Source organism: Crotalus tigris, unplaced genomic scaffold, assembly GCF_016545835.1.
Source record: "Crotalus tigris isolate CLP2741 ecotype Arizona unplaced genomic scaffold, ASM1654583v1 scf7180000024445.887990, whole genome shotgun sequence".
NCBI lineage: Eukaryota > Metazoa > Chordata > Lepidosauria > Squamata > Viperidae > Crotalus > Crotalus tigris.
The window spans coordinates 54453-126541 of NW_024100614.1; the positions used below are offsets into that span (position 1 = coordinate 54453).

At 36.1% G+C, this 72089-nt stretch overlaps 3 protein-coding genes across 5 annotated transcripts; 2 read left to right on the forward strand and 1 right to left on the reverse strand.

Moving 5' to 3' along the window:
* Window positions 1-26096: 26096 nt before the first annotated feature.
* On the forward strand, window positions 26097-31976 carry KCNB2 (potassium voltage-gated channel subfamily B member 2; the record flags this gene model as incomplete). Its single annotated transcript, XM_039332093.1, has 1 exon — window positions 26097-31976. A coding segment is annotated over one exon (2178 nt), but the record flags the coding sequence as incomplete, so codon positions are not given.
* A 14732-nt stretch (window positions 31977-46708) lies between these two features.
* On the forward strand, window positions 46709-55357 carry TERF1 (telomeric repeat binding factor 1). 3 transcript variants are annotated; one of them, XM_039332060.1, is made up of 9 exons: window positions 46709-47014; window positions 47809-47904; window positions 48686-48816; window positions 49775-49861; window positions 51275-51424; window positions 52294-52412; window positions 52664-52764; window positions 53258-53328; window positions 55042-55357. In XM_039332060.1, exons 1-9 carry the CDS (start codon window positions 46780-46782, stop codon window positions 55198-55200), a joined length of 1149 nt encoding a protein of 382 aa, XP_039187994.1. In that variant the 5' UTR covers window positions 46709-46779; the 3' UTR covers window positions 55201-55357. The 3 variants fall into 3 exon arrangements, with proteins under 3 accessions (XP_039187994.1, XP_039187996.1, XP_039187995.1); XM_039332062.1 differs by lacking the exon at window positions 55042-55357 and adding an exon at window positions 53433-55031; XM_039332061.1 differs by lacking the exon at window positions 49775-49861.
* A 5473-nt stretch (window positions 55358-60830) lies between these two features.
* Window positions 60831-70273, reverse strand: SBSPON (somatomedin B and thrombospondin type 1 domain containing). The gene is made up of 5 exons (XM_039332063.1): window positions 69623-70273; window positions 65888-66076; window positions 63719-63809; window positions 62471-62650; window positions 60831-61105 (listed from the first exon to the last, which is right to left on the reverse strand). Exons 1-5 carry the CDS (start codon window positions 69846-69848, stop codon window positions 60988-60990), a joined length of 804 nt encoding a protein of 267 aa, XP_039187997.1. The 5' UTR covers window positions 69849-70273; the 3' UTR covers window positions 60831-60987.
* Window positions 70274-72089: the final 1816 nt, after the last annotated feature.

A 72089-nucleotide genomic window follows, 5' to 3' on the forward strand; every position in this document is an offset into this window, starting at 1 on the left:
AACTCATCTAGGCTGGACAGGTGCTCACTAACGATTTTCTTGCCTATCTTAACTTGTGTTTCTGTTTTGTTTTTTGTGGCACTATTTGTCACTAAAGAGATTGTGCACTTCCAACACTCTCCTGTATCACTTCTGTCCAGTATAGGTGCTGATTGCTTTAGCTGCGCAGCTGATATGATCTTCATGCCTTGAGTCACTTTGTTGAGATTATATTCTTTTTGCCTTGAGCAAACTTGTTGAGATTATATTATATTCATTTTGTTTTCTTTTCCATGTCAGCAATGGATTGCACTTAGTAAGGAAAAAACTTTAGTGAGTTGTGAAAGGCAGAAGCTTGACTCCACCCCCAAAGCTTTATCTAGGTATTTGTTTTTCTTGTACAGGGCTAAATGTGAAGTAGGGCAGTAGAAACACGCTGTCTTTTCTGCCTTCAGTGTCAAAATTGTTCTTTCATTCAGCAGAGGTCTGCGTAAAGATGTGTAGGTGGCTTATTCAACTGAATCTCCTCACGACACAACATGGCTGTCAGCAATCCAGCATTCACAAAGCAAAATCCATGACTCTTCCTCACAGATTCACTGTATGAGCAGAATTTGGAAGTTTGTATTTGAAAGGAGGAGGAATAAAAGATGGCTACTAGCCAGTGCTTATCTTTCTAATCTGCATTAGCTTGGAGCTAATTTTATTCTGCGTAGTGGGGAAAAATGAGTACAATTATATAATAGCAAAATGTAATTAATGCATTATTAAATCATTATAAATATTACAACATTATTAAACCCATATAATAATTATTAGACATCCCAAATGACAATAATATTAATCTTCCAGGATCTGTCTTAACAGCACACTTTAAATAGCAGTCAAAGTCAAAGAGAGAAGGCACCATCCAAATCTCCAAGGAAACACTGTTCCCTGGAGTCAAGGCCATAATTAAAAAGCAATGATTTCTCCTTTTTCTCAAATTTCCCACAGGGAGGATGCCCTCAGCATTCCTATACAGGACATGCATACTGCAGGGATAGGTTCAATTAGAAGCACATTCTTGCAGATAGTTCTACAAATATACAGGTGCCTAATTAATTAGGGCTTTATAAGCCAAAACCAATGCTTTGAATTGCACCTAATAGCCTATTGGCGACTGTAGAGAGTAAGGAGGATGGTCTTGACAGAGTTATGTCAGCTCTATTTCCAAGGTGATGGGGCAAAATACATTTTAAGTGCATCATACCTGGATAGTATTTTATCTGAAAGAGATCCATCTCCCTAACTCCCTAAGTATAAGAGCTTGCGATGCCTGTATTATGTGTGAGTGATAGATATGAGTGCCAACAAGTAGGCTTCTGCATTTTCTACCAATTATAGCTTGCAAATCATCTTCACAGACCAGCTCATGTAGAGCACATTGTAGTAATCTATGTAAGAGGTAACAAGAGTATAACATATTCTGTCAGTGCTTCTTTCCAAGAAGGCTGCAACTGGTGCATCATCCAAAGATGGTGAAAGGCTTCCCTAGGCACAGCATTCATCTGGGAAAGTTTCTGATGAGTTTGAATTTGGAACTAGTATAATATAGCACAAAATTGAACATCATTATCGTAAGCCAGTATTTCCAATTCCCAACCTTTGAAGGTGGACCAGAAGGACATCATGATCAGTGGTTTCAAATACCATTGAAAGACCCAGAAGGACAGGAAAGATTCATCCCAACATCCAGGAGCTGATAGAGGTCAAGCATCAGGACAACCATTGTGACTTTTGCCTCTGAAGCTAAACTGGAAAAGATCAAGGAAAGGTTGGAGATTAATAGTTGTCCAACATAACCATCTCTGTGGAAGGCTTCTCGATAACATGACAACTAACATTTATTTCATAAGACGTATAGATAACACCCTTGAATAACCAATTCCCTTCCTCAAGCTTTTAATGTTTCAGTGTTCTATAAGGCCTTCATGACCTAGCTTTATCATTAGGCCTGGAGATCCCAGGGGAATAGGAATACCTTAAAATGGCTCTAATATTGTCTTTAAGCTACTGTCCCCTGTACCAGATTGTTGTATTTTTAATAAGATGTTTTTTAATAATTGCTTTTTATTGTTTTATTGTTTTATTGTAATAATTATATGCTGCCCAACGTCATTTCATGTGAGATTGACAGCCATATAAATTTATTAAATAAATAGGTAACATGCAGCAGTGCTTGCATTGTCCAGCAGTATATCTACTACTTCACCCTAAGAATCCAGATTACTTCATAAGTAACTCAAGGTGGCAAACATACATAATACTCTTTCCTCCTCCTATTTTCCATATAACAACAACCCTGTTTGGCCCAAAGTCACCCAATCAGTATTCATGCCTAAAGTGGAACTAGAATTTTACAATGTCCTGATTTCTAGTCCAATGCCTTAACTGCTCAACAAAACTGCCAGAAATTAGCAATCTTATATATATATATATAGGTCTTTGGTTATTCGGGTTTTCTCCCGCGTCAAATTGGAAGTGTCTTGGTGACATTTCGACGAAGTCCCATTCGTCATCTTCAGGCTGGTGTTTTCGGCTTCTTGCTTCTAGGAGCAATTCTAGAAATTGCTTCTCAGAAAACATATACATATATATATATATATATATATATATATATATATATATATATATGTGTGTGTGTGTGTGTATGGTACAAATAAAATACGAACACCAGGAGAGTATAAATATAAAAATATACTTTACTAAAAGCTGCCAAGCTTTCGTTTGGAAACTCCAAACATCATCAGGGCTAAGGAGCCAGTAAACAATGATGACTTAAATGGGTTTTGCCGGCATCTGCACCCGGCTCATGGACCGCGTCACCGGTCCCGGCCGGTTAATTAGTGTTCCAGATGTTTCTTTATTACTCTCCTTACGCTTCCTTCTATGGTTCTTCCGGATCATTCCTTCCACTATCTCATTACTGGTATTCATCTCCTCCACCACCCCTTTATCCTTATTTCCTTCCATAGCACTGACCCTCCTCCCCTTTTTGTTTTCATTCTCCACCCTGGGGGCATCTGTTTCTCCTCTATCAGTGTTACAAGCTTCCCTGGGCTCACTGACGCTCCCCCACACACACGCTTTTCCCAATCCCTGCTCCACACCCTTTCTTCTCACTCTTCCACTGTCATGAGTAACTTTCATACGGGTGTTACATATTTGGGGGTCTATGCCCTCCTCCTCTGTCCTGGCAATCTTCGTGTCGACAGTTCTCCACCGTTCCATTTGTTTGCTGCGTGATCGGGTGCTTACCCCGTCTCTCAATTCATCCCTCCTCCCTATCGCACGCTCTTCCCCATTGCTGATAGGAACGGTATTCAGGCGGACACCAGGTCTCCAGATCTCTGCATTCTGATTCCCTGCGTTCTCACTCCCCTCTTCTGTGCTCGTCTTTGGGGGGACTTCAAAGTGTTCGTCCCGGGAGGGGGCTGTATTGTTGGTGGGGGTATTCCTTGTCTGCAGGGAATCCAGGCAGAATTCCGTGTCTCTCCCTTTCACCGTATGCCTAGGCAATCGAGCCATGCTTTCGTTCTTCTTCTCCCCTCTACCCACAGCGTCAGGCTGCAGGCTCCTCATGCTGGATCTTCCACACTCTCCACAGTTGTTGTTAAGTTCTGGGGGTGGGGGTCTATCATGATGATATTGGGGGAGGGGGAGGTCTTCCATCGGTGGATGATTACGTGTGTTTGACAGTGGTAGCTCCTCAGACGTTCATTAGAGCGGTATTGGTGTTGATCGGGCGAAACGGGGGTGTCCCTGGAGTGTAGAGGGTTGGCCAAAGTTCCATCTATCTGTTCAGGATGGAGGCTAGGTATCCCGTCACGTTTACAGCTGTGCAAGCATTGTTCAGGCCGCTTATAATAATTGGCATGGTGTTTAAAATCCCATTTCCTCAATGCTTGTTGAGCTGGATGTAAGTCAATGTGACGATTAACCGCATCTTTGTTGGAATACCACGCCTCTTTCAATAGCCGGCCTCCCTTAGTGGCATCCTCAGACATAATGCAAACATTCACAAAGTCAAACTGGTGGCCATGTTGTGCCATATGCATCCACAATTGAGAATGCTGCTCGCCCCTTCTTATAGCTAACTGATGTTCATGCAAGCGAGATCTTAAACGCTTAGCTGTTTCACCCACATAGTTGCCATCGCAGTTCTTGCAATTGATTTTATAGATTACTGCTGATCTATCCATGGCAGGGAGTGGGTCCTTGGGGCGAACGACTTTGGACCGTAATGTCTGATTGGGTCTGTGGGCCACTTCTATTCCATGGGGGGCCAGCAGTCTGGCTGTTGCCTCCGAGACGTTATTAATATATGGCAAAGAAACACGCATTCTTTGTAATGATGGTTCCTCTCTCTTTTGGATGTTCCGGGACTGGGGTGTAAGACCGTACTGTCTGGGAGTGAGAACGCAGGGAATCAGAATGCAGAGATCTGGAGACCTGGTGTCCGCCTGAATACCGTTCCTATCAGCAATGGGGAAGAGCGTGCGATAGGGAGGAGGGATGAATTGAGAGACGGGGTAAGCACCCGATCACGCAGCAAACAAATGGAACGGTGGAGAACTGTCGACACGAAGATTGCCAGGACAGAGGAGGAGGGCATAGACCCCCAAATATGTAACACCCGTATGAAAGTTACTCATGACAGTGGAAGAGTGAGAAGAAAGGGTGTGGAGCAGGGATTGGGAAAAGCGTGTGTGTGGGGGAGCGTCTGTGAGCCCAGGGAAGCTTGTAACACTGATAGAGGAGAAACAGATGCCCCCAGGGTGGAGAATGAAAACAAAAAGGGGAGGAGGGTCAGTGCTATGGAAGGAAATAAGGATAAAGGGGTGGTGGAGGAGATGAATACCAGTAATGAGATAGTGGAAGGAATGATCCGGAAGAACCATAGAAGGAAGCGTAAGGAGAGTAATAAAGAAACATCTGGAACACTAATTAACCGGCCGGGACCGGTGACGCGGTCCATGAGCCGGGTGCAGATGCCGGCAAAACCCATTTAAGTCATCATTGTCTACTGGCTCCTTAGCCCTGATGATGTTTGGAGTTTCCAAACGAAAGCTTGGCAGCTTTTAGTAAAGTATATTTTTATATTTATACTCTCCTGGTGTTCGTATTTTATTTGTACCATAGACATGCCCAGGAGTCGTATTTTTATGCAAATTTTCCAGCATATATATATATATATATATATATATATATATATATATATATATATATGTATACACACACACACACACACACACACACACACATACATATATTGGTAATAACGTTAAAAATGTGAACCCCGGATATATCCATATTTGAGATAAAAGTGATATATATATATCAATCTTTTCTGCAAAATTATCTGAAATATAACAAAATATGTTGAATGAGAATGGTAACAGTTACGCAATTTTAGATGGTAGTTTTGGGATGCCAGAATTTACAGGGGTGCCATTGGTCAAACCATAAATGTTGTCTCCTTAATCATTTAGGCCTGAAATGTAAACTCCTTAATTTTTTAGGAATTCGATTTAGCTCAAACTCATTTATAATAACAAACGTTCTTTAAAGGTTGAAGAGAATCTTCACAGAAAATAGTTCTTGTTGAAGAACAAATTTACAGAAGGCAATTTAAGGTGATGTTCTCCCTGATCTTCTCTCCCTTACTTGTTCATACAGATTCAAAAATTTTAATAATTTTACTAACTCTGATTTTGAATTTCTGGAATTAAAACTTAACAATAGGCAATATATTTTCTAAAATATGTTTTTAAATCTATCTAAGTATTTAATGGACCATATCAGTCTCATGAGCATAGACACATCCTTAAAGAGGTTATACCCTGCCTACTTACCAAGTGTTACACTTTTACTGAAATTTCTCAGTGGGATTTGAGTAATTATTTTAGTCACTAAAAGCAGATCAAAGGTCATCTTCACAAGCTTACTGTGATTCATTCATCTTTTTCATGTTTCTGCAGTGTACTGTATGTTGTTCTGAATGCTGTTTTTTCAGTATTAGAATTTGATTTTTGTGCTTCTTTAATTTTGTTGAAATTCACGAGACAAAGGAAAGATTGATGGCTGCTAACTTTCAGTATTTACCTAATTTAAGTAATGTGAACGTATTACAAAACAGCACATTGTTTTCCATCTGTTTGCCCATTCTAATGACCTGTTTGCTAAAAGGAACTGAAGCTTTATTGCATTGCAAATTGAAGAATAAGGAGCAGATCTGGTGTCAAGCTGGGAAAAATCTCTTCAAATAACAAGTAACAGAACATAGGTATGAGCTTAGAATGAATCACTTATTTTGATCAAGTGATATTGAAGTATTGAAAAAGTCAAAATAATATTTTTGCAACTTCCTTTCTTAGAATTAGTTTGTTCAGCATTAATTTTAAAAAAGAGCTTTTGAATACCTGCTCTTTAAACAGGTATAAGCAGAATCCAAGAAACAAGAATTTCTTCTTGGAGAAGATGAATTCTTCCAACAACACTGATAGGGCAAGCCACTAGTATATTAAAAAAGAGCAAACCATATTCCTGTCTAGCACTGATGTTGTTACCTAGTTGTGTAATGAAGTATCTGGAAGAAAACAACCAAGATCAGAGAGCACCGATGGCTGTTAGAATTAATAATATATTATGTTTTAATCTTGATCAAATAAACCAACTTTGTATTCTTTCCTTTTTACTTCTAACAGTCTTAATCTGTAATTCATTCAACTATTGCCATAGGACTTAATTTCTCTTCTTTTCTTCTTTGTCCCATTCTGCAGAATTCTTTAAGATTTTAACAATCCTCTTGTAAATCGAATAGGAAAAATTATCCACTCTTTGATTTGTCATTTGTCTTTCCCTTTTAAATTTTAAAACCTCACCAGTTTCTTTTGTGGATCCAGGAAAACATCATTTCTAAGGTGTGGTTGTAGCAAGCCAGTCCATTTTCAATGCCATCTCTATCTTGTCAGATAAAATTTGTTCTACATTTACCATTTCTTCAATAACATGTTTTGGACAGAGTCTGTTCATAGAAACAGACATCCTTGCAACAACAACAATAATAATAATTGGAGGTCTTCTAGTCCAACTCCCTATTCAGGCAGGAAACCCTATACCATTTCAGACAAATGGTTGTCCAATCTCTTCTTAAAAGCTTCCAGTGTTGGAGCATTCACAACTTCTGGAAGCAGGCTGTTCCACTGATTAATTGTTCTAATTGTCAGGACATTTCTTCTTAGTTCTAGGTTGCATTTTTCTTTGATTAGTTTCCATCCATTGCTTCTTGTCCTGCCTTCAGGTGCTCTGGAGAATAGCTTGATTCCCTCTTCTTTGTGGCAACCCCTGAGATATATTGGAACGCTGCTTTCATATCAGCTCTAGTTCTTCTCTTCATTAAACTAGACATATGCAATTCCAGCAACCATTCTTTATATGTTTTAGCCTCCAGTCCCCTAATCATCTTTGTTGCTTTTCTCTGTACACTTTCTAGAGTCTCAACATCTTTTTTACATCATGGTGACCAAAACTGGATGCAGTATTCCAAGCGTAGACTTACCAAGGTGTTATGAAGTGCTATTAACTCTTCACATGATCTTGATTCTATCCCTCTGTTGATGCAGCCTAGCACTGTGTTGACTTTTTTGGCAGCTGCAGCACACTGCTGGCTCATATTTAAGTGATTGTCCACTAGGACATTGATGATATTGTGTGTTACTAATTTCTGATTCCATTTTTCAAAAACTGTCTTTCAGTATTTTTATTGTTATATTGTTTTGCATCATTTTATAGACTTGTATATCTTTCCTCTACCTAATATCTTTAGTCCCCTGTAGTGTCCAGTTGTTGAAATCGTGAAACTGTTTGTGTTTTTACACATTGTAAAACCAAAACAGGATACATTTCCCATAACTTCACATTTATACTTGGCTAAGTGCAATCTAATATATAATTGTGCAACATTTGGATAAACACCATCAATTTTTATTTGCATTCAACAAAAGAGAATAGTTAGGCTAAGTAATTCACAGAAAGACAGCTTCTGTTTTTTACTTGTTTCAGTTGAAGTATTACAAATAAAAAGTTCTGATAAAAAATATTGCATATCACTCAGAGATCTACTAATATATTTCATTCTATTTTACTTCAGTAACATTAATGGTAGACCCATTCTTTGTTCCATGCTAGAATTTCCATGTACCCAAAGATTAAATATTAAAAGAATTTATCCCCAAAATTGTACCAGATTTGAAAATATATTTTTGTCTCTATCAAGAGAAAAAATGATTAAGCAAAATATATGCAAAATCATCAGAAGCCTTTCTGTGTAAAACAGTAAAAGTTTTGATTCTCCATCTCTTCTGTATTTCCTACTAGTTTCACTATTATATCTTGTTTTGCGTTGCCAGAGTTATAATGTATATCCATCTTCCTTTTTCACTATTTATTTCAGATGGTCTTAATTCATTTATTTTATTGTGATGGAAAGAATCCATAAACAAATATTTCAGAAATTTTGGGTGGGGGGGTCTTTTCTAGCTTTATCATCTGGGCATGAAAGTGTTTTTTCTTCTCTATTTTAGAATGTACAATTTAAATCTGACTTTTTTTCATGTTCTCCTTTTGTGTGAAGACTTTAGATTAATTATTTCAATCCTTTTTCTACTATTAATTATTTAAATTTTATCTCTACAAAACGTTCTATCAGCTATAAAAATGTTCTAAAAACTGGTGGTTAAAATTTAAATATTTAGTGTTAGCATAACAAATTAGTCACATATTAATAAATTCATTTGAGACATAGAGCCTTATATTTTTATGGCATTCTAATTTCTTTTGAGAGTGATTGCTAGTTTTTCCTGTTGTGAAAAATAGTTTCACAGTGATTTAAAAAATAGCATAATTAGGTCCTGTATACTTCTTCTTCTTCTTCTTGTGCCATATCTGTTATCGGACATTGGCGATCATGTTGGCGATCCTGTTTTTATCGGCAGCCGCATGAAAAAGTGCTGCTGAGTTTTGTCCAAACCAGTCCCTTAGATTTTGAAGCCACGATGTTCTTCTTCTGCCTGGACCTTGTTTGCCTTCAATCTTTCCCTGGAGGATTAAATGGACTTTGTCGTATTTTTCTGGGTGTTGCATCACATGTCCAAGATATTCTAATTTTTGTTTTTTAATTGTTTTGATGATTTCTCTTGGCTTTCCCAGGCGGCTTATCACCTCCTCATTTCTGATCTTGTCAACCTAGCTTATATGTAACAGCCACCTGTAAATCCACATTTCAAATGGTTCTAGTCTCTTCAGGTGGCCTTCTGTCAGAGACCAACTCTCTACTCCATAAAGCAGGATAGAAATTTGATTTTCAGTCTTAGGCTTATGTCGTGACTGCAGAAGACCTGTATACAAGTCCTGTATACAGGATTATTAAAAATTACTTTCTGGTTACAAAAAGGAATGTTTTCTCCCATATTTATTCTTATGAATATTTTAATCAATTAATCAATTAAAGCATCAATTGTGTACATTCACAAAAGCAAAAGATTCACTTCTGGCTCTGAATGAACATAGTTACTTATGGCAGAACTCCTTAAATCAGTGTAAGTTAATTAACTTAATTTTCATTGATTCAATGGATTTACTTAAGTCTAGGCCAATTCAAGTATATGTACAATTATTTATAATGAAAACACAATCTTAATATTCAGTTGAGAAGTCTTACTGAATTTGGTGATGTTACTCCCAGGTAAGGCAATTAGAATTGTAAAACTATGAGTATTTATTTATTTCCTTTGAGTAAGTCTTTACTCCTGTGACTGCATGGACAAATCCAGGAAGTTTTCTTGGCAACATTTTCCAAAGTGGTTTGCCAGTGCCTTGTTTCTAAAGCAGAGAGGGGTCATTGTTCCAAAGTCATCCAATTGGCTTCCATGCCTAGAGCAATACTAGAACTCAGTTTCTTTCGTACCTAATCGATGCCTTAACCATTAGATCATCTTCTCTTATAAAGACTATAGATAGTGTTTCCTGTCTTGGTGGCTGCCCAATGTTTAGAACTACCATGGCATTACCAGTTGGAAATTCTGGGAATCATCTGCCTATGGAAGTTCTCAGTCATCCAGGTCATGGTTGTCCCAAAAGTGTTTTTGCAAAAGACAACTGGACTTTTTTTCCCCTTGAAGATGTTTCACTTCTCATCCAATAATCTTCTGGAAGTCATCATGCCAATATAACAATACATGTGCTTGAGCCCTAGGATAAGGCTTGTATATTTCACATAAGAGACTGATGTTGCTTATAAAAGGCTTGTAGTAGCAAAATGTGATTTCTCTGATTAATTAACAGATATTACAAGCAAATTTCAATTATTGTTAGTGGACACCTTGCATTTCTGAAAAATAAAGTCTGAAATTTTCAACTATTAAAATCAGGGATAGTTTAGGCACACATTTCCATTTTCACAGGTGGTAAAAATGCAAAGATTGTTAGTCTTCCTATCTGACATAGGCAATTTAGTGGAAGTAATAGTTTTGAGACTATGCTTAATTAAGATGGACATGCAGATTATGATTTGGGGTTAACTGACATTTTTCTGTATCAGATTTAGCACTTTACCCTTCCAAGCATTGTTTTATAAGTATTCCAGTTGCTCATTAAAGTTTTAATTTTAATTGCTTATATCAAAGATGGTGTGTGGTAGAGCAAAAGATGTGTCAGAGACAGGGTTTTTTTTAAGTTTATATGCCCATATTACAATAATTGAAGCAGAAAAAGCTGCATATTATCAACAATTCAATTTACCAAAAACAAATTATTAAGCTACAAACAGCTTGTATTCTTCATTTCAACTCTTCCAAATTAATGTATTCCAGATGCATTGGAGTAATACTCCCAAACTTTCCTGTCAGCATAATTAAGTGTGTTGTTCAACATAAAGGAAACATGCCAAGTTGAAGACTGCTAGAGTCACAGAAGTTCTACTGAACTCAATGGGTCTTAGTTCAGAGAAAACATACTTTGGAAGGTCGTGTCAATGTTCATGTAATTTCTTGTCAATGTGTACAGTAGTGCTGAAATGAGAGTGCTTATTCGCCTCAATACTTGATTAGCCAAACTGGCTATTTATAATGATTTGTGCATGTTCATAAGATATAGCCATTACCATTCATCAGTGTTTCAACATTTCAGATATGTAAATTATATTTGAAAGCTGTCATCAGCCAACTTGGCTCTTAATCACAGGTTGGAACACTTTTCCGTCCATCTCAAATTAAACAGATTGAAGTACTATGCTCAGTCAAATATTGAAAGTCAGTTGACTTCTGGATTTCAAATATCCTGTTGGTGACAAATGTGATTTTTAAAAAAAAAAATGTAAAAAAATCAATTGGAACCTTCTTACAATGTAATTTTCCTTGACTTAGAATTGACAAAATATTCCAAATAGAGAACCATTCTGTGATCCCTTGTGTAAATTAACAATAATGCCCACTTGATGAAAACCATTGATCTCACAGGCCCCACAGGAACCATTGGCTGCTGTTGAGGTACAAAGGAGTATTATTTGAAAGCTAATTCAGAAGTTCATTCAAATAATATCTGACATACTGTATGTACAGCCCTTAATAGTATAATATCTTTGCTTCATATCTACTGTAAAAGTTTGGAAGCAATATTGTGAGGAAGTGCTTTGAGTAGGTCTGTTTCAGCATTCAGCATAGATGCTTTCCTCAAACATTTGTCACTTGTACTTTACAGTGCACAGATTTTATGGCTCAAGGCAGAGACTCTCAATATGTTCGACGTTGTAACAGAATGTGCTCTGTCAACTGCAATATAGCAAGTTCATCAGACAAGATGCTGCTTCTGGAGTAAGCACTTAACTAGCTATTTGATATTTTCATGTCTTGTCCTGACATTTTAGAGAACAATTATACTGAGTTTACATCAACTCATGAAGAATGAAAGACATGAAATCAGCCTATATTCCAAACACAGCAATAGTTGAGTTAGGATTTAGGCTGAGCTGTATTAAAAACCTTTTGCTACCTCATGCATGAGAACTGACATAAAAGAGGACAACATAAGTTTTGACAATGATAGTCCATTCTGAGATTGCAAATTTCAGATAACCACTGGAGAACAGAAAAGAGAAACAGAAAACTTTTAAATCTTTGCTCCCATCTAGGTCCTATATTTCAGAGAAACTGAAATGTGAACAAAATGGGGGCAAAGACAGAGAGACCTCTTTTTAGCCACCAGATATTTGCAGCCATCATTCTATTTCTTTCCCAAACTCCACATGGGAATACTATTTTGTGTAGTATAGAATTTCTAGAAAGAAAATAGCAGAACATTTTCTTCAGAGAAGCGTCCAGGGAATTCTAAAATATCATTACACTGAGTTTGCTCCTAGATTGATTCTAAGTAAAAGCAATTGCCATCAGCCAATTTGTTCTCTTTGCCACCAAGATGAAGCTAGCAGGAAAACTAAAACTGACAAATTTGTTTTTCTCAATTGTTTTGCCTGTTTGCATATACCTCAATTTCAACTTAAAAGTTTTCAAGTGATAACTTTTACCACTTCTAAAGATTATCTTACTTCAGAAGAAATGAATAAGTGTACAGAAATGAAAAAGAATAGAGTTATTGGAGCATTAAGCATGAATACAGTATATAAGGGAATGGCATCAAGGTAAGGTTTTTCCACTGATCCAGAAGGATATGAAATGCAAAAAGTACACACTAACAGTTACACTGATGGATTTTATTGCCCACTTTAAGCTTATGAATAAAAGGGTCAGGAAATGCTGGTATGTTTTCCCACAAGTTTAGAATATAGCAATAGTAATAGCACTTAGACTTGTATACCGCTCCATAGTGCTTTACAGCAGTCTCTGAGTGGTGTACAGAGTCAACATATTGCCCCAACAATCTGGGTCCTCATTTTGCTGACCTCAGAAGAATCGAAGGCTGAGTCAAACCGGTGAGAATCAAACTGCTGGCTATTGGCAGAATTAACTGCAATACTGCATTCTAATCACTGTGCCACCACGGCTCATTGCCCATTCTGTTCTCAAAAGTTTGTTCATTTATTCTTTCTTAAATGGATTAGTCTATTTCTATGAAAGAAAGAAAGAAAGAAAGAAAGAAAGAAAGAAAGAAAGAAAGAAAGAAGGAAGGAAGGAAGGAAGGAAGGAAGGAAGGAAGGAAGGAAGGAAGGAAGGAAGGAAGGAAGGAAGGATGTTTTGTACATCAAGATGTCTTTGTGCAAACATACCAAAATACATCATTTGTGTTATTTCTGCAATGGTATCATGATATCATCATGGCTTGTTCAGAGGTCTATATTTGTAACCAATCCTAGCTATTTGCACTATTTGCACACATTATTGTAATTCTTTTTCAGGGTACACCGTGTTCTGCAGTGCATAAAAAATAGTACATACAAATTAATGGCATGAGATAAAAAAATTAAACATACCTAAAATTAGTTTATAATTAAAAATGAAACAAAATATGGCTCCATTTATATTACAATGCTATCTAGAACAGCTCCATCTTTAACATTTACTTAAAACAGGGATGGGATATGGTTTACTTAAACACTGATTGCTGCATTAGCCATAATGGGTTGAGTGGCCATATAACATAGCTTACAAACAACAGTGTCTTGATTCACATAATATACCAATATAAAGTCAAATAAACCACATTCTGTCTTAAATGTGTTTTATGAATTTGGAAGGGTATTTTTCCTTGACATGATCAATAAAATGATCATTACTAATAATATATTTGGGGCTTGTTTCAATATCTCTGCTACCATTATGTAAATGTTTGGATTTTTGCAGTTCAGACATCCTAATCCTGATGATAATGAAGAGACGTTTTCTTGCAAGTAGTTTTCCTTTATATTAAGCTTTTTATGTTATTTTCTTATTTTAAGAAACATACATATTTTGTTTGCACTTGGAGAAGTTCATTCCATGTTTCTCTGAACTGCACATAATACAACCTGGTTTATATATTCATCTGAAAGCCAAATATTTAATATAACTTTGTTGCAAAAAGAAATCAACAAAATTCTCCATTCTTATCTAGCTATATGGCTTAATTGCAGAAAACATTAGAAGCTGAACTCAGGCAGTATCCACAGTAGTCAGATTATGCTCTGGTGTTTTCTCTTTGCCAGACAGAGCTGATAGTCACAATTTTCTGATCAACTCTTTATATAAAATGTAATAACTGTAGCTAAATGCTATACCAAAAATTTCTTTTTCATAAGTACTTTTTAAAAGTATTTATTTAAAAAAATTACACACTGACAATACCTAGAATTGCATTTATTTCTGAAATATTAGGAAGAAACTGGTATCTAATGTGTAATGATATATGGGAATGATCTTGGGACACGTGGCAAAGAGATACTGCTGAGGGAACAGTCAAATAAGGAAGAACATAGCCCACAAATGAATAGTGGGTAGAGTTAAAGACTCAGGAGGGACCCACCCGAAGTTACCAGGCTGCAATGGTGATGGTGAGAGAATTGTGAAAAAAGGAACTGAATTGAACTTAAGCTGAGTTGGAAGGGATCTTGGACATCTTCTAGTCCAACCCCCTGCTCAGGCAGGAAACCCTATACTATTTCAAACAAATGGTTGTCCAATCTTGTCTTAAAAACTTCCAGTGTTGGAGCATTCACAACTTCTGGAGGCAAGTTGTTCCACTGATTAATTGTTCTAACAATCAGAAAATTTCTCCTTAGTTCTAGTCACTTCTCTCTTTGATTAGTTTCTATCTATTGCTTCTTGTTCTGCCTTTGGGTGCTTTGGAGAATAGTTTGACTCCCTCTTCTTTGTGGCAACCCCTGAGATATTGGGACACCACTATCATGTCACCCTTAGTTCTTCTTTTCATTAAACTAGAATACCCAATTTCAGCAACCATTCTTTATGTTTTAGCCTTCAGTCCCTTAATTATCATTGTTGCTCTTTTCTGCACTCTTTCTAAAGTCTCAACATCTTTTTTTTACATTGTGACAACCAAAACTGAATGCAGTATTCCAAATGTGGTCTTACCATTATAAAGTGGTATTAACACTTCACATGATCTTGATTCTGTCCCTCTGTAATGCTACAAACATATAAGTATATAGGCAGCATGGGTTTTCAAATTTGTTAGGGTCAGGAGCCTGGCTTGGTTGCAAATATCTGTCCATATAAATCTCCTGGTTGCAACAGTTCACATAAAATTCTAAACCATAATTAAGATTTACCAATATAAGTAGAAATGAGATTCTTCAAAGCACTGGATTCCTGTGCTTCCCTTCCCTTTCTTTTTCTCAACAATCATGAGGAAATTATAGACTTCTTTGCAGGTACCAGAGTCCAGGTGGTGTTGTATTGATGGGGAAAAAACAGTATGTCCAAGCAGAAAATCAAGACTGAGTGATCAGGCAGGCACAGGAGAAGCATACATAAAAATGAATGGGATAGCTTCAGTAGTCAAAACAATTTTTTCCAACATTGATGATCTGTGCACAGGATAGCTTTGTCCAGGACCATGCTATAACCTCTGTTGTTACTATTGCAATAAATTGAGCCACTTCATATATGATAGATATTAGAAGGCTATCTTTATTAGAAAAAAATCATAATAAGCTAGACACTTGTCTATTTTAAATATTAAGTCATTTATAGGTTCAAATTATATTTTCAGTTTACTAAAAAATAAGATAAATTATTTAAAAGTCATATTTATTGTTGGGGGTGGGGGTTTCTTTGAAAAATGATTTCATTGGTGGGCTTCTGCCAAAGCCTTTGACTTCCTGCCCTGAAATTCTTTCCTGCACACCAGAATTAACAATCAGTAACTGAGTATCTAATGTTTACAAAATGGGGTTAAATATATTGATTGTAAAGTGCTTTTAAATTTTGCAGCTCTGTAATAAAATTAAGAAAATGAAAATAACAGCTCAACTTTGGATTTGATTCTCCAGAGATTTTTTTTTTTTTGCCTTGTTACTCAACATAAAGGGTATTATACCATATAATATTGTATCTTAACTTTATCAGGTTTTGCTTAACCATGCTCTAGTTACCTTCTATTTGAATTACTACAATACATTTTACATAAGGCTGCCTTTGAAGACCACTAGAAAACTTCAACTGGCCTGAAGTAAGGTTTGGCCATGTAACACTTTTTTGGCTGAGCTGTATTGGCTTCCATTTTCTTTGCAGGTGCAAATCTAATTGCTGGTCATCATCTTTAAAGTCCTACATGGCACAGGGTCAGGTTATCTGCAGCACCGCCTTTCCCTAAGGGCATCCACCAGTCATACCAGGTCAGACAGGGTGGACAAACTCCTAGTCCCTTCACCTAACTATTCTTCTTATAGAGAGCTAAGAAGTCTGAGTTTTTCATGGTAGACCACGCCCTATGGAATGTTCTTGCCCTCTGAAGTTTGGCAGGCTTCCATCCCTCTTAGCTTGCCATAAAGCTTTAAAGACCTGGATCTTTTCCCAAGTGAATAGAATAGAATAATAACTTTATTGTCACTTTGAATGTACACTAATTGGCATACATTAAAATGAAATTTCGTTGCATTCAGCTCTCAAAGGGCCACCACCTCCAATATACACTACATAAATATGACAAAAATAAATAAATAAATACAGAATTATGCATATGCCCACATATATTATGTGACACAGAAAAACAACACAGTCTAGTTCAGATTATATATATATGTGCATGGTGAGAAGAATGAATCTTGCAAGTTTACCAGGTGGATTGCCTAGGGCAGTGATGGCGAACCTTTTAGAGACCGAGTGCCCAAACTGCAACTCAAAATCCCTTATGTATCGTCGGGTACCGGGTGGGCGTGGCCCATTGGGTAGATGTAGCCCATTGGGTGGGTGTGGCCTATGGGGTGGGCGGGGCTGCAGTGGTAACGGCAGGCTGGATAGGACTAAAAAGTTCAATCAATCAACTCCAACTTTGCAAGATCTTTTTTTTCCCACGAGAAGTTGAAATTGATTGATCCATTGAACCTTTTTTTTTTTTGCACACGGTGGCAGAGGCTTAAAGCGAAAAGGTTTTATAAAACCCAGCTGAAGTCCTAGGCCTGGGGCAATGACGCACGTACACAGAGAGAGGGCTCTGCGTGCCATAGGTTTGCCACCACGGGCCTAGGGAACAAAGCTATTACAGAATTGGATAGTCTTGCTAGAAAGTCCTGGGACGAGATTGGATAAGAACAAGTTAGAGGGCAGAGTTGGGGCCAGGACTTTGTGTGTTTGTTGTTTTTAATGTTTTAATATTCTAATCTGTTCAATTTTACAGTTTTAATATCATGTTATATGTTATTTTAACTCTTGATTGGGAGCTACCCAGAGTTGGTGGGCTTTATAAATGTTTTAAATATTAAAGAAATTATTCCTAACTTTTTCTTAAAAGAGAAGGGTGGATAGTATCCTGTTGGTTGTACTATGAGTGGAAATATGAAGGCAGTTTTTCAGTTGAGATAATAAAATACAAACTCAAGACATTGGACTTGGTCAGTCACTCCCCTTTACTGGTCATTAACTGGAGTGGACAAAAACAACAGTGAAGGCAAGGGCACACCTAAGTATGTCTTCTCTTAGGGTACACCAGTCCCAATACCGCAGAATTATCGTGCTATCAAAAGTTACAGTACGGTATTTAAAAAGATGGGCAATGCTGTGGTGCAGGCCAATCCTCATACAACTGGACTGTAGTGCATAGATATACATTACATGACAGTTTAGAAGTCTTCCTAGTCATAGAGTTACATGATTCACATGTTTACTGTATTTAATAAGATACTTTAGTCATTTATGAGATGTAATCCATGAGTGACATGCAGCATGTAATCAAATTTCAATTGTCTTCTGGCTTGGCCCATTTAGAGGCTCAGTCAATCCCATTGAGACTTTTGAAAGGGTGTGTAGTGCTTTTGATGGAACTTCAAAGGGAGCGAAGAGATTTAAAAGTGTATTCCGTTCAGAATGGAGCTTGGAATGCCCTATTCCTTTGAATGAAGACTACTTAGCCAATTACAAAGGCCGCTTTGTAAAAATGAATTGGTCTTATCTGTGTTTTTAGAAGGCAGCCAATTCAACTGAAGAGCTGTAGGTGATTCATGTAGGAGAAACGGATCATTTTGAAAGCTTCTCTGCTTTAGCACTAAGGAAATAGTATGGGACTGCAGATTATGTTGCAGCATTATGCAACAACTGCATTGGAAGAAGGAGGAAAAAGAAATTGGAACAGTAGAAAAAAAGAGAAAAGGGATGGCATAGAGATAAATATGCAAAAGAAAGAAAAGGGGGGGGTGGAGCTTAGTTCCACCCACTGCTTGGCTCTCAATAGATTTTTCTTATGCTTTATCAGTGATTCATTCTTTCAAACAGGGCCCAGTCCTGCCTTTGCATTCAGCTCTTGAGTTAAAGGACCATTTTATATTCTGTTTCATTTTTCTCACAGAGTTCTTTATTGTTAAAATCTGTGCAGTGCAAGAAAATCAAATTCTATTTTTGAGGCTGCTTCCCAGCTTTGCATGGATTTAAATAGAGCTGTATTGATGTTCACAAATTGATCCAACCAGACAGTTGCTTAGCCTTTAAAGGATTGTTAATGGGAGACAGCACTAAGGATAGTGTAAGCAAACAGGGATTCGTCTCTTCAAAATCTGACTTTATTTTCATACATGTAAGACTCTGGAATATTCTTACTTCTGGCAGTTGTTTTTTTTTTAAATCCCAAACTGAGACACCTATTATTTATTATTTCTTGGCTTGAACCATTGTGATTTTCCAGTTCAAAGCATTAAAAAATGTTATGATAGGTTCATTAATTCAACCAAGGATATCAGTGGAGGGATAGCCAAAAAAGTCACCCATATGACTGAAATCTCACCTCTTTCTTATGTGTGTTGAAGTCACAATATGCAATCCCAACCAAAATCTTGATTGTTTTTATACACATTCAAAATCATAAGGACACATCATATTCAGTTTTTATGAGTTTAATTAATTGTAATTGGATAATTATGGAAATATTTATTACCTAGAATGTTTAGTATGGAATAGCTGTTTGGAATAACCAACCCAGGTTCAGAGCTTTAATTCAGTTTGGCTCAGGCCACATTGATATATGCTTCATACTTTAATTTCCATGCACTGTTTTTGTTGTAGTGGAAACATGTCTTCATGAGTTAATGTAATACAAGAAGGCACTTCTTTTTAGTCTGTTTTAGATAATACCATACATCATAATATTACAGCTGTATATGTTCAGTTGCACAAAGGATGGACCAAGGAAGAAAATAAAAATGAAACATGAAACAAGAGGACCTTATTTGAATGCATAAGAAACATCATAATTAGTCAATAGATACTAGGACTTAAAAAAGAAACAAAGCCACACTCAGCAGTATGCCTTAAAACAAAATGTAGGCAATGATTCAGCTGCTGGTTTGAAGAAATCTTGTTCCTTCCATCCTCAGACACGTAATGGTGAGCAACTAGTGTTGCAAAGCAATTATCAACAGTTGATTCATCCCTTATCATGTTTCCCTAATAACACTTCTGGCTGAAATAAAGTAGAACTCAGGGGTGAAATGAAAATGATGGTGTCTCATTCATTAGAATAGAATAGAATTCTTTATTAGCCAACTGTGGTTGGACACACAAGGAATTTGTCTCTGGTGCGTTAATTAGTTAGTTAGTCGATCTACTTTATAAGATCTACTCCAGAAAGAAAGACTGCTTGAAGACCACCTGTATTTTATTTGGGTTCTCCTAGTTTATAGACTTTGCCCTATCATAAATTTTTTATTAAGCATTTTCAGTTCATTGACATTTCTATTGATTGTTTTATATGATGAATTTATTTTCACAGTTTAAGACTGCATATTTTAATTAAACGCTTACTGAACTGTAAAAGACAATGTACTAAAAGATTTTTCTTTGAAAGCATTTTGCTTTCCCTCTTTGACTGACCTGTGAACAAATTCCATTGAAGTCACTGAAGCTTAAATTCTATTCAGATATAAATAAGCTGAATACAATGCAATTGTAAAGTGTAATTGTAATGACGTAGATCTCATTGAGCTCAGTTTTTGGTAACATGCTGTTACAAAATTCTTGAAGTCTACACGTCTTAAAGTTGATAAATTTGAAAAACACTTCTTGAAATCCATGCTTATGCCATAATATATAAGGTGAGAGACATCTGAGACTTTTAAGTGATATATATCAAAAGTAACAGAAACTGGTTGGAGAAAAGTAGCAATAGAAAATTAACTAACTAGTGTACTCGAAGTTGTAGTTCAGGAATTGCTGAATTACATCTTCCAGAATCCCTCACCATTGGCCATACCAACTGCCACTTCTCAGTGTTAGCTGCATTTGGGAGGGCATGATGCAAGCCAGTAAAATTTGTAAATTGAAACATTTACTAGAATGTTTAAATCTGGGTCTGCCATTAGGGGCTTTGTCATTATAAAGTGTTATTTCAGGTCCAATGCAAGTTATTTCCATGCTCAGCAGTTAAAGATACTGAATTGTCACCCCGGGTTTGAGACCCGATCACCACACAACAGGTTGATCTCCCATTCCTTGCCCTAGTTCCTGTCCACCTAACAGTTTGAAAACATGCAAATGTGAGTAGATTAATAGGTACCTCTTTGGTGGGAAGGTAACAGTGTTCTATGTGCCTTTGGCCTATAGCCATGTTGGCCACATGACCACAGAAAATGTCTTCAGACAATGCTGGCTCCCTCAGCCAAGAAATGGAGATGAGCACCATGCCCTGGAGTTGGACACGACTGAAAGAGAAACCTTTACCTTTACAAACAAGTAAAAACATTCAACTTTATTCAGGTATATGGTAACCACAAGTATTGTTACTCAAAGAAGACAGGAAGAATACAGCAAATTAGTTTATCTGAACATCCTGCAGCGTATACTACTTGACTAATGCATAATTTAATCTAAAGAGAGATTTTCTGTCCCTATAATGATAAGAAGTAGAAAAATGTAAATGAAACTCAACAACACAAAATCAAGTGAGTCTTTAGTGACTGCAGTCACAATTCATTATTATATTTTATGGTTATAAGGGTAGAAGAATCAAAGTCATATGCAAAGAGTCTATTATAATAATGATGCAGAGATGTCAGCCAATAACTGGAAGGTAGGGAGGGAGGGAGGAATTTTGCTGGGAATCAGGATAGCAACAGAAAGTCTCCTTTAAAAGGCTCTGCCACAGTTATGAGCAAAATGGCTAATCCTTTTGTTTCCCACGCTCAAACCCACAAGAAGAAACTGTCTGGAGTACATGAGGATGATGTCTCATCCTCTCTTTATATGAAGAGGTTTCAAAGAGCTAGTCTATTCAATGTTACTTCATTCTTTGCCATTGCTATCAGCTCCTCTTTCACAGAGATATTTCCCTGGATTCATCATGCCTTCCCCAGATGTCCTGAGGCTTATTCCCCCCCCCCAAGATAATAGAGATGAACAGATATTAAAAGAAATGAATAGAAGTGAAAGGGTGACAAAAAGACACAGCAAAAGGGTGAGATAATTTGACTGTACTGGAAGGGAGTTAGTGAATATGGAAATTATTTAGGGAGTTTTAGACTGTTTGGGAATAATAGCAATAGCACTTTCACTTATATAACACCCCATAGTGCTCCACAGCACTCTCTGAACAATTTACAATATCAGTATATTACCCCCAACTATCTGGGTCCTCTTTTTACCAACCTTGGAAGGATGGAAGGCTGAGTCAACCTTGAGCCCATCAATACTGCACTCTAAACACTTCACCATCAGGGTCACAAATGAGGCTCACTGTACAAGTACTGTACCATCTGTATCCCAATGTACTTTCAACCTAGCAATGGTTTATTGGAAAATATTCATTTATTTCATCATGCTTTGCATTTTGTTTTTACTCCTTCCAATAATCAACCACTGTTCCATGGGTTATGTATACTAGTAAAAAGTTATGAGAGCTTCTAACATACCTGGAAGCAAAGTTGGGGAAATTTAATACATATGGTGATTTTAGAATCATTTCAGATATTATATCCTCCCCCAGCAGTATCTTCCGCCAAACCCAAAAATAGCAGCTTGGTCCTTTAAGTTAAGGCTAAAACATGTTATTTTCAAACATGAGGTTGTAGTGTACATCGTTCATATTACATTTTCTTATGTCGTCACTTCAATCAGAATAACCAAGGAACCTTGGAGGTCTTCTAGACAAACCCCCTGGTCAAGCAGGAGACCCTATACCATATCAGGTAGCTGGCTGTCCAGTCTTTTCTCTAAAACACTCACAACTTCTGAAGACAAGCTGATCCACTGGTTAATTGTCCTCACTGTTAGGAAGTTTCTCCTTAATTCCAGGTTGCTTCTGTTCTTGATTAGTTTCCATCCATTGTTTTTGTCTTCCCTTTGGTGCTTTGGAAAATAAGTTGACCCCCCCCCCCAATTCTTTGTGGCAGCCCCTCATATATTGAAATACTGCTATCATGTCACCCCTAGTCCTTCTTTTCTCTAGACTGGCCATACCAAATTCTTGCAACTGTTCTTCATATGTTTTTGTCTCCAAACCCTTGATTATCTTAATTGCTCTTCTTTGCACTTTTCCAAAAGTCTCAACATCTTTTTTGTAATGTGGTAATCAAAACTGGATGCAGTATTCCAGGTCTGGCCTTACTAAGGCTTTATAAAGCGGTTCCAATATTTCATGTGATTTTGATTCTATGCCTCTGTTTATACAACCAAGGATTGTATTAGCTTTTTCTTGCTGCTGCCGCACACTGCTGGCTCATGTTTAAATGATTGTCCACTAGGACTCCAAGGTCCCTCTCAGAGTTACTCTTTTTGAGCCAGGTTTCGCCTAATCTGTACTCAAATCTTTGGTTTTTCCTGCCTACATATAAAACCTTACTTTTCGCCACATTAAATTTTATGTTATCCAATAGGGCCCATTGTTCAAGTATGTCAAGATCTTTTTGAATTCTGAGCTTGTTTTCTGAGGTGTTGGCTATTCCTGCCAGTTTAGTGTCATCTGCAATTAGTCACAGAATATTTAGATTTACAGGGAGTGGGAGACAGCAAGAGATGTTTCTGAAATAAAGTTTTTTGAAATTATTAGAAATGTGGGATTCTGGCACAAAGTTCAACAAAGAATCCTTTGAGGAAAGACAAGGATATAAGTATTGATATAAAGGCTGGTACTAAACAAAAGAGAGTGCACTAAAACAACATCATTGGCATATACATCTATAGAATTTCCAAGTTCTTGGTGCTCAGATTTCATATTTTATTTATGGTAGCAGCTAGGAAGCTTGTGATTTGCTTTTTCTTGGGAAGAAGAGAGAGAGAAAAAGATGCATTATTGTAATTGCAATTTTTCCAAAGGACAACTGATGTCATGAATACCAGGATGGTATAGCAGAGACATCTTCTGGTTAAAATGGGAAAAACCTCCTTGAAAGTAATTCATGAGAATTCCACTAAGAATTTTTGTGTGTGATCATTTTTGTATGGTAACAAATAATACTGGAAGACGATTCCATTATTTTCAAAAAGTGCAACATGAAAATGGCAATACTAGTTCTAACATATTGGTTTTCTATGTGTAATTGAGTAGTTTTCATACGGTACAATCAAGCATTTTTGTATTCCAGACTTAAAACACAAGAAGAGCTTCATTGCATGCAACAAGATTTTTCCCACAATTGTTCTTTTCTATGGCTCATAACCAATCATTTTAGAAACTAATTATTCATGGTTTTGTAAAGGTTTTCCACTGTGTGTGTATTGTGTGTGTGTGTGTGTGTGTGTGTGTGTGTGTGTGTGTGTGGTCTATTCAATCCTACCTTTGAATGCATCATATTGTCTTCATTCTTCTGTATGTGTGCATAGAACTGAGGCTTTTTACAGTGGAATGAAGCTTTGAAATCAGCCTTAGTATTGCCAGGCAACTAAGGAATCAGCCAAGGTGAATCTGAAAAATAATGATAGTTTAAAGCCATCATATATTCAATATGTTGTTGAACAAGAAAATCTGCTGACAGATAATGATAACTATTGTTATGGGAGAAGTTCCACTTTTGTGTCCATGTGATATTATTATGCTTTTGTCAAATGTACAATAGTTAGAGATTTAAAAAGAACTTTGATTTATGATGCCTTAAATTACACTGGAAACGTAAAACTAGAAGCATACAGATTCTCTGATTCAAGTGGTAAAAAATAAGGGCCAATTAATAATACTTGAAAGGTAGGTTGGATGCAATAGATTTTTAGTTTTTAACGTATTTTTTTAAAAAAAATATGTTGGTACAGATGTTTGACCATACAATAATTATTCTCCAGAATATGGCTATTTTGCACCATACTCAATAAGTTATTTACAATAATTACCTCTAAGTTTCCATAAAGTCATCCCTCTGTATGTGTGTTTGTGTGTGTGTGTGTGTGTGTGCATGTGTGTGTGTTTATTTGTTTCATTCTATTAAGTTGCAGTGTCTTCTCAGATCTGCAAAAACTTCAGTACTTACTAAACTATGATGATGGTTAAGTACCTTGAAATTTTTATCTGGGAATTAATCTGTTTTAAAGGGTTCTATAATTATTATTTATTTATATGTTTATTGATTAGAAATATATTCACATTTTGTAGAGGAGATCAAAGTGGCATACATAGTTTGTCCTCCCCTTCATTGGGCTGAGAGACAGTGGCAGTTCCCTAGAACATACAACAATAATGTGGATGGAATAGGTTCACCTAAAATAAATAAATAATAGTCTAATTTAATACAATTTTATTAAAAGTTAAAGTAAAAAAATGCAAAAGACCCCAACCTGTTAATATTCCATTATTATGCTATTAAGTAACATAATGTTGCAATCTATATATATTGCATTCATCTGAGTCTATTTTTATATTTTGCCTGGAGACAACTCATTCATAAATCTCATCTTCTTACTTAAACAAGTCTGCTGATGTTGTTTTTAATGACGTTCTTAAAAACATAACTTAATAAAATAATATACAGCAATTGCTAAATTGTTAAGTACCACTAAGAACTAACATTAAATCCGCGGGGAATATTCAGCACTACAGTTATGGACAGCTCAGTCAAATATCTGTGTTTTTCTTTTCAGCATTAATACTGAACTTTACATCTTACAGATTTGTGATTAATTTTCATATTGTTAAAATTATTAAAATTAGGAATGCAGCCTATGACATTTAGATGGCAATTCCTAAAAAAGCCAGTCTCACTAAAATAATAATTATTTTGTTAATTTTGATTTGGGCCACTTTTTTATTTGAAAAGGACATATTTTTATATATCAACTGAGATTATATTAGAATGATTCATAATTCAGAGTGGATCATAACCAGCCTTCATCAAAGTGATGTTCTTTGACATCTTATACTTCCACTCTGGCCAATGTAGCCAAGTACACAAAACCAGATTCCAGGCTTCCCCAAAACTGACTCTCTACTTGCTTTTGACATTGAAAGATGAAGTTTTAATTAGTATGTTTGTAATTAAAGATGTGTCCAGTATGCATTTTACAGAAACAAATTCCATTTGCTTTTTTGTTACCTCAAACCTTTACTGGGCACTTAATTTAGGATAACAATAGGAAAAAATATCTTATCTGGCTAAGAACTGGGAATTGTGGTCTAATGTACTATATTTAGAAAGCAGCTGATTGAAAAATATGCTGAACTAAATAATCTAATTAAGCTTCTGAAATAATTTGAGTTGTATTACTGGATTCTATTCCCAAATATGTAGACCTTTGGAATTATTTAGTATAGCATTGTCACATAAGTTAAGTTTTCAAGAGAACTATTATTGTGGACTAGCACTTTAGATGAATTAGTTAGGGGTACTGACAATAGGGAAGCATATCTAATTGCAGTGAGTAAAGAACAGTGGTCTGTAATTCTGTTAGTGTGCTGCTTCTTTGGTTGAAATGTAAGCATTCTTTGTGATTTGTTAACCACAGTTTTCTTATTTATCTTTTTTTCAACAGATTTTGGCCATTGTATCCATATTGTTCATTGTACTATCCACCATTGCTTTGTCACTCAACACTCTACCTGAGCTTCAAGTAATTGATGAATTTGGACAACAAAATGACAATCCTCAGCTAGCACATGTTGAAGCAGTGTGTATAGCATGGTTCACTATGGAGTACCTTTTGCGTTTTCTGTCATCTCCAAACAAGTGGAAGTTCTTCAAAGGTCCATTAAACGTGATTGATTTGCTTGCCATTTTGCCCTATTATGTCACCATCTTTCTCACAGAGTCCAACAAAAGTGTGCTGCAGTTTCAAAATGTCCGCCGTGTAGTTCAGATATTCCGTATCATGAGGATACTGCGGATCCTTAAACTTGCTAGACATTCAACTGGACTTCAATCTTTAGGATTTACCTTACGAAGGAGTTATAATGAATTGGGTTTATTGATACTATTTTTAGCTATGGGAATTATGATATTTTCTAGTCTCGTGTTTTTTGCTGAAAAAGATGAAGATGCTACAAAGTTTACAAGTATTCCTGCATCATTCTGGTGGGCTACCATCACTATGACCACAGTAGGTTATGGTGACATTTATCCCAAAACTTTACTAGGTAAAATAGTTGGTGGGTTATGTTGCATTGCTGGAGTGCTGGTAATAGCCCTACCCATTCCCATCATAGTAAACAATTTCTCAGAATTCTACAAGGAGCAAAAGCGGCAAGAGAAAGCCATTAAAAGAAGGGAGGCTCTTGAACGAGCAAAAAGAAATGGAAGCATTATTTCAATGAATTTAAAAGATGCCTTTGCTCGTAGTATGGAGTTGATTGATGTAGCTGTTGATACTGATAAAACTGAGGAAGCAGCCAATTCAAAGGAAACTCCTGATGACAACCATTTGTCTCCAAGCCATTGGAAATGGGCCAGAAGCCCACTGTCAGAGACAGGTTCTAATAAATCCTTGAAGAACAAATACCAGGAAGTGAGCCAGCAAGATTCATATAAACAGCTAAACAATGCAGCAGCAGCCTCCAGTCCTCAACACTTGAATGCTCAGAAACTTGAAATATTATATAATGAAATTACTAAAACTCAGTCTCAGCCTAATCTGAATTCTACCTACCAAGGCCCTTCAGTGAAACCTCCCCTCTATGAGGAGGAGATAGAAATGGAAGAGGTTACTGGACAAGGACATGCATCTATAACAGGACCCAAAGAAGTCATCCCTGATATGAGAAGCACTTCTAGCATTGACAGCTTTGCCAGCTGCGCAACTGATTTCACAGAGACAGAACAGTCACCTTTTCCTCCATATTCCAGTTCTCATTTGCAACTAAGATTTCCCACTGAGTTTTCCCACTTAGAAGACCAAACAGCAAAAGATTCCCAGCTTTTACCATTCATGAAAGATAAAATGTTAGCTCCCAGGGATACCTGCTTTGATTACTCCTCAATCAATACAATGATGAGTTCTGAGAGCTCTCCTCATCCTCATCCTCTCCTTCATGGTCACTTTCACTTTGACAATGCCATGGACAGTCCCAAAAGTTCTTTCAGAGGAAGCAACCCTTTAAAATCAAGGTCCCTTAAGGTTAATTTTAAGGAAAACAGAGGTGGTGCTCCACAAACCCCACCAAGCACAACAAGGCCATTGCCAGTGTTGGCAACAGGAGACTTCCTACAATCTACCCCTCAGCATATCAGCACTATCCTCTTAGAAGAAAATTCACCGCAGGGAGAAAGACCTTTGCTGGATGCAGATTCCTTTGGAGCTTCTAAGCAAGCATGCCCTTTATTCCCCAAGCAGAAACATTTTTCTTTCCCTCCCAAGGAGAGAAGTTTCACTGAAATAGACACTGGTGAAGAAGCTGACTTCTTGGAAATCCCTGGCATAAGGCACAACAGGCAGTTGGATATCAAGGCAAACTGCTTTGGGAATAAACTTAAGGATGGGGACTATGTAACAGAAGACTCTGAAGTCAGTTCTTCTTCACCCAAACATTTGGGTCATAACTGCACTCAAGATATTTATCATGTTGGAGGGGAAGTAACAGGGGACAATAATCAAGAAGGTCACAAAATGGAAAACCATTTGTTTTCCCCAGAAATCCATACAAATCCTAGTGATCCTGGTTACTGTCCAACCAGAGAAACCAGTATGTGACTAATTAGGAGAGCAATAAAGACAAAAACTTATTTCTTGAAACTAAAATTAGCAATGCCTATGAATTAAAAAAGGGAAGCCTCAAAAGTAAATAAATATTATTTTTGCATGGCATGAAGAGTTGCTTAGTTTAAGTACACCTTAATTTAAAAGCAAACTTTTTTTTCTAACAAAAGATAAATCAGGAAAAATTCAACAAAAGAACTGAGTAAAATAAAATGCTCTTTTCAGAGATGATCTTTTGCAATGCTTAACACTGTTAATATTTTCATTTATGGTTGTAGATAATGAATTTTAATTAACTTTTATTTTTCCTTTTGACTTTCAGAATTTGCACATGAAAGGATGAAATGTTGATTCATATGTTAATAGTGTGAAATAAGGTGCTTTGAGTCTGCAAAATGCACATTTTGTAAATAATTTGGATTTGCTGGAACATCTCCAGTTTTCAAGGATTTGTAAACAAAAAACAAAAAAAACAGGTTTCTTGGGACTCAGATACATCCTTCAAGTCCACTGCCTGGAGGATTTGTATAGACTTACGTTGCAGAATTGCAGCTTATCCTTAGAGCATCTTACTTATCTTGTTTTCTTTTTAATCCAATGTACACTGTTTGTTTAAGAAAATTGCAGTGTTTTCTCATTTCTTTGTGAAATGAACCATAGCTTCAATTACTTTTATTTGCATAGGTGTCATGGATGTACTTGCAGCTTCTTGAAAAAAAAATTCTTAAGACTAGGCAAGATTTAATGACCAGGAATTGAACTTTTGTTATACCTGCCAAACTGAAAGCAAACAAGAAACCATTACAAGAAATAAAATTATTTTTATGGTAATAAAATGTGCCAAATGACATGAAAACTGATTATTTTATTTTAAGACTTTAATAATGTTGTAATACAGTGGTGATTACTGTATGCACTGTTATTAAAATCTTACTATTTGTACATTTCTTGTTATTGTATATCTGCTGTTTTCTTTAACAGTAGTGTGTCATTTGCACATCATTTTTCACCCCAATTTAGTTACTATTTGGTTTCAGAATGCTGTATCAATATCATTCCATGAATCAACCAAAAGAATTGTCACATATACGAAGTAGAAAATGTATCTTTCTGAGGAAATTATTGAGGTTCACACACTGTGCAAAGAAGTAAAGCAGACTGTGTTTAGCTTAGAATATGCTGTGGCCACAGTGGTCTGTAAACTGTGGCACGGGGCTTAAAAGTGTGTAAAACTTGTAATTGTGCTTATTCAGCAAAATGTCTGAATGCTTCAATTTTTCACAAGGAATGCTGAATACAGATGGGTTCACTCATAATTATTGCCATTTCCATGTAATTAGAGCAATTAACATGCAGAAAATGGAATAATTTGAAATCTCCATTTCTTATCTTCATGGTATCTCTCCCATCACAAGCACTCTAGTCAATCTTTTTCTTTCTTTTTCTATAACTAATTCTGCTAATAAAGATTTAATACATTAGTTATTTTAAAATCACAAAATTCAGTAGAAGCTTTAAACAGCATTTTAACTGTATTACTTTTTTTAAATAACTTTACATATTTCTCAGTTACACTTATTCTCTAGGGCCAAGGAGCACATTTGGAATTTTAGGAACTTGTCGGAATTCATATAGGGAAATAGAAGATATTGAGGGGAAACAAGTTCAAATCTACAGTCAGCTAGTGAAGCTCACTTAGGTCATCCATTTTCTCTTAAAAAGTCCGTCTTACAGCTGTACAGTGTTCTTTTTATGGGAGGAATTAAAGACAAATTCCTATGTAACTCTCAGAGAAATAAAAGGATATAAATCTAACAAATAATATGATAAATCACATGATGCAAATGAGAAGATATCTTCTGTGGCTCAGTAGATCTCTGTAGAATTGTAGTTTAGCTTTATTAATTTTCTCTAACGACTATAGGCAAATGACACATTTTCAAACAAAATTTAGGATTGCAGCCCTCCACCAATGTTATTTTCTGACATTGACCAGTCCAAAGCCTTTGTTATTTTTGAAAAATGCATGATCATAAAGGCCCACGCATGGCTTTGCAAAGTGCCAACTCATGTCCCTTTTTTCCAGTTAAAGTAAGATTTTTAAAGCACATTAAGCACTGAGGAAAAACATCTATGGCTGATCTTTTGTATAGCTAAACAAAGCTCAACTTTTCCCCTCAACTTTTTTAAAACACATTTTTATTTTGTTATGTGCACCAAAACAGCTTCTAGTAGAGAAAACGTACTGTACAGCTCATAAATTTTACTTCTCCTAAATACAATACCACCTAATTTTTTTATTTCGCTCTTTGGACCAAATATTAAGCACAGGAGAATGGGTTTTTAAAGTTTCTCTTAAGACTTCCTTTTTCTATTAAATTACATGTCTTCAGATCCATATTTTATTAATTTAAATACTGGGGCTAAATGTCATTTCTAAAGCAGCCAATATCTAGTCATTAAGTCTCAAAGTATTTATTAGTTTTTCATGAAAATCAAATTAATTTTATTTTTGCATAAGATTTCACTTAATTGTATAACAATCCACGTGCTCTGGTTCAATTACTTATATTTTGTTCCATAAAGTTCCTTTATTTATCTTCTTTCACAGTTAAATATTCTGTTAATGGAGAGCAAATGCTAGCTAATACTTTTTTAGAGATGTTGTTATATTATTCCAGTTTATTTGTTTATTTATATCCCGCATACAGTTTTTGCCTTTATCCAGATAGTTGTGTAACAGTCAAAAATAAAGGCTAAATGAATTGTTAGCCTTAGATAACAGCAGTTTGCCAGTAATTTCAATGAAATCATGATTTCCCTCATAATGTCTATTCAAAGAAAACTCTTGGGGACTACCATAACTTCTGAATTAAAGATCTAAAGTCCAAAAGTGAAAATTTACACTTCTCGGATTGAATGATGTCTTTATAGTCCTGATGGCATATCACAGGACATGGACATTTTAAGTTGCTATCTAATAGAAGAAGAAAAAGAAATTGGTGTGTTTTATTAGATGCATTGAAATCTTGTAATCTGTTTCCCATACCTTGTCTGTTCAACTATAGTTTCAAAACCCTCTGCTACTGAAAATATAGTTTTTTAAAATCTTATTTCAAATATGTTTGCAAAGTAATTCAACTGCTGCTACTGAAAGCTGATCACCTGCTTAGAAAGAAATTTGAAGATTTATTAATTGTTCTTATAATAGTGGTAAAATAAAAGACGTTTCTTTCATTTTGTAGAGATACTGCTACTAAATATCACGTGCTCTTATTCTAAAACAAGTGTTAGAAGTAGCACCTCATTAAAACAGTGGCTGATTCTAAGGCAGAAATACAGGATCTATGACTTTCCTGTCTGCTGAATTTAAATTCTCAATGACTCATTTGTGACCAAAATGGCTAGAGTTGCTAAAAATGGCCAGATTCCCCATCTCAGGGGGAAAAAAAACCATTTGGCCTGATAATACAGAATGGCACTCAAGCCACTAGGAAAAAATATATATGGCTGACATACATTGTCCCTATTGTCTAAAATGGAAAACTTTCAACATACTCACATAGAAAACTTTTGATTGATTTGGATATGTGTGTCAGATAATCAGTCAATCACGTGTGTAGCAAATGTCTTAATTCACCAAAGTTCATTTGTCATTATTATTTCAAAAGCAAGCCACATTAAGGTGAAAAAAAAGAATGGAATGTTTTCTTCATTTTAAAGTATAGAACATTTATCATAGGAAGTGATTGTAGTACTCAGCTATGATAGACGGATACCTGTTTTTTAAAATTATGCTATAATTCTGTAAAATATTTGATCCACTAAATATCTTGTGGAAATTGCTGAGCCAAACCCAGTATGAAAAAAGGAGAAAGAAAAATAGAATTCTTGTGAGTATGCATAACATATTTTTTAAAAATTACTTTTTTATATATTTGCTTGTTAATTATTGTAACAAAGAGCAATATTAAAAATTTTCATTCCAATCCTCTTACATATCAGTTATAATTGAAACCACCTTTTAAAAATGTCAATTAATTACAGTAGTCCACTCAGATTCATTCTTCTAGCCAGGTTCAGCTGAAGTCAACGGGCAAAAGAAAGAACAAACAAAAGTATCATATTTATTATGTTTAAGGTGTAAATAGATAGATATGTCCACTTCTCTGCAAATTTTCAAGGAAGAAAAAATGAAAATTATCTATAGTAAAAATATTTACAATCTGGTCTTAAAATATTTTCCTTCTACTATAAAAAAAGGGTGAAAGCAATTTCCCCCCACTTCACATTCCCCTATTGTATTAACAGACTTCTCAAATTGTCAGCCTAACTCCTATCTCAGTAACAATTGTAGTTGTGCAAAATAGAAATCAGTGGTCCTTCAAATGTTGCTGACTACAATCCCCAGCAGCTCTCACCAGGCCATGTGGGTTTGGGTTGTTGAGAGCCGTAGTACTGGATTGCTCAGGTTCCCCAGCTTATTTATTGCTTATCACATATTAGAAAATAGTAAAATAACTGTGGATTATGCAGTTCCTCTCCATCCACACATAAGGAAATCCCTTGGGTTGGATTTAACAGTTCTTGAATATAGGGTAGGACAAAATTTTCTTTACAAAATGCGCTGCCAGACATAAATGCTGCTCAAAAACCACTACTCTTACCCTCAGAACTGATTATTCTTAGGAAGGATCTGTTGCAGATAGGTGAAAAACTGCCAAACCTGCATAACCTATGTCAGTGTTTCCCAAACTTGACAATTTTAAGGCATGAGGACTTCAACTCCCAGAATTCCACAGCCAGCAACGCTGGCTGTGGAATTCTGGGAGTTGAAGTCCTCATGCCTTAAAATTGTCAAGTTTGGGAAACACTGACCTATGTGATGGAAAATATCTTTTGCTCAAACCTATGGGGAAAAAAGCTTACAGTTGTTTTTTTATTCGCCTGGTCCAAGCACTAAAAAAATTGCATCCCAAGTCCCTGGATATAGAAGAGAGATTGGGACTTACACTTCTTTATATTTTCAGCAAAATATGCAAAGCTCAGCCACAGATATGATATACAAGTCAGTAATGGTTGTGCTGATGATTAAATACTTAGGGATAGGTTTCCTGAAAAAAATATTGCTTGTTACATTGAGATAACTGTACACTAATATTAAATGATGAAATACTGTCTCGTGTTTATAGGTTTTATGTTATAACTGATATTTGTTTCTTATCTACGAGTAGCAGGAATTCCATTTATTTGAATTTAATATTGTTTTCTTCTTAAATGCTGAAAAGGGGGAAAAGCACAACAGTATTTGATGAGGATGATGATGAGGATGAGGATGAGGATGATGACTTCTTTTGCCACAATATGTCTTTACTATTCAGTTTCAAGGAATGGCAGCATTTTATTGTGAATTGCTAAACTACTGTAACAAGTTAGCCTCATTTTTTAAAAAACAACAACTAAGAAATGTATTTTCAGTGGGAGATAAAGACATACACAAGGCAGTCATTCTACTGCCTTTACAAAATGCCCCATATTTTAAAATGGAAAATTTTGCTCGTTTTGCTGAGCATATTATTCATCTTTTAAGGACAGCTGCTGGGCTGAAAATAATACTCATATAGAACACTTTGCAAGAGTACTTGCTTGCATTATTTATTAGGAATGACAGTTTCATCATTTTGTATAGAAGTACCAGCTTACCCCTTGCCTTTTTCTGTTGTAAACCATTAAAAGAATTTCACATATAATAGTATTCATTATCAATGTGTTTGTATGAATGTTTCCATCTCAGCTGCATTTTAACATCATGAAAAGGAAACGTGATGTTTTGAAATTTTCCCTTCCTTCCTTCCTTCCTTCCTTCCTTCCTTCCTTCCTTCCTTTGTTTCTTTTCTTTCTTTTTCTTTCTTCTGAATTCTGTTACATTTGCTGATCAAGTAAATATTTGTGCACAAATCAGCATATAAATATGCATGTTGTAGCTGTATTGTACAGTTGTTCGGCATCAAGATACTTGTTTATTTTCTGTCAAATGTCTGTAAAATAAATGGCATTGTTCACCATTTCCGTCTGCCAGAATAAGCAGAACAGTAAATAAATGTGTAAATGAGTCATCTGTGTCTCATTTCAGTTCTCTGCATGAAGCCCCCTTGCCTTCAACATTGTATACATATCAAAGTCCCAATCCATAGCGACTTTTAGTTTCATTTCAAGGGGTGGGAAAACTATAGAAACAAATAATTTGGAATGCTGAAAAATAAGAGAGACCCACCATTTTCATTACTTTTCTTTCAATAGTTACTTTCTAGGCTAAGCATGTTTGGCAGCAATTACCATGAGACTATTCTCGAATCAAGCCCTGAGTCAGGGGGCTAAACCTAATGTTTTGAAACAAGGCTTACAGGAAAAGCTTTCTATTGTTTTTCACCATTCTATTTTACAATAGCCTTTCTTTTTGAATGATTGCGGCCTTACATTCTTGACCTGTGCTTGCCCTAAAGCAGCAACAGTGGGACTGCAGAATATTGTTGGTTCTACCTCATTAATTTAGGTTTGAAGAAAGGCTGCCAGGACATTTTTCTCAGAAATGGCATTCTGGTTTGGACTGGTTGCCATGAATTGGGCTGTTGCCTTAGGACTGGAATCTTAAGTACCCAGGGCGGCATCCCACATACCTATGGCCAATTCTCATCAGGCTCGCCATCTGATTTTAAAACAAATTGACTAGTTTCCAGCATTATGATTTTCAAAAATGCCTCTAAGCCCCCAAATTAGTTCCATGAGCATTTTTGGAATTTAATGTTTTAAAAGAACCGTGGCCATAGCTTAACATTTGTAAGTATGATCAGTAGCCTGAAAAAATAGCAAAAGCAACATTAGGATAAAGTAGGGGGGGAAACTCTAAGATTACAGTTAATAATCTAATAAATTTATGTTTGTAACCAGTAATGTTCCCCATGGCAGCCATTTCTTCAATGACCAGATTCCCCAGTAGACACCAAAAGATTAGGGATCGCTGTCTTAGGACTTCCTCAATATCTCTGGAACTTGTGCATCTCTCTCTCTCCAGTAAGATTATTGTCCTTTGGTACAACAAAGACCTGTAGATCTCATTTGTTCAATATAGAAGAATTATTTACAAAAATATAATTATTTTAGTTTTGTAATACTATACTATGTTTTTTATTTTTGTTTTTGTTTTTTGCAATGTAGCTTGAGGGAGGATATTTGGAAAGACTAGAGAGATTTGAATCTTTTCTACTTATTAAACTGTCAATGGCTATTTCAAAGAAATTTGGGGCTTGGAGATTGATGAACACAGTACACTGGTGACAACATGATTCAAGTGCATAGCCTCAATATAATCAATTTTTTTTTAGAAAAACATTGTCCATAATGATATTTAACCTTTTAAAGTTCTCACCAGGTCATGCACCAGCCTCTAACTACAGTAATCGTGGATGAACTCAAGAATAGCTAAGCAGAGTTGGACTTGATTAGTATTTAGGCTTGATTGGGAAGTCTGTCAAACATTCCTTAGGAAGGCAGTGGCAAACCAGCTGTGTGCTCCTCATGAAAGAAGGCAAATACACATGTTCCAAGATAATGTTGCGGGACCCAATCTGGGTTGGTCACCAGCGCCAGAGGTTTAGTCTTCTGAGCTTTCTGATTTGTGCTGGAGCCCATCCTCAGAGAGTTTTTCTCTCACCAAAATGTGAGAGACACACATTCTGGTGAGGAAGAAGTTGCTTGAGGATAGGCTCCACCATGCATCTGAAAGCTCAGAAGACTAAACCTCTGGTCCTAGTGACCAACCCAGATTGGGTCCCACAACATTATCCTAGAACATGTATATTTACCTTCATTCATGAGGAGCACCCAGTTAGTTTGCCATTTCCTTCCTAAGGAATGTTTGATAGACCCAGATTGGATACTTGTGCTCCTGTTCAGAAAGCAGCCCTGAAGTCATGCTCAAAAAAGTCATCTAAGATTCTGTTGCTGTGAATGCCATAAATTAATTCTGTACTTATATAGCAGTATTTTCTAATTTTGTAATTAATTAGCTAATTAATTAGGTGAAACACACACAATTATTAGCAACTGATCAGATATAAACTTAGGCAGTCAAATAGAAACATGCCTCAAAACCCATTTTTTATTTAATCTTCATACTTAATTCAGTACATTATCCCTGCTACTTTGGACATTGCAAGATTGCCTAGTGGCTTGTTGTTGCAGGGTTGTGAATTTTTTCTAAGAGGTCACTGACTGAGTTCAGTGTGGCTGGTAGTGTTGGACAAGATCTCTATCATCCTTCACCATTGGCCATGCTGGCTTCAGTCAATGGAGATGAAGTTCAATATCTGGATGATGCCTGCATGTTAACCAACTCTGGTATATCATGTTTAGGAGTTATTCTGAAGTTCACAATTTTAAAAGAATCGACATCAGCCACTGCCATTCTATAATTCCTAATGAAGTGAAATCTGAAAGAAAGCATTTTGACATTGCAGTAACAAAAAAACCAGAATGTTTCTTTTAATACTTTACCCAACAGCCTGCACCAGTATATATTTTTCAGATATGTTAGATATATAGTTGAGTAATATAACTAGCTAATGAATTATTTCAGGCTAAGAGCAATGGTATTTGTAGTCCAATTCATCTGGAGAATAGGAAATTTGATTGCCTACTTTGCTTATTATTTAATGGCAGTCAATAAACTATCAAGCTAACTAAAAATATGCTGAAATTCATATATTCCACTAAATTCTACTTGATTTCTGCTGAACCATGCATTCCTTGTTACCCTAAGGGATATGAGTTTCTCTGAATCTTAATTAACATTTTGATCCATTTAATGATTTCCAAAATTAATTGACCAACTTCTGCAAGTGCTCAAAGCCTGCCTTTCATAGCTATTAAAAAAAAACACCAAAGTTTTCCTAGCTTTACCTTCTATCTTGGTAAACATTCTAAATAATGAATAGAATGGAGTAAACATCTTTTATGGATATATATTTATTATGTTTTATCTTAAATTTATAAAATGGGATTTATCTAATTGTTAAAAATACATGATTGGGATCCTCTGAAGAAAAACCATAAGAAGTTTAGCCTGGTTAGGGCAAAAAAAAAAAAAAAAAACAGAAACATAGGAGGACACTTGAGATAGGTAATTTTATTTATTACATTTTTATAGTTAAGTGACTGAAAGAAATAGTTTAGCCACCTCAATCCTTCAGATTGTCAAGAAATAAAGAACTACATTAACTATACAAATTCATTTTAAAATGTAATTTTGAATTCAAAATGTATTCCATGAGATTTATTGTTGCCATTAATCTCTCCATAACACTGAATATCACATAGCTTAAAAGACAGTTATGGAACAATGAAACACTGGACATTCTTAGGAATCATATTTCACCCTTTCGTATATTCCAAAATTCTACACAGTGCAGAAATAATTACTAGTAATTATATACCCAGTATTGGTATTCTACCCTTTTTTATCTGTTTCATGTTTGCATATGTTCACTCAAACTTTCACTTTGTAATAAAAAAACAAATATTGGCAAAAAAAGTTAATTTAAATACACCTTTTAACACATTTTTCCTTAAGATAAACATGTTAAATTATTTCATTACAGACAATGCATTATGTTTCACATTTTTATAAACTGTTCTGAAATAAAACCTCAAAGAAATCCAAAACAAAAGTTGGCTTGAAACTCAACATTAAGAAAACCAAAATCATGGCATCCGGCTCTCTCAATTCCTGGCAAATAGATGGGGAAGAAATGGAGGTAATGACAGATTTTATTTTTCTGGGCTCCAAGATCACCTCAGATGGGGACTGCAACCAAGAAATTAAAAGACGCTTGCTCCTGGGGAGGAAAGCTATGGCAAATCTAGACAGCATACTAAAAAGCAGAGACATCACCCTGCCAACAAAAGTGCATATAGTCCAGGCCATGGTTTTCCCAGTTGCAATGTATGGCTGTGAAAGCTGGGCCATAAGAAAGGCTGAGCGCCAAAGAATTGAGGCTTTGATCTATGGTGCTAGAAAAGACTCCTGCGAGTCCCTTGGACTGCAAGGCATTCAAACTGGTCAGTCCTAGAAGAGATCAACCCCGACTTCTCTTTAGAAGGCCAGATCCTGAAGTTGAAACTCAAATACTTTGGCCACCTAATGAGAAGGAAGGACTCACCGGAGAAGGGCCTAATGCTGGGAAAGATTGATGGCAATAGAAGAATGGGACGACAGAGAATGAGATGGCTGGATGGAGTCACTGAAGCAGTAGGTGTGAACTTAAATGGACTCCAGAAGATGGTAGAGAACAGGAAGACTTGGAGGAATGTTGTCCATGGGGTCACAATGGGTCGGACACGACTTCGCAATTAACAACAACAACATTTATTTTTGCACAGGAATTGCCATTATATCAATTCATAGTGAAATAACCCAGTCTAATTTCACCAGTCTTCGACTTACAATCATTCATTTAGTGACCGTTCAAAGTTACAACAAAAATGAGAAAAGGGACTTATGACCATTTTTCACACCTACAACTGTTGCAGCATCCCATCATCATGTGAAGAAAATTCAGATGCTTGGCAACTGGCATGTATTTATGAACGTTGCAGTGTCCTGGGGTCATGGGATCACTTTTTACGACCTTCTGACAAGCAAAATCAGATTCAGTTAACAACCTTGTTACTAACTTAACAACTGCAGTGCTTCACATAACAACCATGGCAAAGAGGTTATAAAATGGGGCAAAATCCCTTAACAACTGTCTTGTTTAGCAACAGAAATTTTCAGCTCAGTTATGGTCATAAGTTGAGGACCACCTGTATGACAAATATTCTGAGTTTAGAAGTGCGAAAACAGTTTGAAAATACAAGTGGATATTTAAAAAGTATTCATATTTTCCACATAAGGCGAATACTTTGGACCCAATTTCAGTGCCCTGGAATAAAGCATACCCAGCCTCACCTGTCTCATTTCAGAGCTAAATGTCCACAAAGCTCTTACCCCCTTTGGGTTTTTAGACTATTGACATCCTAGGATTGTGTTAGAGATGATCAAGAAATAATAGAATTAGATTTCAGTGACTGGAAGTGTCCATTCGGTTGGGCGTGTCTCCATTGACCAGACAAGAAAGTCAAACCAATCCTTGGACATAGGGTGTATATGATGCCTTTTATTATAATTTGCTTATTTGACTCTATGTTTTGGGCCCATGACTGTCTGATTGCTATTTTGGCTTGTGTATTAGATGATTCTTAATTGTTGAATTGATTGCTCCTGCATAAAAATTTTTTAAAACATTTGCTTGATTTTACTTCTTCCATTAAAGATTAGCAATATTATGTTATTTTTTGATATTTTATTGGTTATTGTATATATTGGTAATGTTAGACTGTGTATCCTCCTGACTCTCCACTGATTAGATTCACCTCATATAGTACAATATAGAGTTTGGCCTCTTGTATCATAGAAGAAATATCTGTGAGCATTTTATAGTTGTTTGGATTATGAATTTTGCCTAAGTAACATCTTACCTGGGCTTACAATAACTCCAGTTACCCTTAGGCTATTTGCAGCAAAATATCCTTTCCCCCACTGTATTCCACAATATATCATGTAAAGATCCAACTAACATAGCCACCATTCTCTTTGGCTGTTATTACTGCTGTCATGGTTCCGACAGATGAAACCCTTCAAAAGAACTTCAAGGCATTATTTTCCTTAAAGAATCTTTTATTCGGGAAACAAAGTATCGGCACTACATAGCTGAACCCCAAAACTAAATTTCCCTCCCTTGGATACAACAAAGTACAAGTCCCACCCCCAATAAACAGTCATAAATCACATTCCCCAATTAGCTTGAAGCCTGGCTTTTTCCCTAGCTCTCCAGCCTGCCAAAACGTTATCAGCTCTGGACCCAGTTTGTCCTTGGATTCCTATGGCAGAGTTATTATTATTATAACTAACTGAACTCTCATTCCAATCCCCCCTCCCAGCACCAACTAATTCTAAAAACGTAGAGAAAATGGCTACATTTTCATCTGTTGTCAAAGCAAGAACATCCGATGTTAGCAGCGTTTACAACTGCTACTCAAAGTGCAATCCCACTCACTTGTGACTTGGCATAATATCCTCTAGCTATAAAAATCTAGCTAATTATAGCATTACATCACCTCCTCCTGTTCTGGATGTAAACCCAGTCACCTGTAGTCAGGATATTAAGACTACAATAAGATACATTCTAGCTGTCCAACCTCTCCATTTCTTTCTCCATCTCTTCTCGGGTAGCCAGAGATAATATCTGGATAAACAATATTTATGCTTTACAAGTTCTTAGGTTCACACTATTGGGAAATCATTGAAATTTCCTCTTTCACAACAATTCCTCTGCACCTCTATCTAAAATGTGGTATTCTGGTCCAATACATTGAAGTTAAAGATTCATCCCCTGCAACAATGATTTTAAAAACTGCATCATTTTCAGTGAAATTCAGTAGCTTTATCTTGCAAGGTGGAAGCAAGTATTGTGTTTGTTTTACAAAACTATACTCTTTATGTTTTTCCCATTCTAATCAAGGCAGATCAAGCATCAGATTGAATAAGAAAATATGTCATGTATTTAACGATTCAAGACATTCCTTAAACATCACATCAACTTTCTGAGCCACATTTATTTTAGGTAGCTTAGGTTACATCTACTAATATTCTTTCAAGCATGTTGTAATTAACAAATTCAACAATTTGCACTAGTTATATCTTTCTTTGATCCCAATGCCATTTCTTAAAGTGAAATAAAGTGTATCTTATTGAATGCTTTTTTATTTAAAGAGCAGATTTCTGTAAATGCTAACTGGGAATTTGGAGTTATATTCTTAACTCATGTGAAAGGCGTAATGTCAGATAGGTCACATCCAACATCAGTATACCATAACACATATGACATGTTGAATTATGGAAAATCTATTTGCTACTGCCTTCAGATACTTAGGACTCAACGTTCTCCCTGATATATTGATCCTCCAAAATTCTCCAGGTGGCAGCTAACTTAATATTTTCACTTGTTCAAAAACTAATGCAACCATTTCCCTATTAATTGAAGTATCTCTGGTTAGCCTTATGGCTGGCCAAAATAAATGCCTGGCATTCTTGAAGAGTTTAATATATATTCTTACTTGTACCCAGGTATAATAGGTAATAATTTTTCAATATCTTGTGATATGTGTCAATGTTCACATTAATCCGGCCATTTTTTTTTATAGTTTGCTTCCCTCTCTCCACCTGACCTATTCACTACCTCTTCTAATTTCATTTTAATTTGCCCATCAAAAATTGATGGCAGCTACAGAAGGGTGCATTACAAAGTGTTAAATATCCTGGGAAGGTAATTTTCTCTCTTTGCAGCAAGTAGCTATAGGGACCAGAATTTCCATCATTAAGTCAGTGTAGTCATAAGCCAAATCAGACTTGATACTACAACAATTTTTATAATGGTCATGAAGCAAATCCAGCTTCCCTAATGATGGGGGTTTTTTTGTTTTTGTTTTTGCTGGAAATCAACAAAAAAAGGTTGCAAATCATGATCATCTGACCATGGGATACTGAAACCAATCATAAATATGAGGTTTTTGCCAAGTGCCTGAATTGCAATTATGTGACCATGAGAGTAGTAGACGGTTGTAGTTATGAATACAGGTCATAAATCACTTTTTCCAAGGCTGCTGTAACTTTGAACCATCATTAAATCGTCTTAAGTCAAGGACTATCTGTAGATGGAATAAAATAAATGTTTTGATCTGAAGTTGGAGGCAGCTTCAGCAACACCCCAAACAAGACACATATTCCCCCTGTGACAAGAGTTTCAGCAGAATAGCATAATTCCTGTGCATCCAAGCATGGGATACAAATGTTATCCTTTGTTCTGGAGGGAAGGACTTTATGTGTTACCTAAACCTGCTTCCTCGCTAAAGCTACCCTTATAGCCCCCTGAAATTGCAACCACAAATCATTTTAACCAGGCTATTTCAACCAATATATAACATTCAATTAACTATAATTCAACAACAAATGTTCGTGCTTTTTTGTTTTCATGTATTCTACCTATTCATTTATTTGTATCATTTTTATATTCCAATGAATCACTTGGGTACTGTTACAATTGGATTTTTACAGAAAAATATGTGGAATGAAAACAGATAATAACGTAATATCAAGGTAGGGCTTGAAAATTTACATTGGTGCTAAATTTTCTTTATATTTGAACTTACAGTATAATGGTTACAAAGTAATAAAAAAATTTAGTATGCTATATCCTTGTCCTATTATTTCCTCTATTGAAACCATGATGATATTTTAATGGGATTTGCTAAACTGTTCAGTTGCCAAAAGACACCTACTTTCCTCTTCAATGGATCAGACAAGTTACCCTTCGTGTACTGTATAATGATAATGTGTTTTCTTCTCTGTCATAGTTACGTTCACAGTTGCTGTTATGTTATTAATGTTGTTTTATTATGTTTTATTCTGTTTAACTGTTACTACTAGACTCATGCATAGGAGATGGGCAGTCATATATAATGAGTAAATAAATAAACAAATACCTAACACTTTTGTCCACGACAGAGAACCTTGCTGGAAATTTAAGTCAACTGGGGTTTCTTCTGTAATGTATAGGATTGTTCTGTTCATCTGGTCTGTTTTATGTTTTCAAGGTTTACCGCTTTTATCTATCCACTGGGAATGCTCAGTAATTGCTTATGTGACAAAAAGTAAGCATTCCATGATTTTTAGTCCTATGGCTGTGTATCTCAGGCTTATATGCTACTTCAAGTACACCTGACCCTTTATTAGATCAGTACATGGGGGAAAACATATGTATAAAGCAGAATATATATCAACTGCAATATGTTTGTGGCAAGTAAATGGTTCATAATGAAAAGCAAATACTGTTTATTATATTTATAGAATAACAATAAATACTAACTGAAGTATAAAAATGGCAGAAATTACGAAGTTAATCTAATCTGTATGAGAGAGAACAAAGAAGAAATGGTGGAAGGCACATAGCAATTATAAAATGACAATGCTTTCATGTTTTTATTATATTTTATTTGAGGAATGGGTACAATGTAGATTTCCTAAAACAGTATTTTTTAATAATGAAAAATTAAGATGTTGAACATTTTTACAAAAATAAAATATTATTATATTGTTATCCTGCCTTTTTTATATATGGTCCTCATTTAATGTCCACTTGTTTAGTGACTGTTCAAAGTTACAATGATACTGAATAAGGGAACTTATGTTGGGTCCTCATACTTGCCGTTGTTGCGGCACTCCTGTGATCACATGATCACAATTTGTGCACTTGGCAAGTGGCTCACAATTATGACATCATGCATTACAACTGCATTGCTTGACAGAGTTCTCAGTCTCAATTGCTAACAACAAACAACCACTATATACCTAATACTCCTGCCTCTTATTTTCCACACCACAATCCCCTGAGGTGGGTTAGGCTGCTATGCAATTTAAATATTTAAACCATTGTGGGGGGGGGGTTTAACATTCTCTTTCTACAAAGAAAATATTTCATTTATTCAGCTTATTTCCAATATTAGGAATATAAATGTGGTTGTCAGAAAAAGGCAAGCAGGCAGGCAAACAGAGAATTAGTGTCCTTGCTAATTTTCCTGTCTTGAAAATATTATGAACCTCCTTATAGTGAAATCATATCATTGTAGAGAATAGAATTCCTTTCAATAATAAAAAAGGAAAAAAGACAAAGACATAGAGCACACAGTTAAAACCTTGGGAAGCCTTAAGAAAGAAAGACTTTATTAAATAATAGGCAGGACTTCATTAAATCCTAGGATTCTTAAGGGGTCACTTTGTAATGAACCTTAAGAAAGTATACTCTATTTTCAAACTGTTAAAACTTCTCTAAATAAATTGTGTTATTGTTCATATAATAATCATCATCACATATTAATGCTGAACAGCCTGGAAACAATTAAAAGAAGTTGCTAATCTTGTCTGAGCAAAAGGCAACATTGCTTAATAATTCAAAATGGATTAAGATTAAACGTTTATTAGAATGACAGTTATTGGACATAGCGGAATAGATCAGTACATTGATAGTTCATTTATCCTTTGCACCTACTCAATTATTTACAGCTTTTACTGCAGTTACACATTCAGCATTGCTGACACGATCTCCAGTAAAGAAAATCATAGGGACCAAATACTATGGCACAACACGTTTCCGGCTTCTCCAGGTGCACTCACATTTTCCGCGCATTTCAGCCCTTTGTGTGATCTTAATTCAGCCTCGCCCAGGATCAGACCTTCAAAGAGCTTCTCCGCCTGTTGACTCACTCTACTGCCGTGATTTCTTTGTGCAATTCTCTTCAAAAAAGGAAAGTGTAACATGAGACCACCCTCATGCTCCCATCCCACCAGTGTGAAAGCAGGAAAACATTCATCCCTAAAAGGCTGTAATGTCTTCAGGAAGGGCAATTACGCTCCTCGCATGCCTGCTTCTTCCTGAATTATTAATGCTTCCCACAGCATTGTGAGGAATATTTGAACTGAGATCAAACCGTTGCTCTTTCCAGAACAAATCAACACGCTTACTGCACCCGTAGAGCCTCTTCGGTTCACATTAGTACAGTTTACTCAACCCTGTGTACCGATTCTCATGACACATCAAACCTTCCATTAGAGTTACTAGACAACAGGCTAAGTTCGCTCAGATCGCTAAAATGATCTGAAATTGGCTAGTTTATAACGCACTCTATCCCCAAAGGAGTTTATTCTCCAAATGTTCAGAATTATCGTTAATTTTGTGATTTTAAGCCAGTCCCTTCCATCAAGCCTTCCCATTGTAAGGTATGGAGATCACGGTATACACACTTTAGTCCAGGGGTGTCAAACTCAATTTCATTGAGGGCCGCATCACCATTGCGGTTGTCCTCGGGGGGCTGAGTAAGTGTGGCCAGGGTGGGTGCAGCCTACTGGGTGGGCATAGCTGAAGTGGGTGTGGCCTACTGGGTGGGCATGGCCAGCTCTTCATCGTTCGCATCAAGGGTGCTTGTGGGGGCCTGGGTAGGAGTGGGACAGATCTGAGGGTCTCTGGCAGAAGGGAATGGGACCGGGGCAAGTGCCAAGGCATGGTCCACTGGAAGAGTAGGCGAGGGCCATTTGCTGGCCACTTCCAAGCAATGGTGCATTTTTTCATTCCTCACAAAGGGTGACACCTCCCCAGCATGCACCCAGGGGGCGGGGCCAACACGGCAGGGGTCAGTCCCTTGCTGTTTCCAGACGGCCTTGTGGAGCTGAGACTGAATGTGTTTCAGCATAGATGGCCACTACAAAATTGTACATTGGCTCCCGGGAGGCCTGGGCCAGGTCTAAGACAGCAGGGGCCATTCCCTCACTGTTTCCAGGATAGCTTCGCGGGCCACATGAAACCACATTGCCGGCCGCATCCGGCCCCCGGGCTTTAGTCTGTTAGAAGGGAAGATAAACTGATTTAAGAAACGAAGGGAGCTTGCACATACAGTGTAAACCAGTGTTGTTCAGCACAATAGCTGTCTTTCAATACTTGAAGTGCTGTAAAAGAGAATAAGGAGTCGATTAATTCTTCATAGCATTTAAGGGCAGGACAAGAAGTAAGGCTGGAAGTTGGTCAGAGGGAGATTCAACCTGGAACTAAGGAGGTATTCCTGACAGTGAAAACAATGGAACATCTTGTCTCCCAGAGTTACAGGTGCCCCATCACTGGATATTTTCAAAAATGATTAGACAACCATTTGTCCAGCATGGTATAAGGATTCCTGCCTTGGCAGAGAGTTAGACTACAAGACCTTTACTATCCCTTCCAGTCCTATTACTCCAGGGGGTCTTCAAACTTGGCCCTTCTATGACTTATGGACTTCAACTCCCAGAAATCCTCAGCCAGCACGCTGGCTGAGGAATTCTGGGAGTTGAAGTCCACAAGTCATAAAAGGGCCAAGTTTGAAGACCCCTGTTCTAAACCGTATGGACTTCAACTGGCAAAATTCCTCAATTAGCATGCTGGCTGGAGAATTCTGGAAGTTGAAGTCCACATATCTTAAAAGTTGTCAAACTTATGTAAGTCTTCGTGTTTCGTTCTGCAGTGCGGTGACTTGAGATAAATTACTAATTTTTAATGCGGGGAAAGAGGAGAGATATAAGCTGGACTAATCATTCGACGCTTGCAGCTCCCACTCTCCTCCCAACAGACTCCGCAAGCGGGAATCAGAGAACACTCCCTATTCGCCACGGAGCGAAAAGTGCGAACAAGGCACGTGACAAGAAAGAAGGGGACCCGCTCGACCAATCGCTCGGAGAGAGGGTGTGGCCAGAGTGGAGCACTTCGTAGCAGGGCGGTTGTCATAGCAGGGCGGAGAGTGGAAAAGCAGGGTGAGATATTTGAAAATGGAGCAGGAAAGTAATTTAACTGTCGGGAGCTATGCCGCTTCTTTGCCACAGACGACGGTGGAGGCGGCCTTTGTGGATTGTGGCACAACAGAGAGTAGTTCTTTGGACCTATTCGCTGAGGTGGAGTCGACAGCCGCTGGATGGATGCTGAATTTTGCCTGCCGCTGCCTGTGCCGCCATTTTTGCGAGGGCAACCGCATCGACTTCGAGAGGAGCAGAGACCTGGCCCTAAGTACTTGGCTGTTTGGCGGGATGTGGGAGAAGGGAGTTGTGGCCGCTGGTAATTCTGGGAGTTGAAGTCCACAAGTCATAAAAGGGCCAAGTTTGAAGACCCCTGTTCTAAACCGTATGGACTTCAACTGGCAAAATTCCTCAATTGATGGTGCTGGTGCCGGTGCCCAAACCCATAATGCATGGCTCAGTAGAGTAGAAACTGCCTGTTGCCTCTCTTTTGGGCTTTCTTTGCAGCTATGGCAATGATTCTACCTGTCAGACGTTCAACGGCTGCATTTCTTTTCTATCATACTGACACTTTTTACACTTCTTTGCTTTATTTCGTTGTATATGTGCTGCCTTTTTTTAGAAAAAAAAATGTTTCTCGGAGCAGTGGCTCTAGGCAGCTCTCAACAATCTATAAACCTTTTTTCCCAGGCACCTTTCTATTACAATGGAGAAATCCGTTTTTGTCACAATTTTAGTAGTTTCTGTTGAATATTTGTAATTTTTGAGATGTTTGTTATAGAGCATTACAGAATGACAAATATTTAAAAAGTTCTATTTTCTCTCTTCATTGATGTTCATTAGTGATTTATAGTACAAATTATTTCGAATTGGGGGACAGATGGGTTAATTGTTGACTGACTAGCATAGTATCAGTATAAATTGCTCTGAAATGTTCCAGTTGTAAATACAATTACGTGGGAGTGAATTCTATTATATTTAGTATTATAGACAAAGTTACTGATAACCACACAGTGGCACTGTAGGAATAAAATCATAACTGACATGTCTGATTTCTTTTTTCAGCTATTATTAAAGGGTTCCACAAAATAGAAACTCATCAAAAGGAAACGGTGTGCCTCTGTCAGTTGTTGACATATATTGCAGAAGGAAAAATATTTGGTAAAACATTTTAATATTTTGGCTTTGACTTTGGAGAGCAAATTCTTAGTTAGATGCTTGAAAATTAATACTAATTATATTTATGCTTATTTATAGAAAAATATGTTTTAGCCAAAAAACTACTTAAATTATTAGAAATAACCACTGTTAATAAAAGCAAGAGATCCAAAAAGTTTGGTAAATTGATAGCAACAAACCACATATTTTCTGAAATATGATCGTGTTCTTATACTCAGCAATGGCAATTGTCTGGCTCTGCACTAATGGCAGCTTCAAGTCAGCAGCATATTTCAGTATTTGTAAACAAGTCCTTAAGTTACAAAAAACATTGCTTGAATAGATTACTGCTATGGTTCTTGAATTCCTAGCTCAGAGAAAAATAATAGTTGTAGGGCTAATTTATATTATAAAATAATGCATTTAATATAAGTTCATGTTGTCTTTAATCAGGTGCAAACTCATATCTTATTTAGAACTATTGTTCTGAACTGAAGACCTTGATAGTTTATTGTAGTTTTTCAAATACAGTTAACAATAAGTAGCAAAATAAATTATAAAGGATCTTTATGCTATTTGATTTGCTCCCTCTCTAAATTATATCCACAGTTTGGCTTGGTGTTTAACCACCTCAGTTGCATAGTTGATGATCTCTATTTAACAAACTTTCTTCTGTGAACCAAAAATCAAAGGAAGAAATTGACTTCTAGTATATGTATGGATGTTTATTTTTTGGTCTTTAAAATACTATGCTGCTATTTAACTACTTCTCATTTCTCTTAAGATTCTGATTTTGGAGATGACCAAAGACTTTCACCACTGGAAAATGCTTTGTCGGTTTGGACTTCATTCCTAAAAACACAAAGAAAACAAGATAAATTGCATGAAGATATCAAGTGCTTAATTCAGATTCAGGTTTGATTATAGATCAATATATTCATTTTAATTCAGAATGCCATCCAAGAAAATCTAGAAATTCGTTTATGGATTCTCACAGTTAGATCAAAATGTTTATGTCATAAATTGAGGTAGGAAGGACAATGTTTAATATTTTAAGGCTTTTTGCTATGTCAAGAACTACTTCAAAACTATCACAATACTTTCCATGGAAACTGTTATCATTCACAAAATACAAATTCTTTGTTTTCATCAAATCCATCCTTGCATCTTTAAAATTCATTTAGGAATTTAAACATTTATTTGATTTTACAGTTAATTGGCAGCAGCATGAAATCTCATGATCATTTATAGCCTGTGGCCATATAAGTGAATGAAAAGCTACCACGCAAACTCTAGCCATTTGTGGAAAAAAAAGAGCAGAGTCATATTGGATGGGCAAAAAGCATAGAGAATAGCACAAAGGAAATATGAGAAGTGAAGGTGTTGAATAAGATACTCCCAGGATCAGTTCCAGTTATCCCACTAACGTAGCTAGACATGCAGGAGTAGCAGCCGTCATCCTCTGCCCCCATGCCATAGGCCAAACATGCTTCTTTTTTCCATTCATTGTCAATATTGCTTCATTCACTTACCTGTGGAAACTCCTGTATCCACACTGAAAATCAGGCGGGGAAAGGGTGAAGCTGTCTCTAACAAATGATCCTGTCTATAAGAGTTCTTAGTAGTAGCAGTGGAAGGGATTTTCCGGTTCCTCGTACTAGTTAATGGAATTAGTGAAACATTTATTTGGCTGATGGGTTCCTCCATCATGCTGAAGGGGAAGGACAGAGTAAAGGCTCTTTGGCACCATACATCAAGATGAGTTGCTAGAAGGAAAAGTACAGTTGATCATAACATTAAATTGCAGCAGTTGTCTTGTTCCCAGATTTGTTATAAAGAATGGAAGTCATTACTTAAAGTTGTCTCTTCATAGGCTGTTGCTGTATTTGTAGAAAAAGGATATTTTCAGGAGGCTGCAGAAGTGATAGAAAGACTTTTTCCAGAATCTTCATCCAATGAGGTAGTATGTTCAGTATTGAATTAAATTAGACAATTATTCTGAAGCCTTGTGAAATAAAAATGCATGAGATATTCTTAAATGATCAATGTGCCGATTTACTAAGCTGATAAAACAACTTTCAGGATTTACTCTTCTAGTCATTATTAATTTGCAATCTATGAAGGCATTAAAGTATGGGTGAACAACCGGTGCCCCCAATCTGGTTTTGTGACCTTCAGGGTGCATTGCTGAAATCAGTGATTAAAAGTATTTTAATTCTATAATATTTTCCCTGTTTTGTCTTTTACATTTTGGACAGTTAAATAGATGCATTTTATTTCTGGGACACCAAATACTGATATTCTCAGTAAACTCCAAATATCCAATAGTAAAAAAGCTAAAATGTTAGCTTTATTGACTAGTTACAGTACACCAGGCAGCCTTTTGAAATCCAAACTAAGAAATGTGTGGCCTTAGTCAAAAATAAAGTTGTCCTCTATTCTATTAATGTTAAAACAGACAATAAAACTTCCAGGAATTTTCAGTAGTCCAAATTAAGGTTTCTGATCCAATTTCATGCCTCCTTCCTATTCAATTTCTCTGCAATAATTCCAGATATTATTTTACTGCCATCTAAATTTCACTCAACGCTATCAAAGTTTAAGAAACTTCGATTGTGGATTTTTAATCCTGTAAACACCTGAAGCCAGTGTGTGTGTGAGTTGGACAGCCATATAAATTTGTTTAAGAAAATAAAAAAAGGAAAAATTCATACTGGTGACATTGGCATCAGATTTCTTTTTCAGATCATTATATTTACCTACTGTATGTTATATAATTTACTGTGACTAAGATTGCTTCACTTCTATAAAATATTGGAAAGTGGACACCATATATTTATTGCTGGATTGGAAAACTAGCTGGAGCAAATAATTAAAGGCAGAAAAAAAACAAAAATGAATACAAATCATGATATGTAGGATGGGATGTTTAACTGAGATGTGGGTATTTTAAAAAGAATAATGTGGAATGAAGGAATGTAAAGGAAGATTAGAGGAGAGTGTTTGGCATGAGATGCATTGCTTTGGTTGCCCAAGAGTTTGACTAAAGAGAATTGAGCTAAAGAAGCTATTACCATCTTATCTACACAGTTGTATAAAAATTATAAGGAAAAACTGAAAGCTTCTACAAAATGAAATTCTACAAAATCTAACAAAAGTGAATTTGTCATTCCTCACCTTATTAGGAAAAATAATTTGCATGTACTTATCACTTATATTGTATTATTTATAATGGAATAATATAGATTTAATTTCCTACATTTTGATTTCTGGCAGCAAAACTAACGTTCTGCTTCTTTTAAAATATATACCATTGGCAAGATTACAGGCACAATATGTAGTATTTATTATATTCTGATTTTTCTTTCTGTAGCCTTTAAGAATGAAGCTTTCTGCAATAGTAAAACAAAAAGATCCATATCATCCATTTCTTCGATTTTTCAGTTTCAATCTTTTGACTGAGAGAATTAAAACTTATATCAATATTTTCTTGAAAAAAGAAACTAACAATTTTTTAATGCAGGTATGTTGAAAACCATAATAAAATAGAATAAAAGTAGTGTGTACTAATTCAATTATGTAAATGTTAATTATTCAATTTATATTGTATAGTGTATATAAGTGACTGAATGTCTTACTCATTAAAATATTGTAAAGTATTGGAAATGTTCTAATTGTTAAAACTATAGTATTATACAAACTACCAAATTTTAAATAACATCAGAGTAGTAGGTGCAATAGACCAAATGTATAACATTGTAACAATTTGTAGCTTGGATGGGATTAGAGCAGAATTAGTTTCATGACAAAGCTACAATTCTAGCAGTTCAATTAATAGATGTACCCAGATTCTTATCTTCTGAGGCTTCTTTGTGTTAGTTTCAGTTCCTGCCTGATGCATTGACTGAATGCAGCCAACCATTTTTGCTTGCCCTTTGCCCGTAGCTAGATCCAGGAAGTTATAAATTCCTCCCTACATAAACCTCATTAAACGGTTACTATTTTTGGAAGGGGGAAAAATGGAATGAGAAAATGTAATTATTCGCTACTTGAATAAATACCATACTACTGAAGTATGTGATGATGATTCATCTTGATTATTGGTCTGAATCTAGAGTTATTAGGCTTTCCTTGCTCTGAATATGATTTCCAAGAGCTTACTGAGGTAGTAACAGAACACAGGTCTTGTCTCTGATTCATTAAATCATCCTAGAGTGAGAACATCCCTACTGAACTGAACAGCTCTAGTTGTTAATTATATTGCTGCTTTATTTTACATTTTTATTGGGTCTTATGTTTTAAATCTTTAACATATCTTGTAAAAAGTGTTTTAGGAACACTGAGAAAGATATGAAAAGTAGTATTTCTTAAATAAATGTTGATGTTTTACAGGAAGCTACAAAAGAGGTGAAAACAAAAAATTTGGGAATAATGGTAAACATACAATGCGACAGTACAGTTGAAATAAACAAAGAAAATCACTTGGAAAACACACCAAGCACCCTTCTAAAGTATGAATGTCCTGGAATTTGCTAGTTTTATACCAACATGAGTAGTTATCTTGGTTACAGATTTTTATTTTCATCTTTAATGTATTATACTGGTAAATAAACGGCTCCTAGTTAGTTTTTTTAATGTATTATATGTTAGAAAAGTGGCAGATAGTGGAATTTAGCAAAGAATGGTATAATTCAAGGGGAGGAAAATTTCACCAGCCATATAGGTATTCTCTATCATATCTCCTTTTTTCATTCTCCTATAGATTACATAAACATTCCTGTTCCTTACCTGATCAGTCATTTTGGAAACCAAGGCAAATACGGACTTCTGTGTCCAAAAATATAAAACGAAAAGCCTTTCAATGTAAGTAACTGCGTAATTTCAGTATATCTGAACAGGATGGATATATTGGAAATATGGATGGAATCAGTTACCCGTTCCCAAAATCCATGCTTCAGAGTCCTGACTTTCACTTAAAAAATAGTCTCTTGTGGAAATCAAAGTATAGACCAAGGTATTAATAATCATTCTATAGCCTGGCATGCTCTGTGCTTGATGTATTTTCATTTATATTGACTAAGTTCAGCTTTACTTGGGCTAATCTCCATACACCTTTGAATCTTAAATCTCATAAAAGACATATCTTTATTCAGAGCATTTTTTCAAAGGTTCTCTTTTTGCCTCTTAAAAATGATATCCATTTGTTTTATTTTTTATTGATTCACTTTATTCTATTTGTTGTATTAGTCCTGCTGCTAATCTCATAATTAAGTGTAGTTTAATTAATATGTAGCCATTAAAAATACATAGTACTTCAGGGTTTAAAAGAAATGTTTGTATTGTTTCTCTGACCCAGGTAAAAAAAATCTGCAAAATACTACAAATGCTGTACAAGATGAGTTTCTGCCAGCTTGTCAGAAGAAAAAGGTATAAACAAGAAAAATTGAAAATAATGTATTAATTTAAAATAATATTGATGAGATTAACCAAAGAAACAACATTTTTCCAAAATATTTTCCTGCTTTCCCTAGAAGACTGCCTGTCTGTAAGCATGGTCTGATACATACAAGATCCAACAAGATAAAAGTGTTATTTCCAATCCAGCCTGGCCATGCAGAATGGTCAAACCTAATGTAATAGGTAAAAGTGCGGTAGTGTTCATATTTACATATTTATTTACTTCTTTACATCCAAGTGTTTCTTAATATAAATTCTGGGGGAGGTTTACAGTAAAAAAAAATAGGCTAATATACAAGTAGGACATGAAAATAAAACCTAAAACAATGGTGAAACTTAATAAGGGACACCAAATACAATGGCGGAAGTCAACCTTCCTCAATTGTTCCAAATGTCTGGAAATTAAATTTGTATAATAGGCAGCTAATATGTCTGAAGACTGCTGGCTTGGCTTATTGGAATTAAAATCCAACATATCTAAAGTTACTCCACAAATGATTTACAACATGCTAAACCAGCGGTTCTCAACCTATGGGTCGCGACCCCATTTGAGGTCGAACGACCATTTTACGGGGGTCGCCAAACAACGCGATCCGCCATTTTTTCCCCTCAGGGGGCGGCGCCGTGCATGCGCACCGTGCATGGGGGCGCCGCCGCGCATGGGGGCGCATCCATGTGACGGGGGTCGCCGTCACACAAAGGTTGAGAACCGCTGTGCTAAACATTTAAGATTGAAACTATGATCTTTGCATGCCCAAAAGGTTATCTTAACTATCACACAAAAGCCAAGCTAGGTACTATATTTCTGGCCAATTATCAGTGAAGAAGCCAAGATGCCTTGTCTCATTTGGCACTTCTATTACAACTGCTTATCAAAAGGAAAAGCAAGGAATGTATAATTCTCATATATTCAGACCCACACAATACAAACATTTGTCAGTAGTTTCAGCCCCTCTGATTTTAGAAACTGGTTGTTTCTGGCTTCTTTTTATCAGCTTTCTATTTCAACTGTCCCAAGTTCTTTGGTGTTAATATGATATTCTAAGGAAATTGAACTTGCTAAGTAAAGGGTATATATACATAGAAAAGAGAACTCTATTCAGAAAAAATGTTAATGTTTCCATTTTATAATTGAAACCTAAATGCATATAGGCAGTGATCTTTGTAGACTTCTTATTGTCTGCTCCTTTCAAATAATTTCTATATTGGAGTCTGTATTTTGATACAGTATAACAGGTTTGCAGCTCAAATTGTAATTTTAAAAAAATCATATGACAATCACTAAATATTGAAGATAAGATTTATGATAAATACAGAAAGCAAGAAATTGCTACAGCTTAAGAAAATATTGCTATAATCTGCAAGTGACTGTTTTATGAATGTGAACAGAGATGTGTGTCTATGTGTTTAGAAGTTTTTATAAAAGCAATTTCTACTATTGCCCTGTAATTCTCACATCTGAAATAATCATTTGCTTTTCATCAAGCTTTTCATATCTTTAAAATGGTAATAGAAGAAATAGTTCTTAAAACGCTGATCTTTTGTAAAATGCAAATGCTATGGACTTTAATTGTGGTTTCAAGAATGAGAGTTAATAGAATGTTCTTTCAGCAATTGCTGGTTAAGCTAATAACAAAACTGCTTGAAAAAATATCTATTATATTTTATTTTAATTTTCTATAGCCATGGAAGTGGGAAGAAGACCAGAAATTAAAAAAAGGTGTACAGAAGTTTGGAGTTGGAAACTGGATGAAAATTCTTCAGAATTATGATTTTAATAATAGAACCAATGTTATGTTAAAAGACAGATGGAGAACATTAGTTAAGTCAGGCTTGGCCTAAATTGTTTTTTCCTCAAAAACTCAGCCTATTTATTTACCTCACTACATTTTGATAATGATAATGTGATAGTCTTACTAGATGGTGTCTTGAATTAATATAAAAGAGGAACCATTTTATGCAATTATAGTTCTTAAAAAATAAAGTTTTTGCTTCTTCAGTTGATTCTTGAAAATCTAGAGGTGATGAGATGTTCAGTTCTAGTTCAGTGATGGCGAATCTTTTAGAGACCGAGTGCCCAAACTGCAACCCAAAATCCACTTATGCATCGTCGAGTGCTGGGTGGGCATGGCCCATTGGCTAGGCGTGACCCATTGGCTGGGCGTGGCTGCAGTGGTAATGGCAGACTGAGTGGGACTAAAAAGTTCAATCAATCAATTCCAACTTTGCAAGATCTTTTTTTTTCCTGTGAGAAGTTAAAATTGACTGATTGAACCTTTTTTTTTTTTTTTTTTGCACATGATGATGGAGGCCTAAAGTGAAAAGGTTTTATAAAACCCAGCTGAAGGCCTAGGACTGGGGCGACGGCGTGCGTGCCCACAGAGAGAGCTCTGAGTGCCGCCTCTGGCACCCATGCCATAGGTTTGCCACCACTGATCTAGTTAATCATTTGAATAAAGCTGCTTAAGACAAGCAACTTCAAATTGATTTAGCCTTTCATTCTAGAGAGCTTGTAAGAAATTCAGGCTAATATTTTGCAGGACCATATAAATACTGCAAAGTTAAGACATACGTCTTAAGCAGACAAGTTTAAGATTCCTGTTGCCTCCGTTTAATCAAGGACATCTTACATTGTTCTATGCAAAGGGGACATGGAGATGAAAGTAAAGTATACAAGAAATGCTTTAACAAAGAAATCATGCTTTAAGACAGGCAGGTCAAACTGCCAGCCCATGGGCCGGACGCCAAAACCGCATCCACCCCATTGCCAGCAGTGGGGAAAAAGTCCTGATACGTCACGTCATGTCGCGAGTTTGACATGCCTGCTTTAAGGCATAGGAGTATTTCTGCAACCTTTTCCATAATCTTTTTTTTTTTTTTTTTTATTGAAAATTTTTTAAATTTTTACAAAAACAAATCCCCTTCCCATACCCCCCCCAACCCTACCTCACCCCCCTCCTCCCCAACCTCCCAAACCCTCCCCTAGACTTCCCAGAGCTGAGTACAGGCTTAATTGAGAAAAAAAACTTAAAACACTTTTAAAACCTAAACAAATTTAAATACAATCATCATTCTATATAAACTCCCTCCAAAAACGCAAATTTAAACATTACTTTCTTTGAATATCTATAGCTATAATGTAAAATCTAATTTCTCCCTCTTTCTTTATCCTAATACAAAAAGATAAACATATAAACCTTTGTTGTACCATTAAAAATAAATACTCTTAGAAAACTTAAAGTAAATACATATTTCCTTCAATCTTCATCATCTTCTCACCTATCCAAAAAAAAAAAAAAAAACTTAAAAATCCTAAACAAATCTAGACACATTTAGTTAAACAAATTATTTTCTCTTAAAAATATTAATAATAATATTTAAAAGCTTGAAACACTTTTAAATCCTAAACAAATCTAAATACAATCATCATTCTATATAAACTTTCTCCAAAAACACAGATTTAAGCATTACTTTCTTTCCTAAACAAATATAGACATTTAATTAAGCAAATTATTTTCTCTTAGAAATATTAATAATAATATTTAAAAACCAAATTTAAGCATTACTTGAAACTTAAACAAATTATACTCCCTTCGAAACACAAATTTATTAGAATCCCCTCCCTGAAATAAACAAATTATAATCCCTTCAAAACACAGGTTTAAACAATATTATCATTAAAGGTTTAAAACTTAAAACTGAAATATATTATTATCCCAAAACACATAGTTAGACATTACATAAGACATTTTCCAAAAACGATATAAGTTTTACTTCTCCCACAATCTCAATAGTAAACTTCTTGTCTAAAGTTCTCATTCAATGTCCAGAATTTTCTGTCCAATAACCAGTTGCACCCACTATAAACACAAACTTCTTATCTAAAATTTTCATTCAATATCCATAATCTTCTGTCTAATAGACAGTTGCATCTACTATAAGCACAATCCATATTGGTCTCTCTTGCCCGCAAGCATCGAAAAAAATGCGTGGAATTCTGCCCTTGAAGATCGCTCCAAAGAGTTTGTAAGTCCTGGTTGACCCACCAGCTCAGGAATCAGTACCTGTGAAACTTCCTCAACCTCCTTCTTCTGTTGGTCTTTCTCTTTACATTTAGATGTTACTTTTTCTTTACATTTATATGTTGCACAAGTCTCAGGGACCGATACCTGTAAAACTTCCTCAGTGAATTCCTCCTTGTGTTGATCTTCACAGTTATAAGTTGTACAAGTTATCCTCTGCCCGTTCCTCTCTTGTTGGTGCCCCTCAAGCTGAAATTTCCCAATTTCGATTTCAGGCAGCAATTCCACCCTTGAAGATTGCTCCAAAGACTTTGTAGGTCTAACTTCTCCCAAAGCCACCCTTGAAGATTGCTCCAAAGACTTTGTAAGTCCAACATCTCCCAGAGATTCAGAGACCGCTGAATATGAAAATTCCTTAACCTTCTTCTGTTGCTGCTTTTCTTTGGAGTTATGTGCTACACAAGTTGTCTTCTGCTCCTCAATCTGGACTTGTTGAGACCTAATAGATGGCGATGCACATACCCCCAGGACCGAAGTATAAAAATCTTTTGCTTGAAAAACAGTATTAAGTCTATGACATGTCCCCAGGTAGTTCACCACCATTCCAGTCGGAATATCCCATCTGAATAGAATTTTTCTCTTTTTAAGTTCATTTACTAGAAAAGCAAACTCCTTTCTTCTTCTTAAAATTTTAGATGGGATATCCTTAAAAATTATGACATCTTGTGAAGCAATTTGAAATCTCTTCTTATAATAGGCTTGCACAATTTGATTGCGTAAGGATCTTTTACCAAAGTAAATTACCACATCTCTTGGCAGATTCTTCTGTGCTGCCACAACAGAGTTAACCCTAAATAATTTTTCAATTTCACTAAGTATTCCCTCTTTTTCTTTATTCAAAATCAATGCAAAGTCCTTTGCAACCATCTCTTTCAAATCTCCTTGCAAAGACTCTTCCAGGCCTCTGATTCTTAAGGAATATTCCATTTGTCCATATTGAAGCATAAGAATCTCATTTTCCATTTCTTTTTCCATACTTTCAATTTTCCCCTCCATTATGTACACTTTTTCAGCTACCTCTTCCACATGGGAGTTCACCTTTTCAAGAACAGAAGCAACTCCTTCTAAAGCCAAAACAAAATCTTGTCTCAAGATCTTATTATTTTCCTCTAAAATCTTTTTCATTTCGGCCCTAATTTGAATTATAACATCTCCCATCATGTTTTGCAAATCCTTCATAGTTATTAGCTGACCCCCAGAAGAGGGTGAAACTGTTGATTTAGAAGCTGTAGAAATCCCTGGACGCTTTGGAGCCATCTTAAAGAAAAACCTTTAGCCCTGCTTAAAAAATTATAAAAATTCCTTCAAAAATCATAACTCCCTCCAAAGAAGGTCATTATAATAAAAAGAAAAAAGGGAAAAGAAAAAAAAAAAGGAAGAGAAAAAAAATTAAAAAAAGCTTTACACCTTCTTAAAAATTACAAAAAATTAAACAGAAAAAAGTCCTTCAAAAAAGAGTCATTACAATAAAAAGAAGGGAGAAGAAAAAAAAATAATAATAATTAAATAGAAAAAGTCCGTTCCAAAAAAAAAATACTTAGAGATACCAAAAACAACCATTCCAATCATAAGAAAATAAAAAGGGGAAAGGGAAAGGAAAGAAAAAGAAACACCAAAAAGCCTGCCGGTCAGCATTCTAACTTCAAAAAAAAAAACACCGAGAGATTTGCCGATCGCCATTTTACTTTCCCTTTCAACAAAGAGAAAAAAAAGAAAAAAAAAAATAAAAAGAGAGAATAAAAATAGAAGCAAGTCTTAAAACTTAAAATCCAAATAAATCAAAGAAAGCAAAAACTAAATCCTCTACTCAGCTCTGTCCGTTTATAAAAAAAAAAAACTCACCAGTTCTCTTTAAGCACGGAGGTGTTTGCCGCGGCTCGTTTTGTCCCTGAGGACAAAAACAGCTGGGAAGCGGAGACAAGTCCGAACTCCGTGGGAGCACTCCTTTCACCCCCCCAAAAAAAACTTGGGGGGTGCAAAAGAGGCTCTACCACTATTCAGACACTCTCTACCCCCCCCTTTGCCCGGGAGGGGGATTTTGAACCGCTGAACAGCTGGTGTCTGCTGTTCATAGCGGTTCTTACACTTACCCAGGAAAGACGGCTACAAAGTAGCCGCCATCGCGCGCGCAAAATCCACCGGAAGTCCTTCCATAATCTTTACATGGTCAGGAAGTGATAAATTGGCTGCCTGCAGTGCTTCTTCTTGAGTTAACTATCCAAATATGAACCCACTATGTTCAGCTTGTGGGCAACACTGAAGTGCAGAGGTTGTACTTCTTCTGTTAATTATAACAAATGTATTGCATTTTTAAGTTCAATTCATACTGCTGCATTTTTAATTTGTAGCTATATTTTATTTTCTTGCAATCAATCATAGTAAGTGACTTCTCCATTCTATTTTCAGGAATGTCCAAAGAACTACTTAGCAGTTGTATAGCATTTTGTGGGAGCAATATTTTGAAGAATCTATGGATATAAACATTTATTTCAGTGTTGTTCTTATTCCAGAAAGTTAAATTGTTTTACAGATTTGGTTGCCTGCTGACGTGAGGCTTTGATCAGTAATAAAGCCAATTTTATAGGCTTGCTAGTGATGCAAGGGATTCTTTCTCGTATAATCTGCTATCCTTCATGTTTCCTTCACAATCCTTTGTCAATGGCACTGATGCCAAAAATAACGAGTGTGCCAGATTGATCCTTATGGTACTAAGAATGAAATGTTAAAGCTTATCTTTCTGAATAGTATTAAATATCTATACTTCAAAAATTTAAATGATTCTGTAAATAACAGTCCTTCTGTATAGTCATCACAATGACTTTTAGGTAATATTTGCTGAGTATCAATCCTTGATACCCGTTACAGTATCATATCCTACAATCTGCTTCTGATTTTTTTCCTAACATGCATGGAGCCTTGCTATCTTTTTAATTCACAAGCAGTGGACAGGCTGCCAATGGCTTAGTCGTAGCTGAGAGATCCAGTTTGATGTAATGATTAAAATGCTAACCCCCAAATCAGGAGACATTGAGTTCTAGTCTTGCCTTAGGCACAAAGCCAGCTGGGTCTCAGCTTTAGAAAGGAAGCAATGGTGAATCACTTACCCAAAAATCCTTGCCAAGGAGTAGTCCAGGTAGTTGTCAAGAGTCAAAAATTGATTTAAAGGGACTCCCTCCCTCTCCCAAAATAGGAACTGTGATATTGCTAAAGATACTTCTGATTTAATGTCAACAACTTCCACTTCAATTATTTTCAATTATAAATAAAGCAGACACTTTTCAAAAGAACTAATGCCATATTACAATTGATTTATGTAAATGATTACCCAGCTTATCTGTTTTAATGGCATCTCACAATAATTATTAGTACTGAATTCGAGTAAGACCAATATAGCTATATAATTCATTTAATTTTATTCACACATACAAAAGACTGAGGGTAATGTCAAAAATTGATTTCTAGTTTGTTTAATACCTAAAATCTTTAGATAGCTCCAGTGCTAGATTTCATGCTTCAGGTAAATATATTAAAGTATATATTCACTCTGCTATGTAAAAATAAAACTATGTACAAGAGGACATGAACATTCTTCCACTTGCTGAATTTTCTTCCAGGTTCCATAGCAGGATGGGTTTCCGACTGCTTGCCAGTGGAGAATTGCATTCCTAAAATAGAATAGAAATACATTCTCTTAATGGTATAGATATTCCTTCATGGAATTTTAACATCCTATTAAGCTGAGGAATGGTGTAAATAATGTCTTCCATATTTGAATATTCTCATAGATAACACACAATTACAAGAAGACTATGTAGTAATTTTCACCATCCACATAAGAGCATATAGGACTTTGTGGCCGAAAAGGTTGCAAATGTGTAACAAATACAGTGGGATACAAACAATGATATTTCTCAAACATAAAGGTCCCTTCTCACTCAGGATTCTGGTATCCAGCAGATGGTCTTAGAAAGAGGATCATATGTGTCATTTTGAAATGGTTCTGAAGAGATACTTCAGAATGCAAGGGAATGGCAGCCCTTTAAAGCAGATCTCCATGTGATCATGATAATAAATGCTTTAATGAAATGACTCATGAAGATAATGTCATTTCTCATGTGATTCATTAAAATCATGTCTCCTTTCCCACTTCCTTAGAAGCCTGAAAAAAATGTGACTGCTTTGTAGAGATGTATTTATTCTCCCACATATTTCTAAGTATTTCTGCTGAATCTTATGCAAAACATTGACAGCAATTATTGATATTTCTCATGCTTCTCTGAATGGTCTTCCATCTTTTCAAGAAATGCAGGTGGAAGGAGGAATGGTCTCCCTGTCCATTCCAATATTAGCAGAACTCTTCTAATGGATATATTGAATCTAACTCTGTGATGGTATGGAAATGACCTTGGGAATGGATGGAAAGATGCTGAAGAGATAAGAGGGAGGAGGGAGCCCATAGCTGCATAAGAGAAAGGGGAAAAAAAGAAACTCAGAAAAGATCCTCTCTAAGTTCTCAGGCTGTAGAAACAGACAAATTGGAGATTTGTACTTTCAGGCTTGCTAGATTCTGTTAATGTAGTCTTACAATAAAGAATAAACTCTGGTTATGTTTCTTATCTAGTTACCTGGAAAGGCTGACAGTTACTATGGTTTTACTAAACCAGTGTACTTCCTGAATTTGCAAACTAACTACATTGTTCTCTCACAATGAAAATACAGAAACAATTCACCTGGAATTCATTCCAAACTATATCTTGTGTGAGCTAAGATGCCTCATGGTAATTCAAATGTGGCTGCTAAGTTTTCTTAATACAATTATGAAGATAAAAGTAAAATGAAGTGATAGCACAGTAAGGTCAAGAAAATAATTAAAAACAGAGCTGCAAAGTCTAAGTTCTCTATGTAGCCAGGTTATGGAGAATAGATCATTTTCAATTGTAATTTGGTTTGAGATTTTTTTCTACAAATTGATAAATGAAAAAATATAGGCTAAATTAATAGAGATTTAGATAAGAAATTTAGTAGCTTACCTATCAGTATCAGTGCCATCTCCAGTACAACGATAGCTATCTCTGTGCATTGCTGGCTCTTGGCAGATTACACATACTGTATAGCCTGCTCGAAGGTACTGCATCCATCGAGCATACGGGCGAGTTTCCATAGAGCAGTAAGGAGACAATGATTCTGTTTTAAATTCCACACAGTAACTCCTTTGGGGAGGAAATGTTTGTTAGTAATGCAAAAATAAATCTGAAAGGTAATTTATGGCATACATAATCTAGGAAGTTTTTAGCCAGAAAAAGCAGTTTCCTGAAAGTTAAAAATAATCCTAAGCAGCTATGGCTCAGACTCTGATCTGTAATTAAGACTACTAAAAAAATGGGAGACTAAACTCCCTATGCCTGCGAATATCAGGGTGAGCAACTTTCGGTTTGTTGAGTATCTACTGTATCTGCCAATAGTGAGGCCAACCATTTTCTTAGTAAAATACATTTGACTTTCTATACTTTTGTCTTTTTTTTTTTTGGCATTCTCTATTCAGTAGCAGACTATCAGGATGCCACAGATTGGCTTTATTAATAGTATGAGATTGTCTATCTTCAAAAACCACTTGCAAGTAATAAAGACCATACTTAGCTAGACAGCCACAGATTGCCCACCTCTATACTACATGAAAAATAGTGAGGAAGCCTATGACATCTTTAAAATACGACTCTACTAGGGATAAGTTCATTGGGCTTGTATTACTAGCATTGGGGACAGCAATTCCCATATGTAGGTTTTTAAAAAGTCAGGATATTAAAAAAATCATGTTTAAAGTTTACATATAAAATTTATCATTCCTTACCTTATTTTAAATTAGATAAACATTAAAATGGCTTTTTGTAGAAAATATATATATAATTTCTCACTTTGCAAAAATACTGCATTATTTCACTTCGTTATAGGCAGTGCTATAAAACCCTATTTTCAACAAACAATGCAGTTAACACCAAACAAACTAAAGAAAATTATATGTGAAGAGGAAAAGCAATGGCAACATAAGAGAGAAGAAAAGCAATGGCAACATAAGACTTCAGAAATATACTTTTAGTACAGAAACTTTTAATCCCTCTAATATGGATAGTTATACAAAATTATCTTCTTCCAATTTGAAATATCCATATGTGTATTAAATGTCAAGATAGTATATGTGTGTTTTGACTGGGAGACAAATTCAACAGAATTCAAAGAAATTTATCTCTAGAGAAGCTGGTAAAAGGTTTAGCCATAATTACCTAGAATCTTCTGTTTCTGAAGTCCACCTTGGATGTATAGATGTCTTTTTTCTCTCTTTATTATATTCAGAAGTAGTTATGAATGCAGGAACTAGGAAGAACACAGTTATTATGAAAATAAAATTTATAAAGCTGATGTTGCTATTTAACTGAGAGTAGAAGATGTATAAAATAACATAAAACTGGACAAAGTTAAAACTGCCTGCTCCATCCTTTGGTATGTAATGGTGCTTATAACATTGTGAACCCATTTAAATTTTCAATATTTTTGCATAAACATGATCTAAAACAGTGGTTCTCAACCTTTTTAATGCCGCGACCCCCAACTGGTCGTAAGTCGAGGACTACTCAACCGGTCGTAAGTCGAGGACTACTCAACTGGTGCAGCACCGTTTGCAGAATGGGACTTTTGGCGGGCTCAGCGGGGCAGAGACAGCCTGGACAATTCCTATTGGCTTTTGAAAGCCAATAGAATTAGACTCTATTCAAGAGAGTCTATTCTATTGGCTTTCCAAAGCCAATAGAATAAAAGGGAGTAGCACAGCTAAGGAAAAGGGGGAAAAAATGGCGGACTGTGTTGTTTGGTGACCCCCGTGAAATGGTCGTTCGACCCCAAATGGGGTCCCGACCCACAGGTTGAGAACCATTGATCTAAAATATGATCAGTTCTCTACACAAGTCCTAAAATTAGATAATCCTAGTTTAGAGAACCTAATTAAGCAAATAAATCAAAAACATATTGCTCATTTATTCATTAATGAAAAAACTAAATCAACATTTTTGCAAAAGTATATGAACTTCTAGGATTATCAGTTCATTTGAAGGAGAAATTAGAATCAGGTGTTTCAATAAATGGGATGATAATCAAGTGTGAGGGTAGGAGATCTTTGCCTTTTTTAAAGAACAGAATTAGGCATATTGAATATCAAAGTCTCAATACAGGGATGTGGAAGTGGCAAAAGTAAGAATTAAATATAAGCTCCTACACTACAGGATGCTAAAGAGGAGGTCTGAATTTGCGGGACCTTGGATTATATTATGATGCCTTTTTTTTGATATGGTTAAAAGATTGGATAACTTTAAAAACTCAAGTTTATTAGACCTTGAAAGTTCTCATTTGAGATTTGGGTGACATGCTTATTTGTGGTACAATAAATAAAATTAACCCTGGTTTTCAGACTCATGTTATTAGACAATAAATTGGGCATATATGATGAAAATATAAAAGAAGATTGGCTGACAAAGTACCACTTTGGTTATCACCCATGAAACATTACACAGAAAAGAGATACTATTAGATTATAAATGGATGATATATCGAGATTTACTAATATTTGAAGAAGAGGGCTTTAAGATAAAAGCAAGAGAACAATTAGTAAGTGAAGGATTTGTTCGTCATTGGTTTAATTATTATAATTTTTTTTAAAGATTTAAACTTGATAAAAAAAGTTTTGTATCTGCGGGAGTTAAATCTGAATTGGATATGAATATGTTCTGGAGATAACTGATTGCTAAAGTTTGTAAAATGTTACTTAAGATGAATCTGGAAGATGAATTTGTTAAAGACTATGGTAAAATGGGTGAAAACTTTTGGTTACAATATAATGCTAGACTGATGGGAGACTGTATGGACCAATGATTTAAAATTCACTGTGAATTACAGCTTGAAATAAAACTTTTATAAGATGATGAACTGCTGGTATTCGACTCCAGATAGACAGGAAAAATGTATAGAGGGGTTTCTAACAAGTGTTGGAAATGCAACCAAAATCCAGGTACATTTTATCATATGTGATGGCCTTGTAAGTATGCTAAATCATACTGGATAAATATAATATTGACAATGCAGAAAATATTTAAATTACAAATATTAATGAAACCTGAAGCTTTTCTTCTAGGTATTATGGATAAACCAATAAAAAAACAGTTTGAGGCCTTATTTCTTTACATGGTGACTTCTGCGAGGATTATATACTGTATGCTAAGCATTGGAAGGAAAGAGGGATGCCCACTGTTGAAGAGTGGATTTTAAAATTGACTGAATTAGCAGAGACAGCAAAAATAATTGCTCTGATTAGAGACAATGGATTAAACAAGTTTATAAGACATTGGAAGCAGTTTGGTAAGGATGCAGGTTGTAAGAGAGGGAGAAATGGGAGGCATGTGTACCATCTCCACAATCTTTCCCTTCATAAGTTGCATATTCCAGGCAGCCAGCTTTTTCTTCCAACGGAGGACAAGTCTCCCCACCATTTTTTGGCTCTTGTTGTATAATACGTGTACGCATCCGGAAGGTGGGTTTACATTGTTCTGCACAGCCACTCCAGTGATTCCATTCCCCAACAACACATGAAACAGCTGCAAAAGAATTGTAAAAATATTATCACAATGAAACTTATGGAGTCATTTGCTACTGTCAAAAATTTGTCTTTTCCCTATAAATATTTAGCAAAACTTAAATCAATAGGTCACACAGGTTGCTTTTTCCTGAAAAAAATTGATTAAGAAGAGCAACAGTTAACACTGATCTGTCATTTTCAAAACTATTGTGGAAATAAAGCTGCTTTACAAAACAAATTTCCACCTGCCTATCCATCTGAGCACCATACTTCAATAACTTTCCTGATCTTCTTTTTCCCCAAAATAATACCCAAACCATAACTTAAAATATTCTTGCCCATAAAATGACTTTACATTTTTATATTCATATGTTCTAATCCCAACATTTTTTCAGCCTATCATCTATAATACATAAGCAGTCTCTAAAACTTTAAGTGGTAGTTTTTCAATACATATATTTTTCAGATCATCTCAAAGTCCACCTTTTGAATCATAGGATGGGAACCACAACACCAAGCAATACCATATTAGTATGCTTGATGGGCCTGTTATAATTACCTTCAATTTATACAGCCACCCATCTCATTCTTATATGTTATGATACTAAAATGGAAGTAATAAGTTATACTTAAGCAGTATTTCATTAACTCTTGTTTCAAAACAAACAAAGGTGCTATCTAATTTAGCACACGTTACTTGTGCTGCTCTTGGCGTCTCAAAAGCCTGCATGGAAAGAGATTCTTGAATTATTTGCAATCTACAGAAAATTTGGAAGGAAGCAGATGCTAGAAAGGAGATCCTGTGCATATTGAACAGTGCATGGCAATGGCTTCTTGCTAGAATTTAAGTGGAAAATGCTTTCCAGCATTATTAAAAGTGCTTCGGACTCAGAATTAAATACATTATTTTTAAACCTAAGGTAATACTCAGATTTAAGCATAGCCTATAACGTTACCTTATAGACTAATTGAAAGTTCTTGTATGTGTATTTGCATGTTTTAATATATGTATCTATTTAATAGTTTTACCCCAATTGTAAATTTTCTATCCACTAAGGCCATTTTTACTTTCCTATACTTTGTTTACTATTATCTTCCCAAACATATACATACTTAAGTCCCATTTTTCCATTCTGATGTCACAAATTCATCAGCTGCTAGAAATGCCTCCTGAAAACCCAACCTCAGTTAAAACAAGCCAGTTTTCATGCAGTTAAGCCAATAGCCCATGGAGGAAAAACAATTCGAGGATTTGTTTGGCAGCAGGCATAAAGCCAAGTTATTGTTTACTGACATTTATAGATGTTGAGCATGGCTAAAATACATTGGATAAAAAATTAAAATTGGAACAAAAGTGAAAAGCTGGAACTTTGTCTTTTAACAATCTTAAGTGACAATCTTATTCCCGTCTCATCAAATCAGTGATAGTTGGCTACCAATAATCTCCATACTCTTGTCCATTGTTTGTTCTGAGAAATAAGTAGTTGTACAGAACTAAAAAATAATTTTGGGAAGAGAAGAACAGGTACAAGGAGAGCTAACTTCCTTGTGCAATCAACTGTAACATGCAAATGTGCCCATAGTACTATTACCATAAGAGGGAAATCCATTGCCCCAAATTCCACCTTTGCTTTTTGTCTATCTCCAGCTAAGATCCAGTCCTGATTAAATGCATCCTGTCTAAATGATTTCATGACCATGCATGAATGAGTTCAGAGAAGCCACTTGCCAATCAGATTCTGCTCTTCTCTGAGGCGGGATCCTTCCTCTGTGCTCCACAGATTAATCCATATAATCTATTTCACAATGCACCAATTAGAGCAGAAACAAAGCTAGCACACTAGTCCAAGACACTAGTAAAGCAGACAGACCCAAAAGATTTGTGGCAACAGTTCAAGGGGGAAATCATGATTGAGAAATAATATACAAAATAAAAAGTTCCCTCAATTTGCCTTTTGAGCTGCAAAAACTGCCTCTACGATTTTTTTTTTTTGATGGGCATAGTCCTATATCATTTCCTGGTTCCTCAGCCATGCAAAAGGAATTGATTCATGCTTTATATTCTTTTTAAAGTGTACCAATGGGCAGGCAAGACGTTTGATTTCTGTAGCTTGGATCTGGCTTTTAAAATGTACCTTTAAAAAAACAGAAATCAAAACTTCTTGCATACATTGAATAGTCAGTACTACAGTATCAATGACTGAATTCTAGAGAGGAATAATAGCTAAGGATGCAATCCTTACTTACTATGTGCTTGGATCCTTTCTATTCTTATCTTTAAATGACTGTAAGATTGACCATCATGAAATACAGAGGGGGCCAGAGGTAGAAAGACAGGTGAGGCTTGAACTCCATTATGGCTCCTATCATAATGGACCTCACAAATAAAGCAGTAAGAAAAACACAAAAGCAAAGAAGAAAACAAACGATTTTATTCAATTATTAATATGTAGGGTGTCTATAAAAATTTGTGCATTTAATTGTTTATATCTTGCACAGAAGTGCAACTATCAGTATTAACTATATAAATGCAACAGAGAAGAATTTGAGATTTAGCACATTTATTTGAAGGAAAGTCAATTTTCAATATCGTATTTTGGATACAAAGGATAGCATGTTTTTGAAATTATCTGAATGAAGTTGTATTTCATAAAGGATTAATCACATTTATTATTCTGGAATCGAGTATCCATTTTATTTAAATTTTGAGTAAATTCCCTCTGTGTTTCATTTACAAATCATTTGTATCTTATGTAGAAGTGACATTGTTATCTATTAAAACTGCACAAGGACGTTATAGACAATCTGTATTACTCTTCTATTACTCTTCTGCCCCCTTCCTCTTCCAAAACAAATCACAAATCTAACACAGATTATTGCATTCATTCATTTTTTAATAAGTTGTTTCAATTTGCAAAGCAATCCATTGTCTTCATTTTTAAAGTTTAAATCTGCCCTCCAGATACTCAGTGAATTTTGCTTGAGTCATTTCCTTACATTTTTGTCCTTTATTTGGATTTCCATATTCAGGAAAAGTCACAAAAATTGGGTGGATTTAAGTTTTGCAGCAAGTATTTTTTTTACAGAACTTTCCTTCCTTTGGGGAGCAGGAATAAGTAGGAAGGGAAATAGAGAAAGCTGAGTGCCCATGACAGACTAGAGCTGGACAGCACATGGGACTGGATAATTTACGATTCAACCTATTGGGAACTAATGGCTTGGCTTTACATTTTGTGAAGACAGTGGTTCTGGTGACACGATTCTAATAGTTGTGTAAACTCACCCCGAAGTTGCCAAGAAGTAGCCATCTATCTGGACTTTAAGAGATCGTTTTATTATTTATTATTGATCCCATTTCCAAGAACAAAGGTTAGTTCTCCTCGAAAATATGGGGGGGGGAGGAGTGGAGGGAGAACCACATAGTTTCCTCTACTTCTAAGGCCATTGAAACCCGCCCCCGACTACCGCCAGGAGTGTTTTGGAGGCAAAGCACCCCAACGTGGAACCTCGCTCGGCGGCAGGTGCTTTCAGGCGCTCTTGGGCACCCTCCCTTCTTCTAGCCTACCTGGGCATGCCTGGGCGTAGTCGTGGCAACAGTCGCCGGTCTGTTCGCACGCCTGGTCGCAGAAGCAGGTCCCGTAAGTTCTGTCCAGGCGCCAGCCGGTGGCGGTGCACGTCGGATCCCGGCCAGGACAGCAGCGCCTTTCTTCAACGCAACCCGCTCCGGCAAGGCGCCCGAGCGTCGAAAACGCTACCAGAGCCAGGATGCCCGGGGCAGCTCTGACGCCCATCTCCCTGCCTCGGGGGCACAGAACTCGTCAGTGCGGGGTGGGGGCGCCCTCGCGTGGGTCTCTCGGCGCTACAGGGCGAGTCGTGAGTGCGGAAAAGAAACTCGGACCGCGAGAGTCCGGGCAAACTGGCCGCTGCTCTTTCCAGGAAGGGCGGAATTCTGCGCGGCCGCGCGCTTGTCTCCCTCCCAGGGGAAAGGGAGAGGGATGCTCTGAGCCTCCGCCGCCGCCCGTCCTTTCACAGCAGGGTCGGGAACGGGCGCGGCTGGCAGAGAAGCGCGCCAAAAGCCCGGGGCAGCATCGCTCCGCCTCTCTCTGGCAGCCGCAGCTGACCTCGTTCTCCGGGTCCTCAGACCTTTCTTATAGGGCCGCTCATCCTAACCGAGAGTGAAGCCTCAGTTCTGCATTTATCTGGAAGGCATGTAATTTAATTGCAGAGCTGGGTGGCTCTTTGTAATCTACGAAGCCCTGCCTTTAAACCATGCCCATGCAGAAAAAATGCTCCTGGAGGTTGCCAAGGAAAGGTGAGTACAGAGTACTCAGAGTACAGCACTTTTCCAGCTGCCTCCTCAATGACATTCCAATAGTTAGGAATTCCTCCCGTGAGTTTCATTAGGCCTGGAGATGTGAAGAGTCAGGGAGGCTTCAGCGTATACAGGTGTGAAACAGATTAAAAATAAAGTAAGCTTGAGAAAATCTGAAAGAAGTTTCAAGCATTATGAAAATTAGTAGCAAAATAGGTTTAAAAAGAAATCTGTTTAAGGAACTGGAAGACAGATTCTAGTTCTACAGTGACTGAGTTCACACATGTTCAGAGTATGGACTAATGTTTTGTATATTATAATTTATGGTTGTGTGTGAGATTAGGGCTGCAAACATCTTATATGTCCATCATCTGGCAGCAAAGAGTTGAAGTTTCTATATATTTTTCCTGGCCATTTATGAGTTATTCCATAAATTGTGGTGTTACACAAGGCGTAGCTTATCACATTATATATGACGGAGTCACAGTGTTTTTTCTAAACTTGCAAAATAAGTCCTTTCTTTAGCACTATAAATTATGTGGATGCATTTTTGTTTTCTGCAAGGCATTCAAGGCAGAGTACAATAAATGGTTTTTAATTTGAAATTCTGAACACCACGAGATAGCAATTTTCAGTACGTTGATTTGTTTTTTTTTTTTTTTTGCAGCAAAAACAACAAAGTAGTATGGTATCTTAAAGTGGGGGAAAACATATATTTTGCATTAGATAAAGCAGATTGTTATCCACAAAAATTTACCCCTCTGTCAGCTCCACAAGTAAATTTCAGAAACTGACTCCATAGGAGGATTAGTTCAATACTGTACTTCACTGGGATAGGCCACAGTACAGTAACAGAATCTTACAAGTCTGACTACCTTCCCTCTCTCTTATATCCCAGTGAATCAGGGATGAACTTGCCTGAGTCTCTTCTGAATACTATTCTCTTTCCCAGGAATGTTGCAGCCTTCTTTGCGTAGGTAATATTTCTTGCCTCTTTCCCTCAAGATCATCTCCCTGAGGTTTTACAGCGAGAAATGAACAAGCCTTTGATAGCCAGACAACCCTCCCACAGAAAAAACACTTTAGTAAGAGTTGTAGTGGGTGAACTAATGACACATGAAAGTCGAGACTTCTCCATTTTTATTTGGTTTCCTGGGAGAGTTTTGTTTTTCAAGTTTTCTTAAACTTTTCAGAGAAAATGGAAGATAAATATGCAATAAATAAATAAGAATTACATATAGGAAGTTCTGGTATTACGACGACTATAATCGAACCCCGTAATTGTGACAGTTGTAAAGTAGGTCACCATATGGCCAGACCCAATTTTGCAATCTCTTTTGTGGTGGTTGTTAAGTAAACATGACAGTTGTCAAGCAAATACCATGGTTGATAAGTGAATCCATTGTTCACTATTAGACAGTTTTTGCCAGAAACCAGAAGTAACCACAAGTTTCTGGCAAAAACATTGCAAATCGTGATCCTGTAAATGGCTTTAAATGCAGGCCAATTGCCGAGCACCCAAAATGTGATAAAGGGGGAAGTGAACATCGGAACTTTGAAAGTGGTGTAAGTAGCTTTCAGGTGGTCCAATGTAATTTCAATTGATCGCTAAACGACCAGTCATAAACCAAGGAACATCTGTGTAAAGCCTATTTTAGGATGGACCAAATATTTTTTAACTTTCAGTTTTGGGGAATCATGATGTCCCAAGTAGTCAGGG

What these genes read in the sequence shown, in the direction of transcription:
- SBSPON (XM_039332063.1), bottom strand. Translation starts at nt 69,848, where the DNA reads ATGGGCGTCAGAGCTGCCCCGGGCATCCTGGCTCTGGTAGCGTTTTCG. An exon ending in CTACGCCCAGGCATGCCCAG is followed by an intron (nt 66,077 to 69,622) that starts GTAGGCTAGAAG and finishes ATTCTTTTGCAG; the next exon opens with CTGTTTCATGTGTTGTTGGG. An exon ending in TCAGAAACAGAAGATTCTAG is followed by an intron (nt 62,651 to 63,718) that starts GTAATTATGGCT and finishes TCCTCCCCAAAG; the next exon opens with GAGTTACTGTGTGGAATTTA.
- TERF1 (XM_039332060.1), top strand. Translation starts at nt 46,780, where the DNA reads ATGGAGCAGGAAAGTAATTTAACTGTCGGGAGCTATGCCGCTTCTTTG. An exon ending in CTAACAATTTTTTAATGCAG is followed by an intron (nt 51,425 to 52,293) that starts GTATGTTGAAAA and finishes GATGTTTTACAG; the next exon opens with GAAGCTACAAAAGAGGTGAA. An exon ending in CAGCTTGTCAGAAGAAAAAG is followed by an intron (nt 53,329 to 55,041) that starts GTATAAACAAGA and finishes AATTTTCTATAG; the next exon opens with CCATGGAAGTGGGAAGAAGA.